Source organism: Microcaecilia unicolor, chromosome 5 (assembly GCF_901765095.1).
Source record: "Microcaecilia unicolor chromosome 5, aMicUni1.1, whole genome shotgun sequence".
Classification (NCBI taxonomy): domain Eukaryota; kingdom Metazoa; phylum Chordata; class Amphibia; order Gymnophiona; family Siphonopidae; genus Microcaecilia; species Microcaecilia unicolor.
In genome coordinates this window covers 264549871-264621959 of record NC_044035.1, presented here as the reverse complement: position 1 = coordinate 264621959, position 72089 = coordinate 264549871, and the positions used below count along the sequence as shown (strand labels likewise).

The following is a 72089-nucleotide window of genomic DNA, read 5'->3' as shown; positions in this document are numbered from 1 at the left end:
AGGGCGAAAACCGGATTGAAGTGGATCGAGGATGGCGTGAGAGGAGAGAAAATCAAGGCAGCGGCTATGAACGGCGCGCACAAGTATTTTGGAAAGGAAGGGTAAAAGAGAAATGGGGCGGTAGTTGGAGGGGCAGGTAGGGTCAAGTGAAGGTTTTTTGAGGAGAGATGTGACAACGGCGTGCTTGAAGGTGTCAGGGACAGTTGCAGTGGAGAGAGAGAGAGGTTGAGGATGCGACAGATGGCGGGGGTGACAGTATGGGAGATGGTGTTGAGTAGGTTGGTGGGGATGGGATCAGAGGAACAGGTGGTGCATTTCGAGGAGGAAAGAAGGCGGGAAGTTTTATCCTCGGTGATCTCAGGGAAGGAGGAGAAAGAGACCTGGGTAGGTTGGATGAGGGAGAGGGTTAAAGGGTGAAGAGGAGGTGGTGGCTTGGTCGTGAACTCAAGGTTGATCTTTTGCACTTTGTCACGGAAATAGTCGGCCAGTGATTGAGGAGAGAGAGAAGGGGGAGTAGGAGCGGGGGGCATTTTTAGGAGGGAGTTAAGGGTGGTGAAGAGACGATGAGGGTTGGAGCTGAGAGAATTGGTCAATTGGGTGTAATAGTCCTGTTTTGCATGGAATAGGGAGGAGTGGAGGGAGGATAGCATGAATTTGTAGTGGAGGAAGTCTGAAAGGGTACGAGATTTCCTTCAGAGGCGCTCAGCGGATCGGGTGCAGGAGCGAAGGTAACGGATGCAAGGAGTCAGCCAGGGCTGGGAATTGGTGCATTTTGTGGGACGGGAGATTGATGGTGCGAGGGTATCCAATGCAGAGGAGAGAGCGGTATTGTAAGCGGAGACTGCTTTGTCGACAGTTGCGGAGGACGTGATGGAGGGGAGGAGATTAGAGATAGTAGATGATAAGGTGGAGGGGTCAATAGCCTGGAGGTTCCTGGAGGTGGTGGTTAAAGTTGGACGGGGTGAAGGGGGGGGGGGGTGAAGAAGTGTGAATGTGATCAGGTGATGGTCGGAGAGAGGAAGAGCTGAGACGTGGAAATTGGAGGGTGAGCCGGAGGAGGAGAGGACGAGGTCAAGACAATGGCCGTCATGGTGAGTAGGGGTGGTGGAGCACAGCTGGAGGTTGAAGGAGGATGTTAGGGTGAGGAACTTAGAAGCATGGGGGTCGGATAGGTCATCAGCATGTACGTTAAAGTCTCCGAGAATGAGGGACGGAGATGAAGGGTCAAGAAAGACAGAGAGCCAAGCATCAAAGTCGGTAAGGAAGGAAGGGAAGGATTTATCAGGGGGGCGGTAAATGACTGCCACTCTGAGTGGTAATGGGTAGAATAGACGGATGGAATGGGCTTCAAAGGATGAGAAGCAGTGAGACTGCGGAAGGTGGAGGGGTTGGAAACTACAGGAGGGTGAGAGTAGTAGCCCAACACCTCCGCCGCGGCCAACTGGGCGGGGCGTGTGGGAGAAGAGATAGCTTCCATGGCAGAGGGCTGCAACTGAGGCAGAGTCTTCCGGGGAGATCCAGGTTTCGGTTAGGGCGAGCAGTTGAAGGGAGCGAGAGATAAAGAGATCGTGGGTGAGAGGCAGTTTGTTGCAGACTGAGTGGGCATTTCACAAAGCGCATGAGAAGGGGAGGGAGGAGGGGGGAAGGAGGGGAATAGAGATGAGATTGGAGACGTCCCGGGATCGTTCGCAGGGATAGGACGGGGACAGGTGAGGGGGACCTGGATTAGGGTTAATGTCTCCCGCGGATAGCAGGAGGAGGAGCAAGATAGTGCGGAGGTGGGTGGGGGAGGTCGGGCAACGGAGGCGACGAAGACGAGGTGTACTTAGGAGGAAAGGGGATGGGTTAATGGCAGGAAGGAAGTGCCGAAGGTTGAGAGCTAGGAAGGAGGAGGGGGACAAGAGGGATGGTGAGGTGAGGGATGGAGGTGAATAGGGTATTGCGGTGGCGGGCAGGGTGGGAGGGCAGCAGGTAGTTCTAATGGTAGACAGTGGGAGTGGGGGGGAAAGAAGATTAGGAAGGCACAGGGCAAGGAAGAGAACATGGACAGGGGCCATAGGTGGTGACTGAGGTGTAACAGGTGACTGTATAGTGAATGAGGTGTTAAGCAGTTAACAGGTATTAATGGGTGCCTATGTAATGATTGAGATGTTAAGCAGATAGATAGGGCTTGACGCTAGGTTTTGGGTTGGCGATTAGGTAAGTCAATGGCTGATAGGCTAGCAGGCAGGTAGGTAAGTCAATGGCTGAGAGGCTCGCAAGCAGGCAGGCAGGTTACTCGATTTGTTAACAGGCAGATGGATTGGAGCAAGCCGGAACAAGCTGAGGCAAGTAGGAACAAGCCGGAATAGGCAGGAACAGATGGGCAGGCTGGAACGAGCAGGAACAGATGAACTGAGTCAGGATGAGCAGACGGACAAGCTGGGATCAGGAAGACTGGAGCGAGCTGGAACACGCTGGAGCAGAAGAATCGGAGTAAGCAAGGAGAGGCTGGGTCAGGCAGGCTGGAACACACTGGAGTTGATGGACAGCAGGGGGAAGGCTGGATTGGCGGCTGGAACTAGCTGGACACGCTGGATCCGGTGGACTGGGGCAAGCCGGAAGAAGCTGAATCAGGCGGACTGGAACACGCTGGAGCCGATAGACTGGAAGGATCAGGCGGGCTGGAACAAGCTGGGCTCAGGAGAACTGGAACGGGCTGGAACACGCTGGCTGGATCAGGTGGGCTGGAACACGCTGGAGCCGATGGACTGGAACAAGCGGGGGAAGCTGGGTCAGGCGAACTAGAACAAACTGGGATCAGGAGGACTGGAACAAGCTTGAACACGCTGGAGCGGATTGACTGGAGCAAGCAGGGAGAAGCTGGGTCAGGTGGACCGGGACACGCTGGAGCCGATGGACTGGAACAGGCAGGGAGAAGCTGGATCAGGCGGACTGGAACAAACTGGGATCAGGAGGACTGGAACAAGCTTGAACACGCTGGAGCGGATTGACTGGAGCAAGCAGGGAGAAGCTGGGTCAGGCGGACCGGGACACGCTGGAGCCGATGGACTGGAACAGGCAGGGGGAAGGCTGGAACGGCGGACTGGAACAAGGTGGATCAGGAGCACTGGAATGAGCTGGATCCTTCTGGCTATCTTAGCGGCTTTGTTCTGGAACAGTATTACTCAACATCTGGGGGTAGAGAGGGTCTTAAGGCCTTTTTCACTCAGGTTTTTACTTAATAAGGCTCCAGACCATTTGGGAGAGATTTGAGGGGTTTATTTTTTTTTATCTCATTTTAGTTTTTTTCCGTTTGTCTAATGGCTGATTTTCAAAAAGTGAAAAAAATTTCTAAAAAGTGGCATAAAGCAGCATTTGGATGTTTTTCTCACAAAAACGTCCAAATCAGTATTTTGAAACCTGTTTTTAGATGTGTTTCTATGAAGTCCATCGGGAGTGCATTCAAATCACAAGGGTGGCGTGTTGGGGGCGTTTTGAAGGCGAAATTAAGACATGTCTAACACTTGGATGTTTTACAGCCACAATAGAACAAAACAAAAACGTGCAGGACTAGACCTGTTTTTAGAAAGAATAAGGCACAAAAAGGTACCCTAGAAGACCACTGGAGGGAATCAGGAGTGACCCCCCCAATACCCTCCCTGTGGACACTGACCCCCATCCCACCCTCCAAAATTTTGAATTCAAATATGACTTACCAGCCTATATGACAGCTGCAGATGTTAAAGTCAGGTCTATTAGAGCAGCATGCAGGTCCCTGGAGTAGTGTAGTGCAGTACACAGTGGGGAACCCAGGTCCTATCTCCCTCTACCTGTCACATTTGTGATGGAAACTGTGACCCCATCCCAAGGTCACAAAAACCCTACTGTACCCACATATAGGTGATTCCTTCACCCATAAGGGCTACTGTAGTGGTACAGTGTGGGGGGGGGGGGGGGGTAGTGGGTTTTGGGTGAATTTTGGAGGGCTCAGGGAACAAGATAAGGGAACAAAGGGAGCATTTTCATTAAATGGACAGAAGTGCCCCCTAGGGTGCCTCATTGCTCTCCTGGAATGTCTGGGGGACCCGTCTATAAAAAATGCTGGCTTCTCCTACATCCCAATGGCATGAATCTGTACGTTTTGCTCTTATACATGTTATTGTATAACATGTATGAACCAAACAAAAAACTGTCCATAGCACAAACCCTTTTCAAAACAGTATTAAAAAAAAAAAGTAGAGGTTATTCTTTTTCAAAAATGACCTTCTTTCCTATTCGGATTTTGGACACTTTGTGCAACACATCGAAAATTGGACTTAGACATCATCACATAAATATTAATGTGTCAACACATAAACGTCAGTGCTGTGAATAGCAACATAGTAATTAATATGCTTGGCCCAAGCTGTCATAGAACCTAGTATGACAGCTAGCATGCAAGTCATCAAAACAGCTAGTTGTCATAACTGACAGCACTGCTGCACTTACTGTCTCCTCAAGAGGGGGTGGTAGGAGCAACAGCACTATTGGCAGTCCGTTAGCATGGCAGAATAGGTCTGATTCTCCCTTCCTGACCCTCCCAACAGGTATGATCACCCTTGACAATCCCCCTAAGAGGACAAATCCTCCCCTAAACCACTCCTCAAGAGGTCCAGATCTCTCTCCCCCCCCCCCCCCAAGAAGCCTGGTCTCCCCCAAATCAAATTCCAACCCCTGGATACAAAAATCATGGACCCCAGAGCCCTACCATCCCCTCAGCCTCAACTAATTGGGACCCACCTGGGGTCTTCATTGGTCATTCAATTGTCCTTGGTGGCAGGGGTCCCTATCTGCTGCTGCCTAGAATGGTGCTGAGGTACAATTTAGTGCCAAGCCAATTTAGTGCCAAGCCAAATGCAAAGCGGAGATAAGGAGGGCAAAAAAGGACTTTGAAAAAAAGTTAGTGTTAGAAGCGAAAATATATAGTAAAATCTTTTTTTAGATACATTAAAAGCAGGAAGCCAGCTAAAGAATCGTTTGGGTCGCTGGATGAAAATGGTGTTAAAGGGGCGATCAGGAAAGACCGAGCCGTAGCGGAGAAATTAAATGAATTCTTTGCTTCGGTCTTCACCAAGGAGGATTTGGGAGGGACACCGGTGCGGGAAAACATATTTGAAGTGGGCGAGTCGGAGAAACTAAACGAATTCTCTGTAAACTTGGAGGATGTAATGGGTCAGTTCTGCAAACTGAAGAGTAGTAAATTGCCAGGACCTGATGGTATTCATCCCAGAGTATTAATAGAACTGAAAAATGAACTTGTAGAGCTACTGTTAGTAATATGCAATCTATCCCTAAAATCGAGTGTGGTACCAGAAGACTGGAGGGTAGCCAATGTTACGCCAATTTTTAAAAAGGGTTCCAGAGGAGATCTGAGAAATTATAGACCGCTGAGTCTGACATCGGTACCGGGCAAAATGGTAGAGGCTATTATCAAGAATAAAATTACAGAGCACGTACAAAACCATGGGCTGATGAGACAAAGTCAGCACGGATTTAGTGAAGGGAAGTCTTGCCTCACCAATCTACTGCATTTTTTTGAGGGGGGTGAACAAACATGTGGACAATGGGGAGCCGGTGGATATTGTGTATCTGGATTTTCAAAAGACGTTTGACAAAGTGCCTCATGAAAGACTCCTGGGGAAACTGGAGTCATGGGATCGGAGGTAGGGTATTACTATGGATTAAGAGCTGGTTGAAAGATAGGAAGCAAAGAGTAGGGTTGAATGGTCAGTATTCTCAGTGGAGAAGGGTAGTTAGTGGGGTCCCACAGGGGTCTGTGTTGGGACCGCTTCTTTTTAACATATTTATAAATGACCTAGAGATGGAAGTAACTAGTGAGGTAATTAAATTCGCAGATGACACAAAATTATTCAGGGTCGTCAAGTCGCAGGAGGAGTGTGAAAGATTACAGGAGGACCTCGCAAGACTGGGGGATTGGGCGTCCAAGTGGCAGATGAAGTTCAATGATGCATGTGGGTAAGAGGAACCCGAATTACAGCTATGTCATGCAAGGTTCCGCGTTAGGAGTTACGGACCTAGAAAGGGATCTGGGAGTCATCGTTGATAAGACATTAAAAACATCTGCCCAGTGTGCTGCTGGGGCTAAGAAAGCACACAGAATGTTGAATATTATTAGGAAAGGGATGGAAAACAAACACGAGGATGTTATAATGCCGTTGTATCGCTCCATGGTGCGACCGCACCTCGAATATTGTGTCCAATTCTGGTCGCCGCATCTCAAAAAAGATATAAAGGAATTAGAAAAGGTGCAGAGAAGGGCTATGAAAATGATAAAGGGAATGGAACGACTTCCCTGTGAGGAAAGGCTGAGAAGGTTAGTGCTCTTCAGCTTGGAGAAAAGGCGGCTGAGGGGTGATATGATAGACGTCTACAAGATAATGAGCGGAGTAGAGCGGACAGATGTGAAGCGTTTGTTTACACTTTCAAACAACAACAAAACCAGGGGACACAAGATGAAGCTAAAATATGGTAGATTTAAAACAAATAGGAGAAAGTTTTTCTTTACTCAGCGTGTAGTTAGACTCTGGAACTCGTTGCTGGAGAATGTAGTGACAGCAGCTGGCCTTACGGAATTTAAAGGGGGTTTGGACAGATTCCTGAGGGAAAAGTCCATTGAACATTATTATTTTTTGGGGGGAAAGGGGTTGCCTGGTTCTTGAAGCCTGGATTGGCTGCTGTCGGAGACAGGATGCTAGACTTGATGGACCCTTGGTCTTTTCCCAGTATGGCGGTGCTTATGTACTTATGTACCAGTAGTACTGTAAGGTTACTGCTAGAAGATAGAGGTGTCATATTGAATCCCAGCACTGTCCTAGGCAGCAGTAGAGGGGGGACCATTGCTGCCTGGGACCACTGAATGACCAATGAAGACCCCAGGTAGATCCCAGAAAAGTTGGGGCTAGGGGAGGATAGTGTTCTGGGGGGCTTTGCCTTTTCTATCTGAGGGCAGGGTTTAAGTTAGGGAATCAGACTTCTCAGCAGGGGTCGGGGGGAAATTTTTCCCCCTTGTTAGGATCAGAAATGGGATTTGGACCTCTTGAGTGGTCAGGAAGGAGGGAATGGACTTTTTGGGGCAACTTGTGGAAGGGGGACATGTGTTTGGGGGGTGCACTGCCACAACTTGCTTCTTTAGTTATTCTGAGGATGGAATGGATGTGGTAATTGCCCCGTATGTGGTACATGCAGGGTAGATGCTGGGGATAGGATTTGCACTTACCCCAGGGTAAGAACAAAAACTGCTCTTTCCTAAAAGTGTCCTCTGGATGTCCTAGGTAGCAAGTCTAACTCCCCATTTCCATCTATTAGGACAAGGACATTCATTTCCCTTCTGAAATGGGGAATGAATGTCTATTCTTAAGCCTGTCCTAACCACACCCAAACCATGCTCCCTTGCCACATAGGCATTCTTCAGTTTTAGACATTCATATCCCTTCATGCAATATGAATGTCTAAATGCTGGTTTAAGGACCTCTAAAACACAAATAGCACTTCTAAAATAAGTACCCTAGTATATGACCTGAAAGAATAAAACACATCATCCAGAAATAAGAAAACTTGGTAGATTACAGTGAGAGGTACTTAATGACAAGCCTGCTTGGTTTATTGTTGCAAACTTCTTTCCATATGGTTGAGAATACACATTTCATTGGCATGATTCAGCCACTTTGACCAATATAAACTTTACCAACAGAGCAGATACACTATTTCAGGTCTACAGCAGTGGTTCTTAACCCAGTCCTCAGGGCACACCCAGCCAGTTGAGTTCTCAGGATATCCACAATGAATATGCATGAGAGATATTTGCACAACAAGGAGGCAGTGCATGCAAATCTATCTCATGCATATTCATTGTGGATATCCTGAAAACTCAATTGGCTAGGTGTGCCCTGAGGACTGGGTTGGGAAGCTGTGGTCTAGAGAAAGAAACTGACAAGTGTGCAAATAATCTTGAATCTAGATGTGTGGAGCAGTCTCTACAATAATCCAATCATTTGTGCATATGTATCAACAGAAGAAAGTGCCTTCTTTTTTTGAGACAATTAATGTACACACTGCTGAATACTTACAGGAAGTACTAGTAAAAGCTATTCAAGCTGAATTTCAAAAACCTAATATGCAGGTTTGTCACAGATAATGCTGCAAATGTGTCTAAAAAGAGAAGAAATGTAAAGAAAGTAAAGAAACTCACAAAGTAATAACATACATTTGCAGTGTTCATTGATGCCCCTCCTAGCAAAATACTCCAGTGCTTCAGAAATAAAAAACAGCGTTGTGGAAATTGAAAAATACTTTTGTAAGAACCACATTGGAACAGCTGAACTGAAGAAAGTAGAAGCCAAATTAACTCTCCTGTGGAACATCCAATGGAACTCATTAGTGGACTTGAAAAAAGGCAATTTTTTGTGTGCCAGAAAATGAATGTGCCCTTAGATCAAATGTGACATGATACTGATCTATCAACAATAAGCAACTGCTTAGAATTAGAGATAGTCAGAAAGTTCACCAAAATTTTCTTATGTTTAAATCTTGATCCCAGTTTGGTCCGAGGGGGAGAAAAAGTCTCATAATATCACAGGGACCTGCATCTGGACTTCTTCATCAACCCAACATTTGGGTGGCCCACTTGTGGTTCATATAATCATAGACAAAAACCCCCTCCTTCCAAATGTCAATCATAAATTTTTCGTAGTTTGATATTCTTATCTCTTATTCTCCCTTTTTCTTTTTGCTGTGTTTTTATGTTTCAATTTTATATATTTAGTACTATAACTCTTAATATGTAGTCACTCGAATATTAGTAGGTAATAGGCAATGGGGCATTGGACATGGAATCACTTATCTGTGTCTCTGTCAGCTCCCCGGACTCCGACAGGCACCCATTTCGTGAATGCTTTCTCAAGGGATCTCGGCTGATATAATCCTGCTGAGAAAAACTAACAATGAAGTGCTACATCGAATGATGAACTGAATAGATGCAAAAACCTGGCTCAAATGTACGTAGTACAAGTCCGCCCTCCGTGGTCATGGGAGGAGCCAGCATTTGTAGTGCACTGGTCCCCCTGACATGCCAGAACACCAACCGAGCACCCTAGGGGGGCACTTCTAAAAATTAAAAAATAAAAATAGCTCCCAGGTGCATAGCTCCCTTACTTTTATTTATTATATTTGTACCCCGCGCTTTCCCACACGTGGCAGGCTCAATGCGGCTTACATAGTAACAATAAGAAGAATTACAAGTCGTAAAAAGGATATACAATTTGTAGTAAACGTAATATTAGTGGGGTTAACGGATAAGTATGTTTACACTTTGGGTGCTGAGCCCCCCCAAATCCGCCCAAAGCCCACTCCCCACAACTCTACACCACTACTATAGCCCTTATGGGTGAAGGGGGGCACCTACATGTGGGTACAGTGGGTTTTAGGGGGGGCTTGGAGGGCTCCCATTTACCATCACAAGTGTAACAGGTAGGGGGGATGGGCCTGGGTCCACCTGCCTGAAGTGCACTGCACCCATTAAAAACTGCTCCAGGGACCTGCATACTGCTGTTAGGGAGCTGGGTATGACATTTCAAGCTGGCATAGAGGCTGGCAAAAAAGGTTTTTTGGGGGTGGGAGGGGGTTGGTGACCACTAGTAAGGGAGGTCATTTCCGATTCCCTCCGGTGGTCATTTGGTCAGTTGGGGCACCTTTTTGAAGCTTGGTCGTGAAAAAAAAGGGACAAGTAAAGCCGGCGAAATGCTTGTCAAGGCTGGCTTTCTTTTTTCCATTATCGGGCAAAGCCGGCCATCTCAAATCATGCCCCCATCCCACCCCCGTCCCGCCTTCGCTACCCTACCGAAACGCCCCCTTGAAGTTTGGCCGGCTTTGCGACGGAAAGCATTTGGCGGTTGGCAAAATCGGCTTTCGATTATACCAATTTGACCGGTTTCAGGAGATCGCCGACCATGTCCCAATTTGTGTCGGAAGATGGCCGGTGATCTCCTTCGAAAATAAGCTGTATAGGCACCTACACACTTTAGTAAAAGGGTCCTTTAGTGAGTTGTGCGCGTAAATTCTAATTATTGTCAATTAGTGCTCATTATTGCTTGTTAAGTGCTGTTATCAATGCTAATTAGCTTGTTAAGCCAATTAAGTTAGACACATTGTTACAGAATACGCATGGATTTCAGTGCAGAACTGTAGGAACACTATATAGAATCTGAGGGTTAACTCATAATGACCCATTCTACATATAAATGTATGTTTATGAGCTGGAAAGTTTCTAAAAGTACCACCTCCAACTATATAAGCAGCTGTTAACCCTTAATTATTTTGAATAAAGAAGCATGCTACAGTTTAAAATCCTATTAAATGATGATGACAACTCTCCTAGCACATCATAAGAAAAAAAATATTCTCCAAAAAGCCATGATTAATTGAATTGAAGCTGGTTCAACTTTTAATGATTTCACATGTTTCTGATTTGGAACAAAAAAAAAAGTCAACATTACATTTTTGATGAAAATTCATCTGAAAAAATTCAGAATAATAATTACTTTATAATATACAATATGTACCTACTTCCTTTCTGAAAATGAAATTTACATCTATTAATGAATATGTATTAATGTTAAATCAAACAACAAGCATATTGAGATAAGTGTGCTGATTCTATTTGAGAATATTTTAAATTATATAATGAAAAGATAAAAAAAAATAGTGGATAATAAATTTTGTTGAATTTTGAAGGAAGGGAGGGAGAGGGTTTTTGGTCAATGATAGAAACTTTGTCTGTAGGGTGCTGTTTGCAGTTTTGCAAACCACAGACTTCTGAGGCCTTTTCCTCTCTGTTTAATAATTTAATGGTTTTCACCTAGTATCTTTGAACAGTCCACGTTTGCAAGAAGAAAACTAAACATTTATTCAAGTTGTGGCACGGCCAACAAGTAGGGCTGTGGTTCTCAACCTTTCTTCTGTTGTGACACACCTGATAGATGATGTTCATGTGTGCAACATGCTAAACAGTAAAATTCACAGCAGAACAAAAAATAAAATCCTAAATGTTTCATTATTAATAATGATGCAAGGGAAATATAAAATATTCTTGAACAGAATTTATTTTTTACTAAACTGTTAAACTGATAAATTTTATTTTTTCTTTAAAAAAATAAAGGCTGTATACTAACTGGGACTAATGTGTTGCATATAGCTTTCAATATGGAGTTGAATGGAAGACAAATTCTTATTAATTTAGGGGCCCTTTTACTAAGGTGTGCTGAAAAATGGGTTGCGCTAGTGTAGGCCCTTCTTCTGGGCAAGCGCACAAATCCATTTTTCAGCGCACCCATAAAAAAGGCCTTTTAAAAATTTTTGACAAAAATGGACGTGCGGCAAAATAAAAATTGGCGCGCATCCATTTTGGGTCTGAGACCTTACCGCCACCCATTGACTTAGCGGTAAGGTCTCACATGATAACCATGCAGTAATTGTCTACGTGCGTAGAATGACGATTACCACCTGGTTTCCGCCGCGTGCAGGAAAATAAAAAGTATTTTCCGGGGTGCGTAGCGGATGCATGTAAAAAATAACATTTCCACCCGGGCCACATGGTAGCCGGGTGGTAACTCCAAATTGACATGCATAGGACACACATACATGTCTACACGGCACCATGTAGGCACATATGCATGCCCAACGCGTGTCAATTCGGAGTTACCACCCAGCTATCGCGTGGCCCAGGCGGTAATTTCATTTTTTACATGCTTCTACTACTCGCGACTCTGGCGCATGGCAGAAACCGGGCGGTAATCATCATTCTATGCATGTAGACAATTACTGCACGGTTACCGCGTGAGACCTTACCACTAAGTCAATGGGTGGTGGTAAGGTCTCAGACCCAAAATGGATGAGTGCCAATTTTCATTTTGCCGCATATCCATTTTTGGCAAAAATGTTAAAAAGGCCTTTTTTGCAGGCATGCTGAAAAATGTACCTGCATGTGTATACATGCATCTACAACAGCGCAGGTCATTTTTCAGCTCACCTTAGTAAAAGGACACCTCACTGTCAACATCAATAAACTGTTACCCATTCTAGAGTATAGAGCTAGGGATGTTCCCTTACAGCTTATCATATTTTCTAGCATCACCTCAGTAGCAACAACACAAAATTCCTCCAGTGCCAGACAGTGTAAAGTAGAACAAAACCCTGCAAATACGCTACTCAGAACCTATGAACAGCAAATCTGCAACATTTCTAGTTGGTGGCAGTAGTTATCATTGGAGGTAGTAGGGAAATAGAAATAGGGACCAGTTGATGGGGATTTTGAGTACTTGACTCTCAGGGTCTCTGTTCTCCCCAGCTGGCAGGCACAGGTAGTTGTTAGGTAAAGCACAGGCTTGCTGTCTAATTTGTTAAATTTTTGATGACACACCTGCAACCTCTTGTGTGACCCAATGCACTGGTTGAGAATCACTATAGGGGATTAGGAAACTGGGGGGAGAGCCATCCTGAAGGTGAAGACAGGCTGTTGATGGGCAGTTGGTGAGAATAGGATGATGATGGAGATTGAGACTGGCTGGATGGAGAGAGTGTAAGAGAGAGGAGCTGGGGAACAAGGGTAGAGAATATGTGTGTGTTTTGATAGACTTAGGGTATGTGTGTGTGTTTTGATAGACTTAGGGAAAGAGAAATTTTGTAGGAATAAACTTTTATTTTAGTTGTGCAAGTCATGCTGAATGCGCTTGAGCAGCCAGATCAACCACATCCAAGAGACGCCCCTCAGGGCAGCTGTGTCATTGAAGGAGAATGCCTACCTTCTCCCAATGTGTCATCCCCGTTGTCCAGCAATGATCTTGGCTCTTTTTCTAGCAAGGGACACTTTTTTTTGTTGTTGTTGCCAAAGTGTCTGTTGCTAGAAAAATGGTAAAGATTACCGCTTTAAGGAGTAGATAATCAAAGTACCTGTAGACTTGCAAATGCCATGGGCTGTTTTTACTCATAGACTTGCTGCAATAATGAAATCAAAACTAAGCAGGGATAGTAGCTTGACTTTCATAATTGCTTAATGAAAAATTATCCACAGAAATTTCCATATACTTTCTGACAGGATAAATGTTTCCATTGTAAACAACATGCAGAGTTTAGTTATGTAAAATCTCAAGCTCCACCCTCAGGAATGTCTCAAAAGAATACAGGTAAAAGCATGTGTATTGTTGAACAGAATGAGTACTGTTACTCATATTGAGGCTGGGCCAGTAGTTCAAAAACCTGGTCTCGGAGGCACCCCAGACAGTCAGGTTTTCAGGATATCCACAATGAATATTCATGAGATTTTTGCATGCACTGCCTCCACTGCATGCATCTCTCTCTCTCTCTCTCTCTCTCTCTCTCTCTCTCTCTCTCTCTCTCTCTCTCATGAATATTCATTGTGGGTATCCTGAAATCCTGACTGGCTAGGATGCATCCAGGACCAGGTTTGGGAACCATTGGACTGGACAATAATCAGTGAACCCACTTCCATAGGTTAAACACGATTTACCGATGGAAATGGCTTTTACCATTCCCTCCTTCTCCCCATCACATTCACAGTTATAATAAAATGCAAAACAATAGCATTAACAAACAATGACCTCATTTATCTGATTCTGATGTATCATACTTAGAACAACTATCCTGTTAGGGGCCACATTTACCATTAGGCAGAGAAATACCTGACTAGGATCATCTTGGATTAGATTTATTAAAAGGTGCTATTGTTAGCACAAGATAACATGCATTAACACATGTTATTTAATGTGTCATATTGTATGCAATGGAGCCTATTTACAAATAGCACATGCTATTAGGCTGCAGAATTAGAGGACATGAAATGAAGCTGCAAGGAAGGAAACTTAAAAGCAACAGCAGGAAATAGTTTTTTCTTAGCAAGGGTGGAGGATGCCTGCAATGATCTTCTGCAGGAGGTGGTTTGAACAAAAATAGTGACAGAATTCAAACAGTGGATCCCTATATGGCAAGAATATGGAATGAAAAATATAATTTCCACTCAAAGGAAAACACACATAAATTTTATACTTTAAAAAAAGGAATGGGGGAGGGGTAACCTGCATGAAACAAATTGAGAAACTAAGAGCCCAATTCCCAGTGGTATCAGGGATCAGTAATATTGACAATTCCCCAAATTCACAACTAACTGTACCCTGGCAGGATTTTGAAATCCCATCTACGGAATCACTATACACTTTAGTCGCAGGTCTATCACCTACTTATAGTTCCTTGGATCCTATACCATCAGCATGGCTGAAAAAACACACGCTAGAAACTCAACAGTTTATGTATTCAATCATCACACTGAGTCTTTTTGATGGGGTAGTCCCTACTATTCTGAAAGAGGCACTAGTAATGTCTATTCTGAAGAAGACCTCATTGAATCCTTTAACACCCAACAATTACAGACCAGTTTCTAATCTTCCGTTCCTATCCAAAGTGATAGAGACAATAGTGTTCAGACAATTGCAAATGTATGTGGATTCCAAAAATGTGTTACATCCTAGACAATCGGACTTTAGGAAAGGCCATAGCACAGAGACTATTCTGACCTCACTGTTAAGTGAGATTCATGCAAAATTAGAGCATGGCTATATCGCCTTGGTTGTTTCACTCGACTTATCTGCAGCTTTTGATTTAATTAATCATAAACTACTTCTTGACAGATTAAGTGAGACTGGTATTTCAGGGACAATTATGAAGTGGTTTATATCCTTTCTAACTGGTCGTTCATTCAAAGTAGTTCAGCAGCAATCTTCTTCTACAACATACAGTCTATCATGTAGGGTTCCACAGGGATCGGTCCTGTCTCCATTACTGTTTAATCTATATGTTAGTCCCTTGGCACTCCTCATTCAAACAATGGGTATTAGTTTTTACTCATATGCCGACGATTTCCTTCTTATTCATTATGTTAAACCGTCTAATATAGACCTTACACCGCTTCAAATCTGTCTGGATAAAGTGGCAGACTGGCTGACAACATATCAATTAGTATTAAACCCAGATAAGACTGTAACGTCTTGGATAGTAGGACAGGGTACATGTCCAGCAGTGGTACCTATGCTATTTGGCCAGAACATCCCTACAGTTAAATCCTTTAGATACCTCGGGGTTATAATTGATTCTGCTTTGACTTTTGAGGAACAAATATCCGATGTAGTGAAAAAATCTTTCTTCCATCTTAGGAGACTTAGGTCAGTTTGGAATTCAATTAGTAGGGATTCCCTTAAAACATTGACATCTGCTTACATCACCTCACGCTTAGACTATTGTAATATCATATATGCAGGGATTACTCAAGCTAGCTTGAAACAACTACAAAGAATACAGAATACAGCGGCGTGTATGATTTGTAGGGCCCGGAGGGATGACACCTTTATTATATCAACTGCACTGGCTTCCGGTTGAAGCAAGAGTTAAGTTTAAAGCCTTAGTTTTGACCCATAAGGCTTTTCACACACTAAACCCTGACTACTTGTCAAATTTAACAATTCCTTACACTGCTACACGAACCCTTAGATCCCTAACAGATACAGTAACAGGTTAGTGATTCCTCCTCTCGCTAGGGCTAGATGGGAATCTACGCGGAGATCGGCTTTTTTCTACTTGTCCCCTTCTCTTTGGAATGGCCTTCCAAAAGAGATCAGACTTGAGAAATCTTACTTTCATTTTCGGAAACTTTTGAAAACCTTTTACTTTACTAATTATGTAGAACAGAATTTAGAATAATGGAGGCAAGGTTATAAAAGGGTATCTTCAATGTATATTAAATCATAATTTGTACTGTTTATGTTTGTGCAGTTTATATTATGTACTCAATTCTGTATTTGTGGTGCTTTCCTGTATACTAAATCATGATTTATACTGTTTTTATCTTATGTAGCTAATTTTTGGTTCTGCTGTGCTTTCCTGTAATGATAGGAGTTCCATTGTTTGTCCAAACTGTATGTATTGTTCTTTTTCTATTTTATAAAATGTAAACCGTTCTGTCTTGCAGTTGCAATAAGATACGGTATATAAATTGACGTAAATAAAATAAATAAATAAAAAATAAACCTAAAATCAAAGGGGGAAGTAACCTGCAGCAGACACAACTCTAGCCACCTTTCTGGACAGACTAGATGGGCCATGCTGGTCTTTATATGCCGTCAATTACTATTTTATTTTGCAGCACATTTTAATAAACCTAGTGCTTTGTGTTCAGCAGACATCATGCACCTTTTATGGTAGTGTTTCCCAAACCTGTCCTAAGGGAATCCCAGCTAGTTAAGTTTTCAGGATATCTACAATGAATATGCATGAGATCGATTTGCATACACTGCTCCCTTGGTATAAAAATCTATCTCATGCATATTCATTGTGGATATCCTGAAAAACAAACTAGCTGGGATTCCCACAGAACAGGTTTGGGAACCCCTGTTTTAGGGGGTGGTTGTCTGGTGAGACTGGATCACCTGGAGGAATGGGGGAAGAGATGACCTTAGATTCCAGTGCACCTCAATCTTTCTTGTACTAATATTGCTGCTTCAAAGGAGATTTCCATCATCCTACAACTTCAGAGGTGGATCCCACTGACACTTGAAGGTGTAATAGAGGGAAATCCAGCCCTGAATCCTTTAAAACTCGAAAACTAGTCAACAAAGTTAATCAGTGTGAATGTTATGAATTGCAGCTGGCTTCCTGAACGTTTTCTGGTTCCTCATTTTTGCTTCATTATGAAACTTTTCCATCAATATGAGGGGTATATTTTTGCAATGAATGAGGCACATTACAGGTATCACATCATCCCTTGAACACAGTTATGCAGTGTAGCCTCTATTACCTGTGGCAGACGTTATAATGTGTGATTAATGAGAGATGCAATCAGTGTTGCACTCTCTGCATAAAGAGGCAGTTTGAAATAGACAGGCTTCATTTCTGGCAGATATATATAAAATATAATTAATAAAGCACACATACCTCATAAAAAAAAAGAATCACCACAGAGACAGAAAACAATTATATATTGGCAGGGTTGGAATATCATTCATTAGCTGCTGCTTGAGGTTCAACTCTTGCTTAACATCCCCAAGAGATCAAAAATGTAGCTTATGAATCATGCATAGGATTCACACCCTACATTTCAATTAAAAATCACAGAAAAGATGAAACCTGCCTGCACTGGAATTTTTTAAAGTGAATTAAGGGGCCATTAGTTGACTATCTATGCAGTATTTCATTACAATTATAACATTCAGATTTGCACTGAGCTACCCGATTGTGCTATGATACTTTTGACTACCTCTAGAGAGGACCCAAGATATGTGTATGCATGTGGTACAAATTGATCTAAAAAAACCTACTTTTTCAGAATTTTAGCTAAACTTATATCTTGTACAGAAATACCAAATAAACCAGCATATCTTCAAGCCTCTAACAATCAAGCCAAGGTTTTTAAGAGGCCTCCTTGACCTAAACAGATTGGTTTCACACATTTCAAGAGAGTAGGCGAAGCATTAGTCAAAGAAACAAACTAGATAAAGCTGTATTAAAAAGGCATGGAGAATCATTAGTTACACAGGTTGGGCTGTTAGAGTTTTATTTAGAATGAGAGGAAGAACCATCCCAATTATAATCCCTGTGATGTAGCAGTGTAGCATAAAGGATGAGATATAGTCCAGTTATTAAACAACAAAGCTAAAAAGAAGACTCCTGGGTTATGGTTCAGATTTTTCCACCAAATCTTAGTTGAGTTTTGGGAAAGTGCAGAAAATAAAATCAATTGTGATATGTTTCATCTCCCGTTTCTCTTAATTAGAGACTGATACATTGTTTAAATGCAGAAATCAATTTGTTTATCAAGCCTAGAGATAGTTTCATATGTGCCTCTCCAGAGCTACAGTATGATTGTGAAATAAATTAATAGTACTCATATCTAAGGTGTTATAAAAAGTATTATTATAAGGTTACTGTGTATTTCAACTAAAATACTTCTGTTTGCAATTGCCTGAGTATAGGAATACCTGTTCATTTTGGAATTTATCTTTATTTACCTCAAAAGAATGGGTATTGCAATTATCTGTACAAGAACTCCTAGACCTGATTACTCAAGAGACCCTGAATTACCCTAGGCTGGTGAACATGGGAGATTTCAATCTACGCATCAAAACCCCAGATACCTCCACAGCTGCCTTTCTGGACATGATGACAGCACTAGGATTTACACAGGTGATCAATTCTCCAACCTATGAAAAGGGTCAATACTAGACCTGGTATTCTACAAAGGGGTTGACATTCCAGAATTCTGGGATAACAGTATTGAAATAACATCCCTATCATGGTCAGACCATTTTCTAATTAAATTTTCCTTAAGTGACCACCTAAAACAAATGGCACCTCCCAGAGTTTGGAAGGAGATCAGAGACAAAAAAAAAGCTGGCCATTGAGAATTTCCTAGAGGCCTTGGACTATCTACATGTGGATGAAAAGACAACTACAGTTTCAGAACAAGTTGACATTTGGAATACACACTTAGCCAAGACCTTAGAGAAAATGACACCACTAAAAAAGGTCTTATGTCCCACTCACGCTCACCTTGGTTTTCTCCAGAACTTTGGATCCTTAAATGCGAAGGACAGAAACTTGAAAGGAGATGGCGTAAATCTTGCCTGGATCGAGACAGTCCAAACTGTAGGAAGCACACGACAAAGTACCGCCAAGCCTTAACAGCAACTAAAAAACAATATTTCTCTCAATGCATGCACAGGCTGCCAATTCAAGCAAGCAGTTGTTCAACATAGTAAACAACCTACTGCAACCCCCACAACAGAACCAGCCTGCCCAGTCTAAACTGAACTGCAATGATTTTGCTGCATATTTGCCAACAAAATTAAGTCTCCACCAAGATTTACAGGCAATCCCACCCAGTCTCCAATCAGTTAACCAGGAGTGCACAAACTTGCCCCCCCCCCCCCCCCCCCCGACAGAGACAGATGGGACATTTTTAATGCAAGGACAAAGGAGAGCCTTGACAAAATCCTAAGAGACCTTCGACCAACTACCTGCTCCCTCATCTCCTGCCCATCAAAGATAGTGCAGCAGACAAGTATGGGCTTCATAGAAGGGACTGCAAAAAACTGTGATTGCCTCTCTAATGGTCAACTATCAACACCTTGACGAGGACAAACTTGAAAGTTACTGGACAGTATCCAACATCTCATTTCTAGGGAAACTTATAGAACAGTCTGTGCTGAACTTAATGATTGGCTAGAAGAGAGAAACTGGCAAGATCCATGTCTGGTTATGGAACAGAAATGGTCCTCGTATCCCTACTAGATGATCTTCACAGAAACAGAGATAGGGGATTCGCCTCGGTGTTCGTACTGTTAGATTTTTCAGCAGCTTATAACACTGTGGATCATGATATCATGCTAGCATGACTGATAGAAACAGGTATCAATGGAACAGTACTTGCTTGGTTCAGATCCTATCTATCAGACAGGCAACAATTCATAATGTTTGGTAGCAACTCATCGCCACCATGGGCGCTGACTTGCGGGGTACCACAAGGATCGATACTGTCACCTATTCTGTTCAATATCTACCTCAAGCCACTAGCTGAGCTGATTCAGTCAATGGACACTTGGTTCTACATCTACATGGATGATCTGCAACTACTCATACCCATTGAACCTGACTTAGCTACAGCCTTGAAAAAAACGATTACCTGCCTAACATCAATTTAAGAACGGGCTAGACACAACAAAACTTTGCCTGAAACCAAGTAAAATCAAGCTTCTCTGGGTCCCTAACACAACTGGATACATACCTGACATCAAAATCTCTTTTGGGAAGTACAAACTCCCCCTTATATCAAAAGTCAGGAGCCTTGGAATACAATTAGATTCAACACTGACTCTGATTCCCCAAATCCAAGCAAGCTTCAAGAGCTGCTTCTACTATTTGCGACAGCTACACTGCCTCTTTCCTTACATCAAGAAGGTAAATCTTGTCCCAATAATCAAGACTGGATTATTGCAATGCACTATACAACGGTCTGACTACAAAGGGCCTGTACCAGCTCCAATTGATTCAGAATGCTGCAGCCAGATACAGAGAAGGTTGCAAGTGACGTGACCACATCACACTATTTTTGCAAAAACGTCATTGGCTACCAGTATAATACAGGGCTAAATTTAAAACTCTATGTCTGATAGTCAAAGACCTTAAAGGAAATGGCCCTGAGTACCTGAAAAATAGGATGACCCTCTACACACCAACAAGGACACTAAGGTCCTCTCAAGGACTATCAATAACCACACCCTTTCCAAAAAGATATTACATAATGTGATGCCCGCAAGCGAGCCTTCTCCAGAGTAGCCCCCACACTCTGGAATGCACTGCCTGAAAGGCTCTGCTTAACTTCAGGAAGCAGGTGAAAGCTTGGCTCTTCAACCAGGCCTTTAACGTAAGAAGTAACTAACTTGTTAGTCTTACTCTCACACACAAAGGAGTGACATGGGCTGCACATATTGCAGCAGGACATGTTTATCCACTCCTACCCTAGCTGAGATAATATTTAACCATCTCTCTGACCTCATGTGCACCTTTTCTTAAATTAGTCACCTTATTTTCTAACTCCTCTTACTCTCTTACCTATCTATATATCTGTCTGACCTTATGTGCAACTTTCTTTAGTCACCTTTCTTTCTAACACTTTTTACTCTCTTACTATCTATATGTTTCATCTTTGCTTATACCCTTCACTGTCAGTTAAAATGTTCTATTACTTATAGAGTTGACATTGTAAATAGAATACTATGCCCTACATTGTATTGTTATTTGAATATTTTTACTGCTGTAATTGTCTATTGTTCATATTTGATTTATTCTTACTATACACTGCCTTGAGTGGATCTTAGTCATGACTTAGGTAAGATGTAATCCTATTTTTTCAAATACAGTGCAATCTGCTTAAGTGCAAGGGTCTGGGACCAAAGAAATGCATGCAGTTAACTGGAGCGTGCACTTAACCGTTGTGACCCAAAGAAGCTTGACATCTGATAAACATATGTACAGTACTGTTTATTATTATACATACAGTATACAGTCTCCGTTAACTGATATTAGGCTTACTTGAAGTAATCAGTTATAGTCCTCTGTACACTATTGGGTCTTTGAGTTCCATAGACTACGTCTGCCAGACGGTATAAACTGTCATAGCACTGACATCCAGTGGCCTACAGATAGGCCCGCACACTGTTGAGACTCTCCAGCGCTCTTGCAAAAGTGACAGGAGGAGGTTGTTGAATTTCGTCAGCATGTGCCTCGCTGCTCATTTCATCCTCTGTTTCATCATCAGCCATTGTTGCCTGCGTGTAGGCACATATCTCGACATCAGTGCTGCCATCAGTTGTTTGTAGATCGTAATCAACAGCTACGTAGCAATGAAACTCCTCTTCAGTAACACCGGCTGGGATGTCAATAACCTGTTCATCTGATGCGTTTGCAACAGCTGCATCTGTTTCGTCCCTCTCCACATCCTTAACAAAGCTTGCCCGCTTGTAGCAGTTCACAATGGTTGCCATTGTAACATGATTCCAGGCTTCTTTCTGCATATGTAGGGAATCAAACAGTGATAGATTATGAGCCAGTTCAACAGCACGTTTATCCTTGCCAGTCTGGTTATCCATAACGCTCATCAGACGACGTAGCACAAGAGCTCAATATCACGTCTGTGGCTGTGACCACCCTCAGACTTACCTTGTTCCTGGGGGTCAGCTTCCTAGTTGGCTCCTGTTTCTTCTGTCTGTCCTTTCTGAGGTAGCTCTGGCTCTCTGTGCTGGCTGCATCCAGCAGCATGACACTAATTGCTTCACTGTACTGCACCTGTGGGTGTTGCCTGGGTTAGCTCTTTCTCTCTCTGTGTGTGCTGGCTGCTTCCAGCATGACTCTAATTGCTTCACTACACTACACCTGGGTGTGGGAAGCCTCTCTGTGTTTCACTGTGCTTTCTGTCTGCTCTGTGGTTTGTGCCTGAACAGCCTCCGTAGTTACTTAGAGATTGCTGCAGCTGCGCCTCTGGTGTTGAAGGGCTTTATTAAGCACTTAGAGACTGCAGCCTTTGCCTTTGCATCGTCTAAGGTCCCTGGTATGTTAGAGTGCTCTGTGCACTGCTACATTGTCCAGTTCAGTGTAAGTTCTAGCGTGTTACTAGTTAGCTTGGGCACAGCTTTGCTTGTTAGCCTGCGTACAGCTTTACTAGTTCTCCTGTGTTTGCTCAGTGTGAGTTCCTAGTGTATGACTAGTTTGCTTGGGCACAGCTTTGCTTGTTAGCCTGTGTACAGCTTTACTAGTTCTCCTGTGTTTGCTTAGTGTGAGTTCCTAGTGTATGACTAGTCAGCTTGGGCACAGCTTTGCTTGTTAGCCTGTGTACAGCTTTACTAGTTCTCCTGTGTTTGCTTAGTGTGAGTTCCTGGTGTATGACTGGTTAGCTTGGGCATAGCTTTCCTGTTAGCTTGTGTACAGCTTCACTAGTCTTCTTGTGTTTAGCTTTCTGGTTTTCCCGTGTGTGTTTTCTTTTGCTTCTGGAGCTTCAGCCCTTGTTCTGTCTGTTGCCAGTACTCCTTGATACTGGAGCTCCAGCCATAGTCTTGCTCCTTGACCTGACCATTGCTTTGAACCTGACTACTGCTTTGCTAGCCGCCTGCCCAGAGACTTGCTTTGAACCTGACTACTGCTTTGCTAGCCGCCTGCCCTGAGACTTGCTTTGAACCTGCCTACTGCCGGAACCCGGACATTCCCTGCCTGTCTGCCTTGCTTTTGCCTAGGTGCCTGGGGGCACTTCTGTATCCTGACTCCTGTTGTTCTTGCCTGCTAGTTCCAGTTCCGGTTTTCCTGTAAGCCCTGCCGGCCGCCCGAACCTGAGGGCTCAACCCTCGGGGAACGGTGGCTAAGCGTAGGTGAAGCCTAGGTCCAGTGTGTTCCTGTCCAGCAGGTTCCGGTCCCGTGGATTCCAGTCCAATGGGCTCCATTCCAGTGTGTTCCAGTCCAGTGGGTCCCACTCCAGTGTGTTCCAGTCCAGCGGGCTCCACTCCAGTGCGCACCCGTCCAGTGCGTTCCAGTCCTGTGTATTGCTGTGCAGAACTGCAGTCCGGGGTTCCAGTCCAGTCCTGTCTCGTCTCTACCTTGAAGGTGACCTTGCCTATCACTGCCGCTCCACGGTAGTGGCCCAAGGACTCACAAACCCAGTGCTCCTGGGGAAGAAGCCTGACAGAATGCCAAGGTCCTCGAGAACGCGACACTCAATAATGTTGTTTGAAATTGGCTATTATGTCCTGATCCATAGGTTGGATCAGAGAGGTAGTGTTTGGTGACAGGAAGACCACCTTGATGTTAGACAGCCTGACATCATCCCTGTGTGCTGCACAATTATTACAAAGCAGCAAAATCTGACGCTTTTGTGCCCGCATTCTAGTCTCTAACCTCTTTAGCCACTGCTTCCAAATTTCCCCAGTCATCCATGAATTTGTGTTAGCCTCGTATGACACAGGAAGTTGCTTAAGTTTCTTGAAGCAACGGGGCTGTTTGCTCTTTCCAATGACAAGGGGTTCCAACTTCTCACTCCCATCCATATTGCAGCAAAGGAGGATCGTCAGTCGGTCCTTCGACGTTTTACCTCCAGTAGTTTCGGCATGTTTGAATGTAAGTGTTCCATCAGGAATCGCTCACCAGTAGAAACCGTTTTCGTCAGCATTGAAAATGTCACGAGGTGCAAACTCGTTCAAGATGGTAGGAAGAACTGAAAGAACCCAATTTTCAGCACCAAAGTCATCAGCGTCTTATTTCTCGCCATGCTGTTTCTTGAATTTTATGCTGTTCATCTCCTTCCATCTTTCCAACCATCCAACAGTGGCTTTGAATTTCAGCTAGCTGGTTAGCTTTCTCCATAAGCAGTGGACCACTGACAGCAAAGTGTCTGCTCCTGACTCGAGAAAACCACCGAAGAGCATCTTCTACCTCCTCAGCTTTTCCCGCCTGTTTTCATTTCCATTGTGGATTTGTATTGTTTTGCCAGTCTTCCAGAGGCTGGTCTTTCTGCTTCAAGACACGTGAAATTTGACTGGGATTGACACCATATTCTTTAGCAATAGATACTTGACTTTGTTTTCTAATTTTTTAAGAACTTCTATTCGTTCAGCCAGTGTTAAAGTCTTACAGTTCCGCCGTGATGACGATGACCCCAGTGTACGCTCTAACAATATTCTTTCACTTATTCTGCCAGTGGCAGTTAAAGGGGCAGTAAATTTGAAATCTCGTTGTTTGTCACGCGTCAATCGGCTTCCATATTCCGTGCATGCACTTATGCGGAGTCTTTCCTGTAGAGGAGCGGTCTTGAACCATGCATATAAGCGAATCTTGCACTTATCAGTGCGCTAAACTGAAGTTTGTCCCCATAGAAATTGATGGTGCCAAAAACGGGACCGAAGTACGGCATGCAGTTAAACAGAGCATGTGCTTATCCGATGTGCACTTAAATGGTAATTTAATTTGGCCCTTCTTGTTAATGCCACCACCTGAGCACTCCAAATATCATGTTTTAACCTCCTGATCCCCCTCACCTGATTCCCTCAAAACAATATTTTAGCCCTCACCCAATCCCCCCAAGCAGACTTGTCAAGATTTGATTACACCAGTATGATTTACTTAGGCATTCCTTCTAGGTTCCTGAAGAGATTTCAGCAAATACAAAATACCACTCTTCGCCCTCATATCCATAATCATATCACTTCATTACTACATCACTGTCATTGGCTTACCTTACCTTTTCATATCCGACACAAGATTATCACGTTAACACGTAAGGCCCTCTATGCTAAGACACCACCTTACCTTGCTACCCTTGTTTCACCTTGCAATACTTCTTGGCCTATGTGTTCAGCTCTGGGTTACCGCCTCTCTAATCATCTGTCTTCAAATCTTGTCTGGCACTGACCAGACAGAATGCATTTTTTAAAAATCTTGCCCCTTCTTTGTGGAACGTCTTACCAGTAGCCCTCCATTTGAGCACTCTCTTATTAAATTCAAAGTTGTATTGAAAACACATGTTTTGCTCTTGCCTTTGGGATTTAGTCTTGAGTCCACAGCTTTGAACTCTGACAGCAACATGTGTTTTTTTTTTCTTTTCCTCTTTCCTATATGATGATTTGTAGTTTCTTTTCCTTTCTTTGATTATTAAATTTTATGTTCATCACCTTGATTGTCATGTTAGAAAGGTGGTATATTAATAAACATAAACAATATAAACCATATTGTAGCTTTCACCTAATGCCCCCAAAGCAATATTGTTCCTCTCACCCATCCCCCAAATGCTTAACCCCCTTTTTCCCCCAACAGCAATCATGATGCTCCTTTCCAGATAGGCTGTCACACCCGATGATGAACCCTCCTGATCCCTGCCAGACCCCCCCCCCCCCCCCAGTGAATCCCCCCTGTTCCTGCTTACTCTAGTTCAGGGTTCAAAATGGCAGCTGCTGACCCTTAATGGTAGAACTGTCATTTTGATCCCAAAACCATAGTGGGTGAGAGTGGAGAGGATTACTCCCATCCAGACCCTCTAGTCTACCATAGCTTACTCCCAGGTATGTCCCAAGGTTCTCTGGGGGATCAGTGGCAGGGTAAGGGTCAGGTAGGAATTCGGGGCATCATGATTTCTGTGAGGGTCTTCTTTGTTGAGGAGTGGGAAGAGGGGTCTTGAGTACTTGAGGAATTGGGTGAGGGCTCTAATATTGCTTTGGGGGGATCAGGTGAGGGCTACAATATTGCTTTGGGAAGGATCGGGAGAGGAGGAGGATCTTGATATTGGGGGAGAATGGGTAGCAGCGCTGCTGCAGTTGTGAGTTTGTAATTGTTGGCACTATGTCACATGCAGTATCTGATAGTGGAAAGGCTGCCATGTTCTCAGGCACTGAATGTACTGCAGTGCAGTGCAGTGCCTGTGCAGGGACTGTCTTATCTGTGCAATAAATGCAGGGCACTGTTAGAAGCTGGATACTGGGCTAGATGGAGTATTGGTCTGACTCAGTATGCTATTCTTATGTATTCATCGATATCACTATCAACAGTTAGATAAAAACATCCTCACTTCACCCCAGCACTATCCTGAGTGTGCTGACACACAATAGCAGCTTCCACTATCCAGATAAGTGCATTTGAATGTCTGGAACTATGATTTTTTGGCAGGAATGAACACTCCTTACCAACAAAAATACCCTTTCACAGGTATTTTGTGATTTCTGCTCATTCTTGCTAGAACTGAGGCAGAACAAATCATCCCCACAATATTGTCAGCTATTAATAAACCAAATGCTTGGCTATTGATCATCTCATTAACTTCAAAATGCCACTAGGCATATTGCTAGGCAAATCTACAGTTTCAGGTTCTTGAGGTCCTTTCTTAGTAAATCTATTTATTTATTTATTTATTTATACTGTATGCATTTGATATTCCATGTTTTTCCTAGGGAACAACACAAAGCAGTTTACATAAAAAGAGAGAGAGAGATCATTCTGTAAATTCATGTTGCTCCCCCTTATCATAGCATCACTGTTACAGACTATGGAAGCCTACTCATTTATTTTATCATGGATTACTGTTTAATCTACCATTCCAGGCACTACTGACATACAACCCAGTTAGACTTGAATTTACAACTTTGCAGAGGACTCTGATTTACCTCAGTTACTCTGTACCCATAAGTTTAAAGAAACCCCTATATTTCCCTGTGGACATAAACCGAAAGTGGCCTCTGAACTTGACGAAACATTGCTAAGCAACGATCTGATTCTACTTCACACCAAAAGAGGTTTTTTTTTGAGAGACTGAGATGTTACATTCTTATTTCCATATTGACAGACTGCAGGAGGTTGGTTTCTTTAAGTCAAACAACTGTCAAACTCAGCAGCCTGGCTTATAACACCTCACAATGAAAACAGCCAAAAGGGAAGAAGAAGGATTGCTTTTGACCACTCTGCTCTTCTTCTCTCTTTGGTGGTCTGTGGTGTGTGTTTCTTTTTGTATACTCATATAACCCCTCCCCCCCACACAGTCTTCTACTTTTCCCTTGCTTTTTAAGTATGACCCACAGATTAAAAGGGAATGATGCATGAAATGGGCATAAATGGCAGGAGACCATGGTATTGTAGTATTGGAGGGTCCCTTCCTAAGCATGGAAGAAACCACAAATTCTTCAATCAATATAGCTAGCTAACCATGATGGGCTCGCAAGACTGTACCTTAATACAGCGTCACAGAATACTGAAAGAACCACTTTTTTATGGAGAACTTTACTAGTATCATTTAGCAAAATTCCTCTTCATCAGTACATTGTCTGCTGTCCCTCCACAGGTTGGTACTACCTGTCTTCCACTGAAATATTTCTCATTCCTGGCAGCCTATAAGCTGCACTGTGGATAGACTTCAGCTCATCATGGAATTTTTCTAACAGGCACTGTACCAAAATTCAAATGAAAACCACACTGCACAGTAATTGTGTTAATCACATTAGACAGTGCTTTTATCTTTAAACAGGACATCAAATGTTAAGGTTCTTGCTGTTTCAGGGTACCATGCTTTAAGGCATATTTTGCAAATACTTCCACAATAGCCTTGCTCCTTATTTTACACACAGAAAGGAAGAAATGAAAAGATAGGCATTTTCAAGAGAAATCATCATATGGCATTTTTTTTCCCTAAAATGAACATTGAGCATGTCAATCCCATCCATGGTCCTGCCTGCAAGACATCCCCTGCAGGAAGCTCTGCCCTTCTAGGCATTTAGTGCTAGATTCAATAAATGGCATCCAAAGTTAGATGCTAGTATTCTGTAAAGGATGCTCTGCATGGAGTGCCCTTTATAGAATATTAACTTAGTGCAGATTTTGGACTAGATTCTGCATATCATGCCAAAAGAATCAGTGCCAAAATGAAACTCACCTAAGCATATTCTTTCAAGCACACCTTAATTTAGGTGTCCTCTATAGAATAAGCCTAAATTTCTACATGGTATACAGAACATGGTGAGGTCCGATCCGTGTGACTAAATGTAGTCATGGGCAGCTACGCCAAGTAAAACTTGGTGTAAAACCTGACACCTAAATTAGGCGCAGACTGGGTATATTCTGTAACAACACGCATAGATTTTAGAAATGCACATGACCCACCAATTCCATGCCCATGGTCATGCCCACTTTTCAACTATCAGGTGAATTTTCGAAAGAGAAGGGCACCCATCTTCCGACACAAATCGGGAGATGGGTGTCCTTCTCGCAAGGTCGCCCAAATTGGCATAATCAAAAGCCGATTTTGGGTACCCTCAACTGCTTTCCATCACGGGGACGACCAAAGTTCACAGGGGCATGTTGGCAGTGTAGTGAAGGTGGGACTGGGGTGTGCTTAGGAGATGGGCGTCCTCAGCCGATAATGGAAAAAAGAAGGGAGTCCCTGACAAGCACGGTGACTTTACTTGGTCCATTTTTTTTCACGACCAAGCATCAAAAAGGTGCCCGAACTGACCAGATGACCACCGGAGGGAATTGGGGATCACCTCCCCTTATTCCCCCAGTGGTCACTAACCCCCTCCCACCCTCAAAAACTATCTTTAAAAATACTTTTTTGCCAGCCTCTATGCCAGCCTCAAATGCCATACTCAGGTCCATTGCAGCAGTATGCAGGTACCTGGAGCAGTTGTAGTAGGTGCAGTGTACTTCAGGCAAGCGGACCCAGGCCCATCTCCCCTACCTGTTACCCTTGTGGTGGTAAATGTGAGCCCTGCAAAACCCACCACAAACCCACTGTACCCACATGTAGGTGCCCCCCTTCATCCCTAAGGGCTATGGTAGTGGTGTACAGTTGTGGAGAGTGGGTTTGCGGGGGTTTGGGGGGGTTTGGAGGACTCAGCACCCAAGGTAAGGGAATAATGCACCTGGGACCTTTTTCTGAAGTCCATTGCAGTGCCCCTTAGGGTGCCCGGTTGGTGTCCTGGCATGTGACGGGGACCAGCGCACTACGAATGCTGGCTCCTCCCACGACCAAATGGCTTGGATTTGGTCATTTTTGAGATGGGCGTCCCCGGTTTTCAGCGATAATGGAAACCGAGGACGACCATCTCAAAAACGACCTAAGGATGACCATCTCTAAGGTCGACCTAAATTTCTTGATTTGTGCGTCCCTGACCGTATTATCGAAACAAAAGATGGATACCCATTTTGTCTCGATAATACGGGTTGCCCCGCCCTTTTACGGGGCCATCCTGCGAGGACGCCCTCATGAAAACTTGGGCGCCTCATTCGATTATGCCCCTCCACGTGACTTAGAATTTATGTGCAGCACATTATAGTATATGATTAGACAGTCCTGCGCATAAATTCTAATTAATGGCAATTAGTGTCAATAATTTCTTGTTAAGTGGCAATTATCGGTGTTGATTGGCTTGTTATCTAATTAAGTTGTACATGCAAATACAGACTATGACTGGATTTGCACACACAATGTAAGTCACGTTATATAGAATCTGGGGGTTAGCATCTAACTTTGGGTGCAAACATTTAACTGTATGCATACGTATATATATAGGTGCCTAGAGGTTGCCTGATTGGAGTAAATCTTAAGGACATTAGAGGGATGATATTCAGACCAAAAGAGGTAGCCAGGATGTCTCCCATGATCAACCATTGAGCACGGATATTCAATGCTGGGCCATTTCCGTTGATCAGCATTGAATATCTGGTTTATTTTTGGTCGTTTTGAACTTAACTGACCAAGTTGATATTCATCACTGGCCAGTCAACTTCAAACTGGCCAAAGATTTACCAGGTATTCATGTGGCCACATTTAGCAACTTAACTTGCACTGAATATTCCCAGGTAGCCGGTTATATCGCATGATATAACAGGCTAGCCACTATCCGCTGACCGAGGATATTCAGTGGGATATAACCGGGGCTATCTACCACTGAATATTGCCAGAAAGCTGGTTATGTGCCACATAACTAGCCAGGTGATGTTCCTGGTCCTTTAAATGGTTTTGAATATCGGGGGGGCAGGTGCATATGTTTCCTTTATAGAATACTAGCATAACTAGCTACCTATGTGTCTAAATACTGTACAGGGAAAAAAAACAAACAGATCAGCGGAATTACTGCTTTAAACGGATGGGAGCTCTACTCAAGAAGTGAGGCATGCTCCCATGCTAGTGTCACTTCTTGAGTAGAGCTCTCATCCCTTTAAAGCAGTGATTCTGCTGGGTTTTTTTTATCCATTTGGTACTACTTGCTATTTTCTAGCAATAACATATGGTTGATACTACAGCATACATTGTTGTGTATAGATCACGATATAGCCCCTGATGCAGCCCCTTTGGGCAAAACATGGCCTGTGTCAGGCATTTTATCGGATTGTGATTCAGCAATAAAGTATGCTTTGGACTGCTCACTGATCTGCTTGTTGTTTTCCCACGTTGGAGTATGCAGATCGTCTGCCTTGTTGCTTCCTGGGACCATAAATGCTAGAGATACATTTGTAACTTATATTATTCTATAAGTTACATGTGTGAGTACTATCCAGACTGTGCCCATGTATATGTTCATCTGTCAAGTGCATGCAGTATAAGATAGGCAGGTTTTTATTGAACAAAAGACTATACTAGCACCTCAACCTCAATTAGAGGATAGAAATATACAATAATACCCAAGTGTTAATCCCCTAAATCAGAGCCAGTGATCGGAGAAACCCAGCCAGTCGAGGTTTTCAGGGCCATCAGATGTACAGCACTAGCATTCACTCTATAGCACTAACTGCACTTCAGTTGTCATCTTTTCTTTATTTTTTAAAATAATTTTAAATAATTTTATGAATACATATGCTTATGTTTTGCCCAAAGGCTGTATCAAGGAGAAGTCCCCTATTTAAAAAAAAGGCAATAAACATATCTCATAGTTTAAATCATTCAAATATGTCCGATATACCTGCATTCCACACCATATTGCATCCATTAACTTTCCAATGGGCACAAATGGCAACAGTATCTTTTCAAGCCAAGTGCTGACTCTGCCCCCCAAAGTATCCCCGAAATAACTAATTTTCAGATAGACGCTAACCAGATATTTTAAGAGGCATGGAGGGGCATAATCAAACGGGAAAGCGGTGCCCCGACCGTATTATCGAAACAAGATAGCCAGCCATCTTTCGTTTTGATAATACGGTCGGAGCCAGCCAAATCTCAACATTTGGGCCGGCTTTAGAGATGGCTGGCATTGGATTCAAGCAATAATGTAAACTAATGGCGACGATCTCAAGCCGGCGAAATCCAAGGCATTTGGTCGTGGGAGGAGCCAGCATTCGTAGTGCACTGGCCCCCATCTCATGCCAGGACACCAACCGAGCACCCTAGGGGGCACTGCAGTGGACTTCAAAAATAGCTCCCAGGTGCATACCTCCCTTACCTTGTGTGCTGGCCCCCCAACCCCCCCAAAACCCACTACCCCCAACTGTACACCACTACCATAGCCCTTAGGGATGAAGGGGGGCATCTACATGTGGGTACAGTAAGTTTTAGGGGGGGTTTGGAGGGCTCCCATTTACCACCACAAGTATAGCAGGTAGGGGGGGATGGGCCTGGGTCCACCTGCCTGAAGTGCACTGCACCCACTAAAAACTGCTCCAGGGACCTGCATACTGCTGTGATGGAGCTGGGTATGACATTTGAGGCTGGCATAGAGGCTGGCAAAAAACTGATTTTTAATTTTTTTTGGGGGGGTGAGAGGGGGTTGGTGACCACTGGAGGAGTAAGGGTCCTATGGTCAGTTGGGGCACTTTTTGGAGGCTTGGTCCTAAAAATAAATGGACCAAGTGAAGCCGGCCAAGTGCTCGTCCGAGCCGGTCTTTTTTTTTCCATTATCGGCCGAAGCCGGCTATGTCTTAACCACGCCCTCGTCCCACCTTCAAAACCCTGCCAACACGCCCCCTTGAACTTTGGCCTGCTCTGCGACTGAAAGCAGCTGGAACCAGCCAAAATCGGCTTTCGATTATACCGATTTGGTCGGGTTTAGGAGATGGCCGACCATCTCCCGATTTGTGTCGGAAGATGGCCAGCGATCTCCCTTCGAAAATAAGCAGGATAAACTGTTTAGTGCCACTGATATTGACCGATTAACCCTGAACAAGCGATTTAGCCAGTCAGAAGCTGTTTCGGGCCGATTAAATCACTTTGAATATTGATCCGTATATTTATAGAATTATCCCCACTATCCTCTTCTGATAAAAATATGTCCCTTCTAAGATTCTATTTTCACTAAGAAGATTGTTAGTGAATGTCATACCACATAGAGGTGAATATTGTAAATGCTATTATTTTTCTAAAATGAATTCCATTTATGATTACATTGCCAACAAAGCCTAAACGCTCCAGACTGTAAAGGCATGCATGAAATCCTCTAGGAATAGAACACATTGTTCTATAACAATTGTCATGATAAATCAAGGTACCATGCTGGTAGTACAACTCTCAAGGGGGAAAATGGGCAAGGGAAAGAGGGTGAATATAAGGTAAGTCCATGAGCAACTCTATTCTCTGCTCTCTGTCAGTAAAAGAAAAAGAACTGAGAGTTAAAACACTACAGGAACAAAGGTTCAGTCATTTATAGCTGTGACCAAAAGGCAAACTTGTGATCCAACAGCAATCAGTGACAGTATTCATGCAATTTTAGAGTCCTGGAGGAGTATCTGTTGAGACTTGGCGGATGGAGGTTTGTCAGGTGCAGAAAGAGAGCTATGCTATTGAATACTTAACTTAACACAGCTTGTTTTTAGCTCATGGAGTCAAAACAGGCCCCTGAGCCTATCTGGAACTCATACCTGTGAATTTTCTAGTCTGCTAAACCCTACACTAAAGGTGCCACAAAGCTGCACTGAATAAATAAATAAAACATGATTGCTGTGAGAACCTTAAAAAAAAAATCCCCCAAATACTGAACAGACTGGTTCCACAAAGTGATAAACCTAAGGAGAGTTAATTAACTACTATAGAAAAATTAAGTGTCAGGATGAGCACAGCACCATCAAAGACTAGTTTAAAAAATAGCTAAAAATATTTAACTCCCTCATAATAAATGTATAAAAACACAAATTAAAGAACGAGTGGGAGGAGTGGCATTGAAAATGCTCTTTGGAGATCTGAAACTGCTTTGAACTATAAAAGCTGAAAATTCAATAATAATATGACTCATTTTTTTGTATTATTAACAGTGTAGCCACATAAGCCGTGATTCCTGATCTTCCCTCTGTCTTTATGTTTGATTCCCATTGCGAATCACAGGAACTTTACTGTTCAGACTGAAACATGATTCGCTTTTTACTTGGTACTTAAACCCAGTAAACAGCTCAAAAACAGTTTTCAAGACAGCAAGAAGAAGGACCTTAGATACCAGCTCTGTAGATGCAAAAAGTGCTTGAGTATTCCCAGTACTGAACAATCACTTTCACTGTGGTCAGGGAGAAGACATTTTGTTGTTTCACACCTCCAATCATTTTGAAATGTTAACTTCTAGGACAAGGACTATTGAATTGTTTACATTGTTTGCAAGTCTTTAGGTTGAAACCAGAAGAATGCAACCCATGTGATTAAGCAGTGGTTCTCATCCCAGTCTTCAGTACACACCAAGTCAGTCAAGTTTTCAGGTTTCCCACAATAAATACACGTTAAATAGATCTACACACAATGTAGACAGTGCATGCAAATGTATCTCATGTACATTTATTGCAGATAACCTGAAAACCTGACTGTCTGGGTGTGTCCCAAGGACTGGGTTGAAAACACCTGGCTTTTAGCAAACATCTACAGGCAGTGGCGGCCCTATCATTAGGCCACCTGAGGCGAGGGTCTCAGGCGGCACTCCTCAGGAAGTGGCATCTCCCCCCCTTCCTTTTTCAATCCTTTTCCCTGAGCCTACCTTTGTTTATTAAAAGGTGGTGGTGGCGGCAATGATTCCCATTGACTGCCCTGCCACTGACACCGTCCTCTTCTCTCTACTATGGCTTGCCTCTGATATAATTTCCTCTTTCCTCAGAGGCGGGCCGCAGTAGAGAGAAGAGGCCAGTACCGGTGGCAGGGCAGCCCAAGGGAGTTGCTGCTGCCACCTCCGTTGTTTGGAAAACAAAGGTAGACACGGGGAAGGGGGTTGAAGAAGGAAGGGGGGAGATGCCAGACCACGGCTGGGGGGAGGAACCATCTCAGCCCTTGCCTCAGACAACTGATTGCTTTGGGCCACCCAAGTCTATAGGAGGCAAAGCTTACTAATTTATACACCATCCCCTAGATTCTATATAGATCCCTAAAATTTAGGTGCCCAAATTTGGGTGCAGATCCCCGATCCGAACGCAAATTAATGAGTTAATCAGCCTTATCAATAATTGGTGTTAATTGGCATTCATTTGGGTTTACATCAGGAATGTAGCCAAACCTCAAAAGGAGGGGGGCCAGAGCCCAAGGTGGGGGGGGGGGTACATTTTGTCCTGCCTCCCTGCTGCCACCCTCCTGCCACCAACCCTGCCCCGCCACTTCTGCCTCCCCGCTGCCACTGTTTCTGCCTCCCCACTGTCACCACCCCTGCTCCCCCCTGCTGCTGCTAGAAGGTACTGACTCTGCCTCCCCACCGCCGCTGCTCCCCCCCCCCGCCACCACTGCTACTACTGCCCGTGGAAGGTACCTTGGCTGGTGGGGGTCCCTAACCCCCGCCAGCTAAAGTATTTGTCCCGCACTGGTCTTAAATTGCTGGCACCCTGTCCTGCTTTCAATGCAGTGCACGCTCATTTTAATGAAACCGAGCATGCATGAGCATGCTCAGTTTTATTAAAACGAGCGAGCACAGCACTGAAAAACAGGACAGGGCACCATCAATGTCAGACCAGCGCAGGACAAATGCTTTAGCTAGCTGGGGTTGGGGACCCCCACCAGCCAAACCGGGGGCCCAGGAGCCAGTTTGAGGGGGCCTAGGCCCCCTTGCCCCCCATAGCTACACCACTGGTTTACATGCAGATCTGTCCCATGCCCTATTTTAGAACATGTATACCTAAATTGTATAGCACACAATTCAAAGGGAGGCATGGTCATGGGAGGGGCATGGGTGGATCAAGAGATGTTCTTAGAAGTTAGGTGAAATGTTATAAAATAGGGTGATTTATATGCTCAACTAGATTTCAGCAGGCATACATTTGGCACTCAAAGTTAGGCTTGAGATCTGTGCTAACCAGTATTGTATAAAGGGCAGTCTGCGCAGAGCAACCTTTGCAGAACACTAGTTTAGGGGCCCTTTTACAAAGGCGCGGTAGGGTTACTGTGTGGGTAGCATGTGCCAAATCAGCCCTATCTCCGAGGTAGCGTGGAAGCCCAACGGTAGTTCTGAAGTTGGCGCAATGGTAGAAAATAATTTTCTATTTTCTACTATGGGAGGCGTTCCCAATGGTAATTGGCGCATGGCCACATTGCCACGCGCTGCCTGATTAGTGTGGGTTTAGTGTGTGAGCCCTTACCACCTACTAAATAGGTGGCTGTAAGGGCTCAGGCAGTAAAGAGCCACATGCTAATTTTAATATTAGCGCTTGGACATTTACTGCCCCATTTTTAAAAAAGGTCTTTTTCCCATCATGTTAAAAAGTGGCCCAGCATAGGACAATTTCACATGCCAAAACTATGCAGGCCACTTTTACTACAGTTTAATAAAAGGGCTCATAAGAACATAAGTGTTGCCATACTGGGTCAGACCGAAGGTCCTTCAAGCCCAGTATCCTGTTTCAACAGTGGCCAATCCAGGTCACAAGTGCAGATCCTCCCAGCGCCTAGCTTTGGATGCCATTTACAAAATCCCCCCCCCCCCCCCATCTCTCTATTGAACCAATTGTTTTAACTGTAATGATCATAACAAGTTAATATTTGAGAAATGCTGCTGCTCTCTCTTAATAGTTCCTCCTGAATCTGGCCCCTTCCTCCCAAGTCATTTTAATACTCTACTCTTATAAATAAGGAATCTTTGAAGGTTCTTATTTTCTTGCATAGCACCTTTTTTTCTCCTAACATGATTCTTAGTGTACTTTCATGCCTCATTATACCTCTAATGTCTGTATACAGTAGACAAAGCATTTTGGCAAAATGAATTGCAATGGAGTTTGTCTATTCCACCTGCAAAGCAAAATACATGCATAGCAAGAGGAATGCGTGAAATGCAGTTCATTTTTCCTGCATGGTTTTCAATATTTTATCTTGCCAAGGGCTGATTTTTAGAGCATGAGCAAAGTCTGCCTTCTCTGTATAAAGGAAGCATAACCAAAGCATAGCCAAGATCGTTGGTTTTCTTTTCTGGTTTTGTCCACTGCAGCATTTTCTAGCACTTTAATCATCTGAGTTCTGCTGTGCTACCAAGGAGGGAGGAGACAGCCCCATACATGGGTAAGAGCTCATTTGCATACCTTTCTGAATTGTTTACAATCACACTTTCAGAGCCTTTTCCCTTTGCAGAGACTGAAGTTGTGTTCATTCCCGCTGACTGCAGTAGTCACTGCTGTGCATGTAATGAAAGAAAGATTTGACAGTAGTCAGTGCTTGAAGTCTGGCTGTTTTTTTTTTTCACTCCTATCTTCCAGAATACTAATTCCTGCAGACCTCACAGCTTTTGAATATCTTTATTTCAAAGCCTGTTTTGGAATGGTGGCAAATAATTGAGTTTAGTCACTAAGGGGGTCTTTTACAAAGCATCGGTAAGCCCAACGCGGGCTTACCAAACGCCAAATTGGGACTACCACTGGCCCAATGCGGCTGCCAGTAGTGGTTCCATCCAAGGTGTATACCATTTCCAGGAGAAAAAAAAAACCCTGGAAATGGCTTGCGCGGCTGTAATCGTGCATCGCCGCATGCTGCCCGGTTACTGTTGGGTTACCGCAGGAGCCCTTTTTGTCACTTCAATGGGTGATGGTAAGTGTTCCCTGTTGCATGGTCATGTGGTAAGAGTTCTGTTACAGCATGGCCATGTTTGGGGGCTTTTTACTCACTGTGGTAAAAAGGGCCCTGGCGTGCGGGAAAAACAGCCCCTGCCGCTAGTGCAGGGCCCTTTTTCCTGCAGCTTGGTAAAAGGACCCCTGAGTGTGCCCAAAAGGAAAAACAATGTGGTTATCTTGGGCACCTGGAATTTTTTTTTCTGCATTTACTTCTATAGTCTAATTTGTGGTGGTTGTTATATTTGGGGGCAGTCACCAAAACAGAATATCTGGTTATATAAAGTCAGCAATAGCCAGTGTTTAAAAAAATAATCACTCACCTTAGCAGGTTAAATATTACCTCCGTTATGTTCAAGATCGCCTTGCGTATAACCTGAAAACTTGACCTATCTATAGTACCTGTACAGTTTGGGGGAGGGTGGCATTTAATAGCAATATTGGTAATCATTTTTGTTTGTTTAATGCAGGCTATTTCTGAATATTGTTGCTCTTATTTAACCTAAAACATGTAGTAGGTTAATAGATTATTAATCTGATATATTTCACAAGATATAGGGGCTTAGTCAGGATTTAATATGCAGAAATACATGTCTATATAGTTGCCCAAAGTATAGTGTTGCCAATTGACCCCAGATTTGCCCAACATGATTGATCCAGTCCTGGTTTTAACCTGTTGCATGCAGGGATTTGTAGCTCTTATTTCCAAACTGGATTCCACAAAAAAGAAAAAAAAAAGAACAAGTCCCTGCATGCAACGGGGTAAACCCAGGGCTGGATCAACTTTGTTGGGTGAATCTGGAGCCAGTTGGCAACCCTATTTATTTATTATATATAAGTCGCCTTTTCCATCACTGCTCCTGGTGACTATTAAAAATCATAAAATGTATGCATGCAAAAGTATGGCGGCCAAGTCTAGGATAAAAGGTTGCAGCCCCTATATTGGATGCAGCTGCAGCCATGGGCAGGATGGACCACCATGGATTGGGGAGAGCCCAAGGGCTGGGGGGGGGGGGTGTAGTTGCCAAACCCATCACTGGCAAATGACACTCTGCCCAGTCATTTGCGAAACACAGAAAACAGTGAAAATATCGTTGACATTTCCTCTGTTGTTGTAAATGACTGCCCATCCCTAATAAAAAATATTATTTTTTGGCATTTACAGTATTTCTATGCATCCCCAGCAAAACTGGCCTGGGAGAACATAAACTCACTAAGGGCCCTGTTTATTAAGGTGTGTTAGTATTTTTAGTGTGCCTACACTTAGCGCACACGCTAACCATGTAGGCGCCTATAGGGATATTGTAGGCACATACATGGTTAACGCGCGTACATGGTTAATGCGTGTTAAAAATGTTAACTCGTCTATACTACCGCTTATTAAACAGGGCCCTAAATTTCAAAATCTAAACAGGCTTAGGCTTGTATGTGAATTAGGGACCACCAGGACAGTGGACTAGATAGGAAAATGGCAAACTCTCTGCAGTATTCTACCAAGAAAGGTTTGCAAACATTGTGATGGGGCCATGACCACCTCTTTATTACATTTTAAAAATGCCTTTCCAAACAATGCTCAAGATGCTGTAAAGTAATAACTACAACTGAGTGAAAAAGAATATGATAAATGTTTATAAAACAAGAAAGTGTGTAGGAGTGGAGGAGTAGCCTATTGGTTAGTGCAGTAGACGTTGATCCTGGGGAAGTAGGTTCAATTCCCACTGCAGTTCCTTGTGACTTCAGACAAGTCACTTAACCCTCTATTGCCCCAGGTACAAATAAGTACCTGTATATACTATGTAAACTGCTTTGAATGTAGTTGTAAAAACCATAGAAAGGTGGTATATCAAGTTCCATTTTCTTTCCCTAGTTATTATGGGCTAATGTTAACAGGTGTTATTTTGCAATAACAACTCATATTCCACAAATATCTCATAGACGTTCACTGTGGATTACAATAAAGAAATTGGACAGTCAACCAAGAAGTATAGTAATAGTCAAAATATTAGAAATAGCCTATCCATTCAGTATACATTTCTGGAAAAGAAAGTTTTCAAGTCTCTTCTAAATCAAATATAATTTGAAATAGATTGAATGTTAGAAGGCAATTTCTTCTAATGCGCTGGTTGATAAGATAAAGAGTTTTTTTTTAAATCTTAACCCCTATGGGTCATGAAAATAGATGGATTGTGTACAGAATGAAAAATATTAAAATCTTGAATAGATCACCACATCATATATGTATAAGGAAGCCATACCAAATCTTAGAGTGTACAATAAAATGTAAACAATATCCAGGCTTCTACTGGAAGCTAGTGTAAGCAAATTAGGAAAGGTGTTATTCTTTCAACTCTGGGTAGGGATAAAATCAACTGTATAGAGGTATTCTGGATAGCTTGTAATTTTCTATTCAAAAATTTAGGGCAATCCAGAAAAATGATATTGCACAAGTTTAGTACTAAAGATTGTCAGCAACCTAAAACCTGACTCTTTAAAAATTTTCTGGATTTATCTTAATTTTCTCATCTGATGGAATGACTTTATACCAAGTTATTTATTTGTGGTTCTAAGGATAATGTTTGATCTATTAAAACACGTGGAGGGCCATTTTTGATGATGTCTAAATCTGGCTTTGGATGTTTTGCTGAAAACTTTCAAAAACAAAGTCGTGAAAATAACCATTTTTAAACCAGAAAAACATCTATCTTTTTTCTTTGAAAATGACTATTTCCTAGATATTGTTGTACTTAGTACATCCATCTTTTTGGGCCATTAAAAAAAACAAAAAAAAAAAAACCAAAACAAACCCAGTCCAAGTGAAAAATGCACAAAATCAAGCCATTTGAACATAGGAGGAAACAACTTTCTTAGTAGAATGGCCACAAAGGCATCCCAGCAGAGCAGTGGAGTACCCTTGGGACACTGCACTGAACTTCACATAAAAGGTCCTAGGTACACATCTTACCATTAGCCCTTTATATTGTATGGTGAGCCCTTCAAAACCCAAGAAAAACCTACTGAACTCAACTATATACCCCTACAATATCCTTTATGGCTGCAGGTGTCACCTATATGTAGGTACAGTAGGTTTTTTTTTTTTGGGGGGGGGGGGGGTTATTTGCAGGTGCTGACACTCTCCACTGCAAGTGTAATTGTTAGAGTGGATTATGAGCCTGTCCAGCTTATTTTCGAAAGAGAAGGCCGGCCATCTTCCGACACAAATCGAGAGATGGCCGGCCATCTCTCAAGGCCGGCGAAAAATGGCATAATCGAAAGCCAATTTTGGCCGGCCTCAACTGCAGTCCGTCGCGGAGCCAGCCAAACATTTCAAGGAGGCGTGTTGGAAGGGTAGCGAAGGCGGGACAGGGGCGTGCCGGGGCGTGCTTAGGAGATGGGTGCCTTAGGCCGATAATGGAAAAAAGAAGGGCGTCCCTGGCGAGAATTTGGTCCACTTTATTTGGTCCCTTTTTTTTCAGGTCCAAATCCCAAAAAAGTGCCCGAACTGACCAGATGACCACTGGAGGGAATCAGGGATGACCTCCCCTGACTCCCCCAGTGGTCACTAACCCCCTCCCACCCTCAAAAAAAACAACTTTAAAAACATTTTTTGCCAGCCTGAAATGTCATATTCAGGTCCATCGCAGCAGTATACAGGTCCCTGGAGCAGTTTTAGTGGGTGCAGTGGACTTCAGGCAGGCAGACCCAGGTCCATCCCCCCCCCTACCTGTTACACTTGTGGTGGAAAATGGGAGCCCTTAAAAACCCACCTGAAACCTGTTGGATTATTTGTAGTAAATAATTAGCAGATTTTATACACACAGCTTCAGCTTTAGAAATGTTAATTTCTTTCTTCATCTCTCTCATACACCCCTGAATAATTCACTGCTGAGTCACTTTAAAGTTGAAGTAACAAAACATCTGTTTACTCACAGTTTGTAGTTAGATTATAATCAGACAGGCTTATATATACATAATACTATACATTTGGATTATCAGCTCTTTCCATGTGCTTAGATGGCAATGGATGCTCACACCACCATAGATCCTCTCAGGTTAGGAGAGAACATGAGCTCCATGTGCTGTGCCTAACCCCCACAGGAAGTTGCATGGGTGTGACCTCTCTAAACAATTCACATCAGAGTTCACAGAGTAATCACAGAGAAAAGATTGCTGACAGGCAATGCATGTTAAAATACAATACATTATTCCAACAAACCCCTTCTCATGCATAACTGTCATGCAATTATTTATTCATACAAAGTCCAAGCTTTATTCGCAGATTCACAAAATGTTCTCTGGGTAACGGTTTGGTCATGATGTCAGCTGTCATCTCACTGGTGTGACAATAGTGTAGACTGATGACCCCTTCTTTCGCCAGCTCTCGCACGTTGTGGTATTTCGTTGCGATGTGCTTGGTGCGTGACTGAACCTTGTCATTCTGTGACAGTCTGATGCAGCTTTGATTATCTTCCATTATCTGGATTGGTCTCTGTTCAGCTATTCCAAACTCCAGCAAAAGTTTTTCAATCCACATCAGTTCTCTGCACGCTTCTGATACGGCCACATATTCAGCTTCTGTAGAAGACAGACTCACAATACTTTGTTTATGACTGGCCCAAGAAATTTGTACATTTCCATACATAAACACATATCCACTTGTGGATTTATAATCAGAATGATCCCCTGCCCAATCTGAATCACAGTAACATATTAGTTTTGGATTACTATTGGCTGAAATCTTTAATTTACAATCAATGGTACCTTTTAAATACCTTACCATCCTTTTAACTGCAGTCCAATCTGATTTGGTAGGTGAGCTGACCCTTCTGCTCAAAATTCCTACTGCATTTGCTATATCAGCCCTGTATGTGGTAGTTAGATATAAAAGCTTACCTATGGCTGATCTATATTGGATGTTATCTGGTAAAGGTTCTCTTACTGTTTCATCCTTCAGAAAATCAGTGATCATGGGAGTGCTTACAACTTGGGCATCTTGCATACCTAAACTTTCAATAAGCTCATTTATTTTCTGCTTCTGGCTTAGAAGATAAGAACCATCATTTTGTTTCTCAATTTCTATACCAAGATAGTATGACACATTACCAAGTTCTTTTATCTCAACATTCAGGTTTAAATATTTTACAATGTCCTTGTACTCTTGCTCACTTTCGCTTGCAATGAGCAGATCATCAACAAAAGCTAAAATGTATGCATATTGTCCATTTGTGCACCTAGTGTACAAGCATTTATCTGCTTCACCTTGCTTAAATCCTAAATTTGTCAATATTTCATGCAATTTGTCATTCCAACATTTTGCACTTTGCTTTAATCCATAAAGACCTTTGTTTAATTTACACACTAGCTGTCTTTGTTTTGTATTTATGAAACCTGTTGGCTGTTCCATGTACAAGTCTTCAGTTATATCTCCATGAAGAAATGCTGTTTTCACATCAATGTGGTTGACTTGCATGCCTTTTGAGACTGCAATGCTCAGAAGTGTTCTAATTGTCGTGTGTTTCACTACAGGTGCAAACACTTCATCAAAATCTTCTCCATATTTTTGAAGATATCCCTTTGCGACTAATCTGGCTTTATACCTTTCCACTTTTCCTTGTGCATTCCTTTTTAACTTGAATACCCATTTGCATCCTATAGCTTTCTTGCCAGGAGGTAATTTTGTAAGAATCCAAGTATTATTTTTATCCAATGCATCAATTTCTTCTTGTGCAGCTTTATGCCATTCAGCAGCTTCTTCTGCTGGCATTTTCTCAATCTCATCCCATGTTAAGGGCTCTTGAGCTTCTGCTGACTTTGTTAGGTAAGACAGTCTTGGGGGTGGAACACCTTTGTTTTCCCTGGATGAGCGTCTGACAACAGGTTGGTCTGACCTTTCCGCATCCTCTAAATCTGAGAGTCCTTCTCCAATTGATTCCCCTTCTCCAACTGTACTGTCTTCTTCAATGATCCTTTCTGTGTCTGCTTCCTCTGCCTGTTCCTCGTTAGATACAGGTGAGTTGCTTTCAGACATCTGCCTTGGTATGGCATTTATATGCACTGGCATGTCTATTATGGTTCTAGTTTCATATTCTGGATGATAAGGCTCATCTGGGATAATCCAGCCTTTATCAACCCTTTTGTTTTCATCAAAATATGTAACATGTCTTATGCCAACAATGCCAGTTTTCAGATTCAAAATTCTATATCCTTTGTGTCCTGGAGCATAGCCAACTAAAATGCCCCTTTCTGTTGTGGAATCCAGCTTATGCCTTCTTTGCTTTGGTACATGAGCATATGCTGTACTTCCAAATGTTCTTATGTGTGACAGGTTTGGCTTCCTACCATGCCATGTCTCATGTGGTGTGCGCTCAGCGCCTTTAGTTGGCATTCTGTTTTGTAGGTACACTGCTGTGAGAATGGCTTCCCCCCATAGTCTTTTAGGGAGATTGCTATCTGACAGCATACATCTGGTCATTTCCACAAGTGACCTAAATTTTCTCTCTGCAACAGAATTTTGCTCTGGTGTATAAGCTACTGTTGTGATATGCTGAATGCCTTCTTGTTCTAGAAATGTGCGCATGCTTTGTGAAGTGAACTCACCACCATTGTTGGTCTGAAGAACCTTTGGTTTTCTTTCAAATTTATTGCTCACCATGGCTACGTATTTCTTCAGCATGTCTGTGACTTGACTTTTTTCTTTCAGCAAATAGGCCACACAATATCTAGAGAAATCATCCAAGAATATTAGCACAAATCTGTTATTTCCCAATGATGGGATATTAAACGGTCCACATAAGTCACTGTGTATTAAGTCCAGTACTTTATTACTCCTATTTCCTGTGTATGCAGGAAATGAGGGTCTCACACCTTTTTGAGTAACACAGTCTATGCATTTCTCCATTTTACCAGCATCTGCACTTATCTGAATGCCAGTGGCTAGTTGCCCACTGCGAAGATCCTGGATCACCTTAGAATCACGATGTCCCAGGCGGCGGTGCCAGATTTCCAGACTACATTTACCATCATTCTTCCTTACTTGCGCCAGATGTGAGGCTTCACCTGAAATGCTCAGTTTATAAACATCATTATGCATAAAAGCTTCAGCATACACTTCATCATTTTTAGAGATTGTGCACTTACTGTTTTCAAAATGAATCGCAAATCCCTTCTTATCTAATGTAGATACACTAAGCATATTGCAAACTGCTTGGGGAATATACAAGACATCACTTACAGGAATTTCTTTAACTTCATTAGACACTTTGCATTTTAAGAATCCAATACCTTTTGCTTGGATCTTAGCAGTCCCTGCGTTTGCAGTATTAAGAATACCTTCTTCTGGACACATTTCCTGAAAGAAATCCTTACAATTGGTTAAATGGCATGTGCTCCCCGAATCCAAAATCCAAGTACTTTCATTTGAATTATTATTTACCATAGTCAAAGATTTTTCTGCCATTAGAAAGCCCTTATGTTTATCATTGTCCTTCATACATTTCCTGGTTTGAAAATTCTTTAGTTCCATTGGCTTAGGTGAGCTAGAGGGAGTGTTTTGTGTTTCCTTACACCATTTAGATACATGTCCCTCCTTTCCACATGAATAGCAAATCAGCTTGCCCTTGGGTGGAGTTTTCCCATAGCTCCGCCTTCCTCTGTTCTTTGCCAAGAAATTTGTTTCATTTCTCTCTGACTTGCTTTGAGAACACATCTCCTCAGAATCATTTATTATGCATTCCTGCCTTAGTTTTGATGCTGCCTGTTCAAAAGATTGCCCTTCAATGGCTTCATTTACAGACCTAAAAACATCAAACTTCTTTGATAGTGAGGTAAAAAGAAATGCTCTTTTCAATGCATCACACATGGGAATTCCAGAAAGTTCTAGCTTTTGAAATGAAGACATAAGATGCATAATGTGATCATTACATTTACTTTTATCCCTTAATTTGGTTTCATTCAACTCTGCCAACCAAATTGGTTGCTGTTTTGCATATGTAGTTGCATACATAGTTCTCAGTTTATATAAAATGTCCTTTGGTGTATCTTTTCCCTCCACTAATATGGCTTGTTTCTCTGAGAGAGCTTCCAAAAACATGCACTTCACATAATAGTTTGCATTGTCCCATTCAGCCATATTTTCAGCTGTTCTGTTTTGGTCTAAGCATATATTTAGTTTCTTTGCTTGAAGGAGACATATGAATCTTAGTTCCCACTGCTGATAATTAAATTCAGTTAATTTAGGCACCTTGAGAGAGTAGAAAAATGGTGAATTTCCTCCCTCAGCCATTTTCTTAGCCTTGCCTGCTGTTTGGTGTGTGGGGGGAGAGAGAGAGACAGACTGAATCTTTCTTTTAAAACTTAAGAGAAAAATGTGGCTTTTTTACTGCCTGGTAATATTTCTCTTCTTTTTCAATTTCTGGCCCTGGGCCCATAACCCTTTTGTTGGATTATTTGTAGTAAATAATTAGCAGATTTTATACACACAGCTTCAGCTTTAGAAATGTTAATTTCTTTCTTCATCTCTCTCATACACCCCTGAATAATTCACTGCTGAGTCACTTTAAAGTTGAAGTAACAAAACATCTGTTTACTCACAGTTTGTAGTTAGATTATAATCAGACAGGCTTATATATACATAATACTATACATTTGGATTATCAGCTCTTTCCATGTGCTTAGATGGTAATGGATGCTCACACCACCATAGATCCTCTCAGGTTAGGAGAGAACATGAGCTCCATGTGCTGTGCCTAACCCCCACAGGAAGTTGCATGGGTGTGACCTCTCTAAACAATTCACATCAGAGGTCACAGAGTAATCACAGAGAAAAGATTGCTGACAGGCAATGCATGTTAAAATACAATACATTATTCCAACAAAACCCACTGTACCCACATGTAGGTGCCCCCTTTCACCCATAAGGGCTATGGTAATGGTATAGAGTTGTGGGGAGTGGGTTTTGGGGGGATTCGGGGGGCTCAGCATCCAAGGTAAGGGAGCTATGCACCTGGGAGCTATTTTTATTATTTTTTTTTAATTTATAGAAGTGCCCCCTAGGGTGCCCGGTTGGTGTCCTGGCATGTCAGGGGAACCAGTGCACTACAAATGCTAGCCCCTCCCACGACCAAATGCCTTGGATTTGGCTGGGTTTGAGATGGCCGGCCTCGGTTTCCATTATCAGCGAAAACCGATGCCAGCCATCTCTGACATTTGGCCGGCCCGAACTGTATTATCGAAACGAAAGATGGACGCCCATCTCGTTCGATAATATGGTTGGCCCCGCCCTTTCGTGGTGCCATCCTCGGAGATGGGCGCCCTTAGAGATGGGCATTCCCGGTCGAAAATGCCCCTCCATGTCATATACAGTGCACTACTCCGACCACTTGGCTATTCCAGGAACCTGCTTGCTGCTCTAATAGGACTGGCCATAACATCTGAAGCTGTTATAGAGGCTCATATGTAATGTTTCATTTACATCTTTGCTGGGTAGGAGGGGGTCAGTGACTACTGAAGGAGTAAGGGGGCATTCCTTTATTACTGCAGTGGTCATCTGGTCATTCTGAGCACTTTTTTGTGGCTTATTCATTATAAAACAAATATAGACCAAAATGTCCCAGTCAGAGCCCTGGACATTTTTGTTTTTTTCCATATGGCAGAAAACGTCTGAGTATTGGGACATGCCCCTGACACATCCACTTGTGATTTGAACACACTTCTGATGACTTCATAGAATAACGTCTAAAAACTGGTTTCAAAAATACTTATCAATAAATCACTTCTGTTGTCTCAGTCTTGAAGGCCCAGTGTTGCTTTTTTTGTCTGTATACTTTCTATGTATGCTGTTTACCCTCTCTGTTCATTCTGATGAAACAGATGATGAAACTCACACACACAGACACAAGAGTGAACAGAGGACTATGATTGATTACTTCAAGTAAGCCTAACATCAGTTAACAGAGACTGTATAACGTCAGTTAACGGAGACTGTATACTGTATGTATAATAAACAGTACTGTACATATGTTTATCAGCTGTCAAGCTTCTTTGGGTCACAACGGTTAAGTGCACGCTCCGGTTAACTGCATGTATATCTTTGGTCCTAGACCCTTGCACTTAAGCGGATTGCACTGTACATCCAAATTTTCATAAGTAATTGTAAATTGAGCTCTGATGACACAGACTTTCTTACGGAAGTAATCTGCTAATTACTTAGCATTAGGGAAAGCATCAGTTGTATTCAGGTGATTATCTTGGGTGATAGAGAGGAGAAATTTTTAAATAGCTTTCTAGTGTCTATAACTTCTTCGCTTATCCTCTTCGAATAAAATTCTTTTCTAGTCTCTTTCAATTTCTGTTTATAAACTAATATGGCCTGTCTTCAAAGTAATTTATTCTGGCTACTACAGTCTTTTTTCCATTTTCTTTACAAACTACAAGCTTTTAGTTTTAAAGCTAGAAGATCCAAATTGAACCATTTATTACTAGCTCTAACCTGTTGTGTTTTCATATATAATGGTGCCAAGTTGTCCAAAACCTTTTCCCTGCTCAATTCCAGTTATTAATAAAAGATACTGTATCAGAAGTCTTTTTAAAATTAATTGCATTCCAGAAAAGTGAGCTATCAATTTTCTTTCTAGTGGGATAGTGTACTTTTTTCTAATCTTAATTTTCTTTACTTTCAACCAATTTAAATTAAATTGTAACATAGTGATCAGACCAAAGAGATTTGGACCAAATAGAATCTGAGACATTAATGAAGGTACTAGACTTAGTTGAAAAAGAAAATAAATCAAATTGATGTTCACTAACTTGTGCTATTTTAGCACAGGTCCCATTTCATGCAGTAAGACTCAGAGGTCCTTTAACAAAGCGGTGGTAGAGCTACCTCTGCTTTGCACGCCAAATCAGGACTACCACCAGGCTACCACAGCCTGGCAGTAGTTCCCACTCCCAGCATGTGCCATTTCTGGTGCTACAAAAATATTTTGTATTTTTGTAACGATGGGGCTTACACAGCGCCATGCACTGCCTGGTTGCACAGGAGCCCTTACTGTTAAATTAGTGGTGGTAAGAGCTTCCTCTAGAAATGGCCATGAGCTAATCCCTGTGATTAGCACATGGCCATTTTCTTTTGTTTTTAAACAGCCTTTTCCCAGCTGTGGTAAAAGGGATCCTCAGTGCGTGTGAAAAACAAGCTCCAATGCCACCGCAGGGTTCCTTTTTCTGCAGCTTGGTATAAGGGGCCTCTAGTTACTAATAACTGGGATTAACAGTAGAATAATGTGTTTTATGGTAACCCACATTGATAACTCCTCCCCTGAGTCAGGTACAGCATGTTAAAAGTGAAAAGTTATTTACTCCTTTGAATGTTACTAGGATTAGGGGAAAACTGGGGAAACTAAAAGGTTGCAGATTTAAAATAAATTGGAAAACATAATTTTTCAGTCATAAACAAACTGTGAAATTTGATGCCAGAGGATCTGGTTAATGGATTGGACAGGTTCCTAGTGCTAATAATTATTTGAAGAATTTTCCAAGAACACCTCTTATCTCTGGTAATGAGCAGCAAAGAATGAATCAACTGTTTAAGATCTCCTGGGTACTTCTAGGTAGTCTAATGTCGGAGACAGGATCTTGGACTGGATAGACCTTTGGTCTGACTCAGAATGGTATGCCTCATATTCTTAATACAATAGCAAAGTCATATTAGAGGTAACTTTCTAAACCTTCTCCATGTGAAAAGCATGTTTTACCAGCAGCAAATGGCTCTTACAAAATTGTGCTGATATATAGACATACAGATAAGACTAAAATCTTTTGGTTGAGTTCTGATTTAAATAAAGTTCCAAATACTACTTCATTAGGTAATGATTCCTACCTTTCGGTTGAGAAAACTTCTAGAGTTCTAGAAGTCATCAGATTCTGCCATGTCTTTGGAGCCTCAGGTTAATAACCTTGCAAAGGAAATGTTTTAAAACTTAGACAACTAAGGGGCCCTTTTACAAAGGTGTGGTAGAACTAGCATGTGGGTAGCGTGCACCAAATTGGCCCTACCATGGGGTAGTGCAGAAGCCCAGCAGTAATTCCAAAATTGTCATGCAGGTTTCCATGGCAGAAAGTAATTTTCTATTTTCTACCATGGGGGGCATTCCTGACGAAAATAGGCAGGGCAGCCTCATTGCCACACTTTGCCTGATTACTGCGGGGTTAGCACATGAGCCCTTACTGCCAAGTAAATAGGAGGCAGTAAGGACTCACAAGGTAAATGGCCAGGTGATAATTTGGAACTTAGCACCTGGCTATTAACGCCGTTAGATGTGACAGCCCTTTATATATTGATCCCGCAATCAGGGTCTTTGAAAGTTATCCAGGCAACTCTTGAGAATCAATCACAGCCAGCACACATATCTACAACTTTTTGATGTCCTTAGTAACATTGGTAATTACAGAAAATTACTTTTGGTAGGAGCATATTACTAACAGACAAGAGGTGTGGCAATGGGAGCCACATTGGCCCCATGTGTAGCAGCAGCTCTCTATATATGGCTAGATCTGAGTAGTTAAGTTTATATCCATCATCTCAATTTCAGTCAGTGTTGATTTGGAAATGATTTCTCTCTCTGAAGTATCTAGCACACTGGCAGCAGATACCTATGGCTGACTGTGTGCTGGGGTTTGTCTGAAGTCAGGCACGGAGTGTGGTTGGTCAGGTGACTCTTGCTTAATCACAGTGTGTTTTGCTGGGTGGGAGCACTTACCACTACCCACTGAGGTGGCGATAAAGGTTCCTGCTCTTCGTGTGGCACTGCCCAATTACCGCTGGGTAACCCGTACTTCAGGTTCCATTATGCAAGAAAATTGAGTTGTCAGAAACCCAGGACTAGCCTAAAATTTCATGGGAACTGGGTAAATTGCCAGCTCTCCAGCTTTAACCATTAAGTCACTCCATTTGAAGTATGTTCTTGCCTAGTCCCCATGTTCACTCACAAACTATTAAAGCTTCCTCCCTCAGCTAGGCTCTGCGCTTTTCCTGCTACTTCTGGAGACTTGAAATGTGGGTGTAGGGGTGTGAATGGGGAGACCATGAATAAAAAAATCTTGTGGAGACTATAGGAGGGAGGCCTACAAGGATGTGTCTGCCAGTGGCATAGCAGGAATTGAATGGGCCCTGGGCAGAAAATTAAGATTGGCCCCTATAACATTATCTTTTCCAAAACAGCAGGAACTGGGGGAGGGGGGAACCTTTAGAGCTTCAGTAACCAAACTCTGCAAGACCTCCATTCCAGACCTATATTAAAAACCTGCATCATAACCAGCATTAATGTTCAGGACTCAAATAACAACAACTCTACCTTTAAAAGGTAGCACACTGGAATACCAATATACTTCTTGCTGCAAAAACAGAACAAGTCAGACTGCTAAAAAATCTTTATACAGAAACTGATAGAATACCTCAATTCTATCATTCCTACAGAATACAGACAGAACCTCAAATACAGAATAAGCAACCGCAAACTAGAAATATGAGCTCCAAGAATTCTGAAAGCAAAGTTTCAAGTTTCATCTTTATTTGATATTCTGCCATATGACATAGCCTTCATAGTGGTTCACAATGTATAGTACATAAAAGCAATCAAAGAAGGGAAAATTTGTATGTGAGAAAAAGTGAAAATGTTATCATGGTTACATATTTTAGATTCCAGTTACTTTATTCTATTTATGTTGTCTGGGCTTTGCATTTTACTAAACTGCTTTGTCCCAGCCTCTCCTTTCAACTTTTTCTTGTTGTCCTCATTTGATTTCTTTACCAACTGCCCTTTTTTTTCCCATCCCCTACGTTAGCTAAAAGCCCTAGTGTCACAAAATGCCTAGCCATCTGCCTGAGGTTACCCTATGGCCACTTAGAGGGTCTATCCCCAGCACAGCTAAGGTCCGCCTGCACCTGCTGCTTGTGCTCTACACTAGCACCCTCCTCCCACCGACTGGGTCACAACTGCCTCTAGGCAAGTCTCCCGCTCTCCAATTATCTCCAGTGATTTCTAAGTTACTGGAGCCATGGTCCCAGTGCTCCCCCTGTTCCCAGAAAGCACTCAAAGACCCAACACACAAACCACCAGGATTCTTTAACAGTCCAGAAAGGCAGAACGAACAAACAAATGTATTTATTCTCAGAACATGGAGCAGTGGACAAAAATGTGCAATTGGCAAACAATAACAGGTAACTGAAATATGAATCAATTATAACACTAACTAAACATTTGCATACTGGCTAAACAGTATCTGGGAAGATCAGAGCATATAATTAACCAAGCCTCAGTAAGGAGATCTGTCTCTCTTTGCTCCTGGCTAAGACTGAAGGCAAAATCAGTACACTCTAAAGGAAATGAGCTCCTGGGCCAATCAGAGCCCAGTCAACAAGATTTGAAAGTATACTGCTGCTTGCTTCTTGCTTATGTTAAAGAAAAAGAATATTCAGTTCCTTATAACAGCTTTACAGCAAAGAAACACCACCTGTTGGCCAAATAGGAGAAATACACTTCAGGACATAATTAAAATAGGAAAATATCTAATACATTTTACAGGCTTAAAACACACTGGGTCCCTTTTACTAAGGTGTGCTAACAAATTGCCTGTGGTAGTATAGATGTGTGTTTTGGGCATGCGCAAAATCATTTTTCAGTGCAACTGTAAAAAATGCCTTTTTAAAATTTTTGCTGAAAAATGGAAAATTGCCGCATGTCCATTTTGGGTCTGAGACCTTACCGCCAGCCATTGACCTAGTGATAAAGTCTCACGTGGTAACCCGGTGGTAATGATCTATGTGCATAAAATGCTGATTACTACCTGTGCACCAAAAAATAATGGACACACGTCAAAAATGAAATTACCGCACGGGCCACAGGGTAGCCAGGTGGTAATTCAAAATTGACACGTGTTGAGCGCACATAGGTGCCTACGCAGTTTAGTAAAAGGGACCCACAGTTTCTTCACACCTAGCATCAGCCATTTTTCCCAGCCCTAATATGTGCCCCCTTTTACTACCCCACCATCTGCCAGCCTCATTCTTTTTCTACAATCTTCAGCATTATGTTAGCTCCCAGACCCCTTCTCACATTAACAGCCCCTGTGTTAGTTTCTTTCTCACATTAACAGCCCCCATGTCAACCCAAATCCCTAGTTTTAGACCTAGGGCAACAATTTACGGACCCTTGGCATAGAGGGTAACAATCTTGCAACTTTCCTTCCCCCACTGTTCCAGCATCTCTCCCTCTCTTTCCTACTGCACTAGTCCCCCCCAGTCTAAAATCCCTAATTCCCTCTCATGGTCCAGCATCTCTCCTTTCCTCCCTTCTGCCATGGGATCATCACCTATCCCTCTCTCTTCCCTCCCTTTCATTCCCTCCCTTCCCTTTGCCCCTAGGTTCAGCATGTCTCCCTTCCCTCTCCCTTTCCTCACAGTTTGTCATCTCTATATCAACTTCCCTCTCCTCCCCTCTGCCTGTAATTGGGCATCTCTTCCTTTTCTCAGCTCCCTTCCCCCCATGTCTACTATCACTTTTGTCTTTATACTAAAGGTCCCCTACAACAACAGGATTTCACTACTGCTACCTGCAAGTTGCCCCAGAACCTTTCATTTAATATGTCCCGTCCACACAGAAACAGGAAGTTGCATCAGAGGGTGTGGAACACATCAGAGAGACGACTCAAGGGCAGGCCACAGGTAGCAGTGGTAAATCGCTGCCACTCCAGTGACCTCTAGCTATAAAATAAGTTTGAAGGTAAGATGAGGGGGGGGGGGGATTGAGAGATGATACAAAACTATTCAAGGTTGTTAAAACACGTGCAGACTGTGAAATATTTCAGGAAGACCTTAGGAAATTGGAAGAATGGGAGGGGCATAATTGAACGGGGCGCCCAAGTTTTCCTAGGGCCGTCCTCGCAGGACATCCCTGCGAAGGGACGGGGAAACCCATATTATCGAAACAAGATGGGCATCCATGTTTCGTTTCGATAATACGGTCGGGGATGCCCAAATCTCCACATTTAGGTCATCCTTAGAGATGGCCGTCCCCGATTTTCAGCGATAATGGAAACCGAGGACGCCCATCTCAGAAACGACCAAATCCAAGCCATTTGGTCATGGGAGGAGCTAGCATTCGTAGTGCACTGGTCCCCCTCATATGCCAAGACACCAACCAGGCACCTTAGGGGGCATTGAAGTGGACTTCACAAATTGCTCCCAGGTGCATAGCTCCCTTACCTTGGGTGCTGAGTCCCCCAAAAACCCACTCCCCACAACAGTACACCACTACCATAGCCCTAAGGGGTGAAGGGGGACACCTACATGCGGGTACAGTGGGTTTATGGTGGGTTTTGAAGGGCTCACATTTACCACAACAAGTGTAACAGGTAGGGGGGGCATGGGTCCACATTCCTGAAGTGTACTGCACCCACTAAAACTGTTCCAGGGACTTGCATACTGTTGTTATAGAGCTGGGTATAACATTTGAAGCTGGCACAGAGGCTGGCAAAAAAAGTTTAAGTGGGAGGGGGTTGGTGACCACTGGGGGAGTAAGGGGAGGTCATCCCTGGTTCCCTCAAGTGGTCATCTGTTCATTTAGGGCACCTTTTTGAGGCTTGGTCGCAAGAAAAAATGGACCAAGTAAAGTCGGCCTAGTGCTCATCAGGGACACCCTTCTTTTTCCATTATCGTCCGAGGATGCCTGTGTGTTAGGCATGCCCCAGTCCCGCCTTTGCTACGCTGCCGACACACCCCCATGAACTTTGGTCGTCCCCGTGATGGAAATCAGTTGAGGGCGCCCAAAATTGGCTTTTGATTATGCCAATTTGTGCTCTCCTGAGAGAAGGCGCCCATCTCCCGATTTGTGTCGGAAGATGGGCACCCCTCTCTTTCGAATATAAGCCTGTGGGTATCCAAATGGCACATGAAATTTAATGTGGACAAATGCACGGTGATGCACATTGGAAAGAAGAATCTGAATCACAGTTGGGGGTCAACGCTCAAGAAAAAGATCTGGGTGTTGGAACAAACATTCATTCTGTTACATTGGTACAATAAAAATTATCACAACCTACCAAAAACGAGTTTTTCCAAGATTAATACAGCCATCAGAAACCTGGCAGTCTAATAACACACAACAAAATCCAGAAATGTGAGAAAATGAAACAGGAGAGAAAAATGAAAGCCTTTTGTGGAAAGTGAGAGAAAAAGCAAGAGAGTGTGTGTGTATTGCATAACATGGTTCAGAAGATGATACAAATGAATTGAATTCAATCATCTTCAAACCCCCACATTTCAGCAAGCATTGTCTTCTGGTGACTTGGGGGAAAGCAGCCTAAACCGATGTGCTTAAGAAGCAGGGGATTCCTTCCAGATCCAAAGAATATAAACAAATACAACAAAACATTGGATCAGCATCAGAGAAATAAAAACTCACTAAATCTGAACTTCCAGTAATGCCATTACCCTTAAGGAACCAGTCCAATTTATTTTTTTTTTTATGTTAGTGAAATAGAACTTTTTCTTGGCAGCATATTCTGTACTTTAAGGTTCTTTCTGCACAAAATCCATTTTCTTTGAATAACCTCATCCATATATAATTTTTTTATTTTTATTATTTTTTTTGCTTGTCAGCTGTCTCCTGTTCTTTTTGGTACCATGAGTCATCATTCATAACTAGGTAGAAACTTCCACCTAATCTGTTTCCTCTCTTCTTCCCCTTCTAGCCCATCCTTAGAGTGACTGTTCTCTGAAGGGTATAGGTTGAACCTCAAGTCATTCAGTTGGTATTGATGATGTATGATCATCCACAGTCCTGACCAACAAAAGAGCAGAACCAGGTCGCAGAATCAGTCTCAGGTGTCTCAATTAGTAACGCATAGTACTGCCATTGAGTCATCAGGTTGAGCCCTTCCCTTTTTTGTCTTTCCTCTATTTATATTCTGTACTACTTTAATAGACGAGCTGATGGATGTGACATGGCCACCTGTCAGGACAAAGTCCTAACAAGACTTGAATCAATGCCCTGATATTTGAAATACTCTTTTATCTACCAGATAGTGCTGAATGTGTTTCAGCTAGCTCATCTCTCTCTCTCTCTCTCTCTCTCTCTCTGTTTCTGTTTCTGTAATTATGTTCTGTCTTGTTCCCCAATTGGTCCTAGGTGTCTGTCAATGCCTTATCTTGTGTCCTGCTCCCAGACTGGTCCAGCAAAATCAATTTTGCAAACTCACTAGACTCTTCAAAGACTCCCCTCTCCTGTCCCTCAGATTCCTGGAGACCCCCAAGGATCCCAACATGTAAGTTTTCCTCTACTCTTTTTTTCTTCTTTTAGTTATCTCTCACTTATTGTTCAGGTTTCCTTTACTATTTTCTCTTATGTGCTCTTTTTAAAATAGTTCCAGTCACTTAGCTGCTCTCTTTGTTTTCTCTCTCTGGCTCTCTTGAACGGTGGGCGCCTTTTCTTTCAGGTGATGATCTCCAGCATCAACTTTCTTCCAGTCTTTCCCTAGTAACATGTTCTCACCAATACAGCTCCTTCCCAACTGCCAGCCTGAGCTGTTTGTCACTCTCCTGAGAGTTCCATCAGCATGCGGAACACTCAGCGCATGCACATAGACTGCTTAGTTTCACTGCACTGCTGCTCACTGTCTCTACACCAGATCTAGAAGGAGCCAGGTAATCTTTTCAAATTTAACCCATAGGGTTACAGATGTCCTCCTCCGGTGGCCTGAACCTCTCATATGCTTGCAGTCAGCGGCACTTTCCATGTGTTGCTGCCATGTCCTCCAGTGCATTCTAAGCTTTCACACGTGCATGAAAACTGAGTGTGCACGGGGGAGGGGGGCACTGCAGTGGCGGCCCATGGAAAGTGCTGCTGACTGTGAACCAGGGGCGTAGCCAGACACCCAACTTTGAGTGGGCCTGGACCCAACATGGGTGGGCAGAAGAACCCCTCCCTGTCCCACAGGTGATTTGGTCTCTCCTTGTCTCACCTGCATGCCATCTGCTATATACAAGGTATGCAGCAGGGACATTTGTTGGGAGTTTTCAGCTGGTGGGGCTTGGGAATCCCTGCCAGCCACACCATAGGTGTGCTGCTACTGGGTGGGCCTCAGCCCAAAGTGGGTGGGCCTGGGCCCACTGCTGTGAACATAGAGTAGTTTATGGCCGCCAGAAGAGGAACTCTTCAGCTGGCAGGGCTTGGGGATCTCTGCCAGCCATATTAATGGTGCCAAAAATTTGAGAGGCCTGAGTCCCCCATCCCCCGTCTCCCTCCCCATGGCTACACCTCAGGTACAGGCACAGAAATAAAACAGGCTGCACTTCACTTTTTCTTTTTGTTCAAGTTTAACATGTTATTTGTTCCTCTGATTACCTGCTCTCTATTCTGGATTGGGCCTTGCCTGTACCTGTATCATGTTTTGTTTGTTGAAATTTCTGTATAAGAAAAGCATACGGAAATTCAGGATTATCAGCTTAAGTAGATCACTGCAATCAGTAATGGCAGACAGGGGAAAAAAAACACCCAAAGCATTTTGGAGACTTGTCCTCTATCAGAGTAGTTTTTAAGCTTGTCCTGGAGGCCAGTTGGGTTTTCAGGGTATCTCTAATGAATATGCATAATCCTAATTATATATAAGGGCTGTCTTAATAAACATTAGTCAATGCAAACTACCATACTCATAACATGACTAAATTTAGCAGGGCCATATAAGAACCGCACATGTGCTGACTTTCAGGAAGTAGGACGCTCAGCCTGAGTGGTGAGTTGTGTTCCAACTGATTTTTGAAGCTGTTGCTTGGTGTTTGAAGATAAATGTTTTAAAATAAATAGAAAGTAATTGTGATATAGAGAGGGATAAATGGTTTGTAAAAGATATTCTTATTTCCAGTATGTTCTCCTGATGAAGAGAAAACGAAACATGGCCAGTGTTGAGTTATGGAAATGGTGCGATAGAGTGTGGAATATGTGGATAGAGTGTGAAGGAGCACCCTAAATATACTTGAAGGACATCTTGTTTTTGATAGTGAGAAGCTACTTTATGATTGGATATCACACGCAGGTTTGGGTTCAGAGCTTGGAAAAGGAATAATAATACAGCGTTGGAAGATTTCATTGTTATAGCAGCATAGGAGGAAATATTAGTAGAGTCGTGGATATAGTAGTTATGAAGTTGAGTTTGACTTAGTTGAAAGCAAACATAGAGGAACTTCATCCATTTCATATTTCACTTTTTTGAACATAATCTGGGACATTTTGTGGACAGTGTGTTACTGTGCACTCATGGAACATATAAAGATAAATTAATTAAAATAATTTTGAAGCTTTAGTGTATATATCTATATTTATAAAGCAGATACGTGTGTTTGCTTGTTTGTCCGTGTCTGAACTCCTCTGGCCCCCGAAGAGCTACGGCCACCAAACCCAGCATGCAGACTCTATCCACCATTGCCAAAGTGATTGTGTAGTTTGAAGCGATTCAGTTCACGGAAGCACTCAGGTGAGGAAGCGCAATACCTCCATCCATTAAATGAATAGGCTGCCCTTGCTGGAGCAGTCATCCAAAATGATGATGGCAACCCTTGGCAGTAGTTTCGCGATAATACCTCTAGGGTCATGTTTCCATGTAATCCCAATGCCCTTATATAGAAGCATGACCCTCTACTGCTAGTACCATGAAACTACCACTAGGATGTCACCAGCGACATTTTGGATTTTGGTGCCAGCAAGGGCAGGAACAGCTGAGTATTGCTATGGCGTTCCTACTACTTAGGGGTCTGGTAGGAGGATACTATAGTAGGGCCTTGATTTGGGGGCCAATAGAGGGGGAATTGGATGGGGGGGGGGGGAGTGCTCTGGCCACCACTGTTTCTTAAGGGTACCAGCCTATTTAACATGTGATTAAGAACATTAGGCTGCAGCTTAGCTGCCCAATGCTCCTGAGTGGAAAAATAACCTCATTACCAGCTATAATGTGGCTTGCATTGTGCATCCGGTGCCCACTACAAGCCATGTTATAATATTTACATAGTAATAAGCTGCTTTATATGCATCTGCATGTTGTATATCTCTTTCCTATGTAATGCAGGGCAACCTAAATAACAATGTGTTAGAGCACCACAACTTGCGTTAGAGCCTTTTAACCCACATTAAGGAGCAAATAACATGGGCTAGTGCCCTAATACATCTTGATAACTATCCCCTAAGACTAAGACTATACAAAACTTTAATAATGAAAAGTATGCAATGCTTGAAGGCCCTTTGGATCATCAAATTACATTGTACCAAAGTATTCAGAAATGATTTATGAGTTTTTAATGATAGCCTTTTCTATACTTCGATGAGTGATTTACAGTTTACTTGGAGATTTCCTCATTTTTGAAATCCCATTGTTCCAGCAGTCACTTCTTGGTTATTACTAATGTTTTTATAAACATTGCATGCAGTGATAAGATGAAAATGATATGATGATGGAGTCTGGAGATTGAAAACTAGTTAAATAAGTCTTACACATGGCTAATAATATTTTGGTTAAAGAATCATTATTTTGATTGAAATTTTTTTCCCTATTGAATTTAGTGCTGGGTGGGGGAAGCAGCTGGACTGAAAGCGCAGGAAACCAGAATTCACAGTTATCCCACAATAGATGCATAGCATGGGTAGAATCCATAGAAGATGAGAGGATAATTCAGTCTCACGCTTGTGTTTCAACCTCCAATTCAAGACTGAAAGACACCGTCTTGGAAGGTGAGGGAGTCAGTCACTATTGTTATGCCAACATTAGTGCCAGACTGTGATGGTGATTTATGTGATGTGACCTGTGTGCTGGACTGAGGAGGTTATTTCATAATGGTACTCATATAACAAGTACACATATACCCCCCGGATTTTATATAACGTGACTTAAGTTGCATACACAAATTCAGTTGTATTCTAGATTAGCGTGCGCAACTTAATTAGCAAACAAGCCAATCAGTGCCGATAATTGCCAATTAACAAGTAATTTACGCTATTTAGCATTAATTAGAATTTACGTGCACAACTGTCTAAGCGTATTCTGTAGTGATGCGTGTAAATTCTAAGGCACATAACTGAAAAGGGGGAGTGGAATGGGCAGATCTAGGAGTAGCCTAGTGGTTAGTGCAGTGGACTTTGATCCTGGGGAACTGAGTTTGATTCCCACTGCAGCTCCTTGTGACTCTGGGCAAGTCACTTAACCCTCCATTGTCCCTGGTACAAAATAAGTACCTGAATATATGTAAACCGCTTTGAATGTAGTTGCAAAAACCTCAGAAAGGCAGTATATCAAGTCCCATTTCCCTTTCCCTTTCTAAAATCTATGTGCATTGTTATAGAATACACCCAGTCTCCACCTAATTTATGTGTCAGCATTTATACCAAGTTTTACTTGGCGTAACTTACCTCGACTAAACTTAGTTGTGCAGATAGGCACTAGGTGTATTCTATAATCTGAGCTAATGGTTAGTGCAATGGGTTGAGGGGTTCAATTCCCACTGTGGCCTAATGGTTAGTGCAATAGGTTAAGATCTTGGGGAGCAGGGTTCAAATCCCACTGTAACCTAATGGTTAATACAGTGTGGGTTGAGATCCTGGCAACTGGGTTCAATTCCCACTACAGTTCCCTCTGATCCTGGGCAAGCCACTTAATCCTCCACTGCCCCAGGTACAAATAATCTTAGATTGTGGGAACAGAAAAATACTCACAAACATAGTATATGTAAACTCTGCTGCGAGACTCATCCTGAGAGAGCAACGCTTTGCATATGCCGAACCCTTACGGTTCAAATTACACTGGCTGCCTGTTCAGGAGCGCATTGCCTTTAAACTCTGCTCCTTGACCCATAAAATTATCGATGGGTTTGCCCCGGAGTATATGCATCCCTTGATCGACCTCCCGCCCAGGAATGCCAACCCTACTGCTCGTTCCTTCCTCCATCTTCACTTCCCAAACTGTAAGGGTGTCAAGTACAAGAGGATCTTCGCCTCATCTTTCCGCTATTGGAGTCCTAAGTACTGGAATTCTCTCCCGCAACACCTTAAAACTCAAGCGGACCACGCCCTCTTCAAGAAATTGTTGAAGACCTACTTCTTTGCCAAGACCTACTCCTCACTTTATACCGCTGCTTGATGCACCCTCCCTGGCTCCTACCTTGCTAGTTCGCCCTGTTAGATGCTTCTCCCCCTGCATACTCCTTGTATATTCTTCTAAGTTTTCCTATTCTGTATTTTATTTAATGTTTGTAAGCCACATTGTGCCTGCATAAGTGGGAAAATGTGGGATATAAGTGAACAATAAATAAATAAATAAACCACTTTGCATGTATCTACAGAAAGATGGTATATCAAGTGTGGAATAAACATAACATAATTTGCCGAAGATAGTAAATTACATGCGTTGCTGCCACATTTAGGTGCCCTCACACACTAGGTCTATGGCTGATATAACTGCACAAATACTAGGTTAGCTAATATTCTTTAATGGAATCTAGGTGCCCAAGTTCTATTAGAGTATGGGATTTTATTGTGCATCTTCAGGGCACCTAAATGAAGGTGTTCAGTTGTTGATGTGCCCTCTAAAAACCTCAAACGGCCTTCCTGGACTGGTGTATCATGCTCTATCTCTTTCTATAGGCCTAAAAACTAATTTCTTTGAAATGAATAAGAAATTTAAACTCTGATTATAAGGCTCTTGATTTTAAGAATGTTCCAAGTTAACAAAGCTCCCAGAAACTAATTATTTGTCTTGTCTATGGGCTTTGCTCTATAAAGTTTATGCTCCTAAATTTATGCTCCTAAAATTAACCCTTTAGTGTCCAATGTTTCCATCAATCTGTCCCCATATGGCTTATTACGGGAACATTGGACACTAAAGGGTTAATGCTCCTAAATTATGAGCCTAATATATGCTTCAAAATAGATTGCACTCATAGTTTAGGAGAATAAATTTAGTAGCATAACATTTATAGAATAAGACCCTATCCCCTAGATTCTATATAACGCACTAGAGATCCGTGCCAAAATCTAGGCATATTTTATAACAATGCACGTAACATAGTTGGCTTAACATGCTGATCATCATTGATAACAGTACTTAACAAGTAATGATGAGCAGTAATTGGCAATAATTAAAATGTATACGCACAACTCGCTAAGCATATTCTGAAATGAACTGCACCTAAATTCTAATGCGCACAGTTCAAAAGGGGCATGGCTATGGGCAGGGAAATGGGCATTTCATGGGTGTTCCAAAATTTACATATGCAGTTAGAGAATATGGCCTAGTGAGTTTAAATTTATATGCAGGGATTTAGGCCATGTTTTCCTTGGCCTAAATGGACACATGTTGTTTTAGGCGCTAGGATTTCTGCCTAAGCGTGTTCTATATACCGTACCTAAACCTACGCGTCACTTACTTAGGCGGAAATCTTTAGCATGTGGCCCTATGTGTATTCACTAATTATAAGCTCCATAAAGTAGGGACTGTGTTTTACATGTGTCTGTATAGCATACTTATGTCTTGTAGTGCTGTGCAAATGAATAATAGTAACAGTAGTAAATTACAGAGATGCAATGAAAATATATTTTTCTCACATTGTACTTTTTATTGAATATTTACCTACTGCCAGAGTTAACACTCCCTTGCCTTTCATTTCTCTCCTCATTCTCTCCCACGAAAAACAATCCATGGTTCAATATACCATACACAGTTGGGAGTATTACATCTTTAAATTGCATGGTACCATATAAATTCTGAGCCTCATCAGTTATCACGTTATATTTCATGTTTCTCAGAAAATATTAATACTTGGCAGTCAATCAATCTTCTTCCTGTAATGCACACAGCCATGTGCAAGACTTATTTAACTAGTTTTCAATCTCCATCAAGTCGCATCATTTTCATCTTATCACTGCAGGTAATGTTTACAAAGACACCAGTAATAAGCAAGAAGTGACTGCTGGTAAAATGGAATTTCAAAAATGGGGAAATCTCCAAGTAAACTGTAAATCACTCATCTAGGTATAGAGAAGGCTGTCATTAAAAACTCATAAATCATTTTTGAATACTTTGGTACAATGTACTTTGATGATTCAAAGGGCCTTCAAGCATTGCATACTTTAATTCATCTCAGAAAGTCATCTGAGTTGCATTCTCTAATCCATGCTGCAATGGCCTAGGGTTGACCTGGCATCTATCCTTTGAGATGCAATTTATTCCTTTGTTCAATAAAAATGAAAACTCCTTTTTTTCAGATTTTCATTGCAGATTTATACAAGGAAGTTGCCATTTTATCCCCTCTCCCTCAGCAGTATCCTTTGATTTAACAGATAAGGTTGCTATAATGCTGACTGGTAGCCCATGTCCCTCACAAGACTGCACATGCATAACCCAATCTGATCCCCAACAGAATTTGCATACTGGGAATAGTAATGGGTGGCATGTATGGATGGGCTGTTATTTTCAATGGCTGAGAATTAAAAACCTGGCTCTTTCAACAAGCGTTCAGAGACATTGTTAATTGATAGCACTTGCTACACAATCCCAAGTAACCCTACTTTTGATTGATCTTCCCCGTCCCTTCTCCCTTTTTGGTTTATTTTGTGTGATTGTTGTTCATTCCTGTGTTATAACATAGTTCTTACTTTTAATTCTCTGTGTGATAGTTCTGCTTTACTTTGTTAAAATGGAGTTATTTTCTTTATTTTAGTCTGTACATCGCTCTGCTGATCAGTTAGGAACCCTAAGGCGCGTCAAAAAATGACCTGCGCAGGTGTAAGTACGTGTATTGGATGTGCACATGTCCATTTTTCAGCATGCCTGCAAAAAAGGCCTCTTTTTTGGGCCAAAAATGGACGTGCGGCAAAATAAAAATTGACGCATATCCATTGTGGTCCTTACCGCCACCCAATGACATAGCGGTAAGGTCTCACACGTTAACTGAGCAGTAATTGTCAGTGTGTATACACATGCTATCAATGATATGTGCATAGCAATAGAATAGCTCTTAGGTAACATGGAGGGGCATAATCGAACGTGCCGGCCAAATAGCTGGCGGCCATCTTCAGGGCCGGCGCCGTAAGTGGGCGGAGTCAACCGTATTTTCAAAAAAGATGGCCGGTCATCTTTTTCTTCGCTAATGTGGTTGGGCCCGGCCAAATGTCAGAGTTCGCTGGGTTTGAGATGGCCGGCAACAGTTTTCGGCCATAATGGAAAATAATGCCAGCGATCTCAAACTCGGCGAAATCCAAGGCATTTGGTCATGGGAGGAGCCGGCATTTGTGGTGCACTGGCCCCCCCTCACATGCCAGGACACCAACCGGGCAACCTATGGGGCACTTCTAAAAATTAAAAAAATAAAAATAGCTCCCAGGTGCATAGCTCCCTTACCTTGCCCCCCCCCCCCGAAATCCCCCCAAAACTCACTCCCCACAACTCTACACCACTACCATAGCCCTAAGGGGTGAAAGGGGGCACCTACATGTGGGTACAGTGGGTTTTGGGTTGGTTTTGAAGGGCTCCCATTTACCACCACAAGTGTAACAGGTAGGGGGGGCGATGGGCCTGGGTCTACCTGTCTGAAGTGCACTGCACCCACTAAAAACTGCTCCAGGGACTTGCATATTGCTATCAGGGAGCTGGATATGACATTTGAGGCTGGCAAAAAAGTTTTTTTGGGGTGGGAGGGGGTTGGTAACCGCTGGGGGAGTAAGGGGAGATCATCCCCGATTCCCTCCGGTGGTCATTTGGCCAGTTGGGGCTCCTTTTTGAAGCTTGGTCATGAAAAAAAAGGGACCAAGTAAAACCGTCAAAATGCTCGTCAAGCCTGGCTTTTTTTTTCCATTATCAGGCGCAGCTGGCCATCTCATGAGCACACCTCCGTCCCGCCTTCACTACCCTACCAACATGCCCCCTTGATGTTTCACCGGCTCCGCGACGGAAAGTAGTTGAACCCGGCCAAAATCAGCTTTAGTTTATACTGATTTGGCCGGGTTCAGGAGATCGCCGGCCATCTCCCGATTTGTGTTGGAAGATGGCCGGCGATCACTTTCGAAAATAAGCTGCATATTGGCACATATGCGTGTATGCCAGTAATATAATGATTTACACCCATATTATAGAACTCCCCCCATATAAGATTAAGTCATGCTAGGAATAACTTCTACAAATTTTGGATTGGATTTATTAAAGTGCAACACTGTGTTCACATACATGTGAAATTTACTGCAGGTCCTGTCTAACACAGAAACATAATAAATCATACCGATAAAGACCAGTATGATGCATTTATTCTGTCCAGTAATGTACAGAGTACCCCCCTTTATACCTTTGTTTAGAGTTGTACCTGATTACCCTATGTAGTACTGTGGCCAACCATTCAAGTCCAGAGCCTGTACACAAGCAACCAGAGCACAGCTCAGAAACAATAAACATTCCTTATTAGTATATTTTTGGTTCAGCCACAAATATAATCTTATCATCCTTTTCAGGCTTTTAACTTAGTTTCAACATAAACATCATTCAGTGAAAACATAACAAACCAACAAGTTCAATTTCAAAAAGGTGGCTCCTTCCTCTGGATCCTCCCCCCCCTCCCCCATCCCTAACCCCAGGCTTCTTATACTTCCTGGTTGGAACCCTGGCTAGCCTATCTTTCTCTGACTTCTTCATGTGGCTCAGTGAGGGAATGTGTTAAAGAAGACTGGGGTTCATGTATACACTCCCTGACACCCCCTCTATGCCTTTCTTTAGGGTTGTACCTGCTCCTCTATGTAGTGTAACCAGGCACCTCTCTTGTGCAGCCAGGGATAGAACAATCTCCTCTAACCACAGGTTCCCGGTACAATGAAGAAACAGATATCCACCAGTAACTTCAAACTCAAGGACTTTATTCCATGCAGGTTTCTAGTACACAGTCTCAACAGCAGCATTCACCTTCAATCCTAAGTACCTATAAGAGAGTTCAATATTTTAGGGACTCCTTCTACCCAAGGGTTTTCCCCCCTTCAGGAGAGTTCCTGCACACAGGGTTTCCTAACTCTCTTTCTGCCTAGTGGCAGCCACTCTACACCTCCGCCAGCTTACACCCATGTCTTCCCTGATTGCAGCTAGGAGTCCAGTCCGGGTTCTTCATCCCCCCCCTCTGGCTCCTTGCCTGCAATGCCTTCTGGGACTTGTATTTCAGACTGAAACTGCCTTAACCCAACTATCCTGGAGGTGACTTTATCACATACCCCCCCCCCCCCCCACTTAAGAAATTGCGAGTCCGTTTGGGACCTTCCCAAGGATTCACAATTCTCGAGAGGGCCTCACTATCTTCAGACCTCATGGAGATTCTGGCCCAAGCTACCAGCTTCCACTCCCAGCTTCTGCTCCCAGCTCCCAGTATCCAGCTCCCAGCTTCTGCTCCCAGCTCCCAGCATTCGGCTCCCAGTGTCCAGCTCTCAGCATCCTGCTCCAGATCTCCACTCTGGCTTCGGCTTTTCCCTCCGGCTCCACCGCATTCACCCTGTAAAGCCAAAAAAAAGAAAGAGACCCAAGTGCGATATCTTTACACTGGTCCCCCTTTCAAGCCAGCCCGGTCCACTCCTGGTCTTCCCACTTTTCTTTATCCAGGCTTGGCCCCCCTAGATACCTCTTACCTGAGGCATCCAGGATTTAAGCATTTAGGCCACCACGACCAGACTCTCCGGCTTGCATGGATCCATGTTCAGTCCCATCTGGGGTGCCATTTGTAACCAGGCGCCTCTCTTGTGCAGCCAGGGATAGAACAATCTCCTCTAACCACAGGCTCCTGGTACAATGAATAAACAGATATCCACCAGTAACTTCAAACTCAAGGACTTTATTCCATGCAGGTTTCTAGTACACAGTCCCAACAGCAGCATTCACCTTCAATCCTAAGTACCTATAAGAGAGTTCAATATTTTAGGGACTCCTTCTACCCAAGGGTTTTCCCCCCTTCAGGAGAGTTCCTGCACACAGGGTTTCTTAACTCTCTTTCCGCCTAGTGGCAGCCAGCTTACACCCATGTCTTCCCTGATTGCAGCTAGGAGTCCAGTCCGGGTTCTTCATCCCCCCCGTCTGGCTCCTTGTCTGTAATGCCTTCTGGGACTTGTATTTCAGACTGAAACTGCCTTAGCCCAACTATCCTGGAGGTGACTTTATCACAGTAGGTTGCATCCCTCTGTGCCTTATTTTGAAGTATACATCATTCATGGTTTGCTTTTATTCCATTCTCTTGCTATACAGCAGGCTTGTCCAAGTTAGGGTAAAGGGTTATGGATTTGATATACTGCCTTTCTGTGGTACAACCAACATTGTTTACATATATATATGCAGGTACTTTCTCTGTCCCTAGTGGGCTCACAATCTTAAGTGTTATCCCTGGGACAATGGAAGGGTTAAGTAACTTGCTCAGAGTCACAAAGAGCTGCAGTGGGAATCAAACCCAGTTTTCCAGGTTCTTAGCCCACTGAACTAACCATTAGGTTACTCCTCCACTCCTCCAACTGCATACAATGGATGTAATGGGCATGCAGATCTTTTCCATGCATATTCATTAGGGATATCCTGAAAACCTGGCCTGTTTACAACCTGTGAAGATTGAAATTGGGCAAGCCTGCTATACAGGGGCATAGCAATGGGTGGGCCTGTATGGGCCCAGGCCTAGCCACTTTACCTCCAGGCCCACCCACCCAACATTCCCTCACCGGGGTTTAAATCTTTTTTACCTCCGTCAAAGCGGCCGCGTCATTGAAAGCCCTGCCAATCAAGCCTTCCCTTTGTGGGTTCGTTCCCTCAGAGTCCCGCCTTCTGATGTCATTTCCTCTTTCCGCGAGGGTGGGACTCTGAGGGAACAGGCTCGAAGGGAAGGCTAGAGATGGGCAGAGCTTTCAATAACATGGCCGCTTCGATAGAGGTAATCAGGGGAGAGAGGAGAATCGCTGGGTATGGATAGCTGGAGGGGGCAGGGGAGAGTAGAGAATTGCTGGTACGGGTGGCTGGAGGGAGGCAGAGGAGAGAACAGAATCGCTGGGTATGGGTGGTTGGAGTGGGGCCAGGGGAGAGGAGAGTTGCTGGACATGGATGGATGGAGGGAGGGCAGGGGAGAGGAGAGTTGCTGGACATGGGTGGATGGAGGGGAGGGCAGGGGAGAGGAGAGTTGCTGGACATGGGTGGATGGAGGGGAGGACAGGGGAGAGAGGAAGGTTGCTAAACATGGGTGAATGGAGGGAAGGGCAGGGGAGAGGAGGGTTGCTGGACATAGATGGATGGAGGGGAGGGCAGGGGAGAGGAGGGTTGCTGGACATGGATGGATGGATGGAGGGGAGGGGACAGGAGAGGAGGGTTGCTGGACATGGATGGAGGAGAGGGAAGGGAGAGAGAAGAAATGCTGGACATGGATTGAGGGGAGGGGAGAGTGAGGAAGGAGATGAGATGAGGGAAAAGGAAAAGAGGAGAAAAACTGCACATGGATGAAGAAAATAGGCAGAAGCTGGATCCACTGTACAGTCAAGTCTGCGGAGGACCCGGCTTTTACTTACGAATGTAGGGCAAGAAATGAAGAAAAAGGCGGAAAGTAAAGAAATAAATGGAAAGGAAGCCCTGGAAACGGAGTTAAGAGGACAGATAGCAGCAGAATCAGATACTGGGCCAGCATGATCAGAAAAACAAAGTCACCAGACAACAAAGGTAGAAAAAATCATTTTGTTTTCATTATAGTGTTTGGAATATGTCCACATTGAGAATCAGGTGCTCCACATTAAAAGTTTATATTTATTTACTTATGTTGGAATGTAATTGTATTTTACATGCATTGCCTGTCACCTATTATTTCTCTGTGATTACTCTGTGACCTCTGATGTGAATTACTTAGAGAGGTCACACTGCTATGCAACTTCCTGTGGGGGTTAGATGCAGCAGATGCAGCACATGGAGCACATGGAGCTCATGATCTCTCCTAACCTGAGAGGATCTATGGTGGTGTGAGCATCCATTACCATCTAAGCACATGGAAGGAGCTGATAATACAAATGTATAGTAATATGTATATATAAGCCTGTCTGATTATAATCTAACTACAAACTGTGAGTAAACAGATGTTTTGTTACTTCAACTTTAAAGTGACTCAGCAGTGAATTATTCAGGGGTGAATGAGAGAGAGATGAAGAAAGAAATTAACATTTCTAAAGCTGAAGCTGTGTGTACTAAAATCTGCTAATTATTTACTACAAATAATCCAACAAAAGGGTTATGGGCCCAGGCCCAAGAATTGAAAAAGAAGAGAAATATTACCAGGCAGAAAAAAAGGCCACATTTTTCTCTTAAGTTTTAAAGGAAAGATTCAGTCTGTCTCTCTCTCCCCCCACACAGCAGACAGAAGGCTAAGAAAATGGCTGAGGGAAGAAATTCACCATTTTTCTATTCTCTCAAGGTGCCTAAATTAACTGAGTTTAATTATCGGCAGTGGGAACTAAGATTCATATGTCTCCTTCGAGCAAAAAGATTAAATATATGCTTAGACCAAGACAGAACAGCTGAAAATATGGCTGAATGGGACAATGCAAACTATTATGTGAAGTGCATGCTTTTGGAAGCTCTCTCAGAGAAACAAGCCATATTAGTGGAGGGAAAAGATACACCAAAGGACATTTTATATAAACTGAGAACAATGTATGCAACTACATATGCAAAGCAGCAACCAATTTGGTTGGCAGAGTTGAATGAAACCAAATTAAGGGATAAAAGTAAATGTAATGATCACATTATGTATCTTATGTCTTCATTTCAAAAGTTAGAACTTTCTGGAATTCCCATGTGTGATGCATTGAAAAGAGCATTTCTTTTTACCTCACTATCAAAGAAGTTTGATGTTTTTAGGTCTGTAAATGAGGCCATTGAAGGGCAATCTTTTGAACAGGCAACATCAAAACTAAGGCAGGAATGCATAATAAATGATTCTGAGGAGATGTGTTCTCAAAGCAAGTCAGAGAGAAATGAAACAAATTTCTTGGCAAAGAACAGAGGAAGGCGGAGCTATGGGAAAACTCCACCCAAGGGCAAGCTGATTTGCTACTCATGTGGAAAGGAGGGACATGTATCTAAATGGTGTAAGGAAACACAAAACACTCCCTCTAGCTCACCTAAGCCAATGGAACTAAAGAATTTTCAAACCAGGAAATGTATGAAGGACAAAGATAAACACAAGGGCTTTCTAATGGCAGAAAAATCTTTGACTATGGTAAATAATAATTCAAATGAAAGTACTTGGATTTTGGATTCAGGGAGCACATGCCATTTAACCAATTGTAAGGATTTCTTTCAGGAAATGTGTCCAGAGAAAGGTATTCTTAAAACTGCAAACGCAGGGACTGCTAAGATCCAAGCAAAAGGCATTGGATTCTTAAAATGCAAAGTGTCTAATGAAGTTAAAGAAATTCCTGTAAGTGATGTCTTGTATATTCCCCAAGCAGTTTGCAATATGCTTAGTGTATCTACATTAGATAAGAAGGGATTTGTGATTCATTTTGAAAACAGTAAGTGCACAATCTCTAAAAATGATGAAGTGTATGCTGAAGCTTTTATGCATAATGATGTTTATAAGCTGAACATTTCAGGTGAAGCCTCACATATGGCGCAAGTAAGGAAGAATGATGGTAAATGTAGTCTGGAAATCTGGCATCGCCGCCTGGGACATCGTGATTCTAAGGTGATCCAGGATCTTTACAGTAAGCAACTGGCCACCGGCATTCAGATAAGTGCAGATGCTGGTAAAATGGAGAAATGCATAGACTGTGTTACTCAAAAAGGTGTGAGACCCTCATTTCCTGCATACACAGGAAATAGGAGTAATAAAGTGCTGGACTTAATACACAGTGACTTATGTGGACCGTTTAATATCCCATCATTGGGAAATAACAGATTTGTGCTAATATTCTTGGATGATTTCTCTAGATATTGTGTGGCCTATTTGCTGAAAGAAAAAAAAAAGTCAAGTCACAGACATGCTGAAGAAATACGTAGCCATGGTGAGCAATAAATTTGAAAGAAAACCAAAGGTTCTTCAGACCGACAATGGTGGTGAGTTCACTTCACAAAGCATGCGCACATTTCTAGAACAGGAAGGCATTCAACATATCACAACAGTAGCTTATACACCAGAGCAAAATTCTGTTGCAGAGAGAAAATTTAGGTCACTTGTGGAAATGACCAGATGTATGCTGTCAGATAGCAATCTCCCTAAAAGACTATGGGGGGAAGCCATTCTCACAGCAGTGTACCTACAAAACAGAATGCCAACTAAAGGCGCGGAGCGCACACCACATGAGACATGGCATGGTAGGAAGCCAAACCTGTCACACATAAGAACATTTGGAAGTACAGCATATGCTCATATACCAAAGCAAAGAAGGCATAAGCTGGATTCCACAACAGAAAGGGGCATTTTAGTTGGCTATGCTCCAGGACACAAAGGATATAGAATTTTGAATCTGAAAACTGGCATTGTTGGCATAAGACATGTTACATATTTTGATGAAAACAAAAGGGTTGATAAAGGCTGGATTATCCCAGATGAGCCTTATCATCCAGAATATGAAACTAGAACCATAATAGACATGCCAGTGTATATAAATGCCTTACCAAGGCAGATGTCTGAAAGCAACTCATCTGTATCTAACGAGGAACAGGCAGAGGAAGCAGACACAGAAAGGATCATTGAAGAAGACAGTACAGTTGGAGAAGGGGAATCAATTGGAGAAGAACTCTCAGATATAGAGGATGCGGAAAGGTCAGACCAACCTGTTGTCAGACGCTCATCCAGGGAAAACAAAGGTGTTCCACCCCCAAGACTGTCTTACTTAACAAAGTCAGCAGAAGCTCAAGAGCCCTTAACATGGGATGAGATTGAGAAAATGTCAGCAGAAGAAGCTGCTGAATGGCATAAAGCTGCACAAGAAGAAATTGATGCATTGGATAAAAATAATACTTGGATTCTTACAAAATTACCTCCTGGCAAGAAAGCTATAGGATGCAAATGGGTATTCAAGTTAAAAAGGAATGCACAAGGAAAAGTGGAAAGGTATAAAGCCAGATTAGTGGCAAAGGGATATCTTCAAAAATATGGAGAAGATTTTGATGAAGTGTTTGCACCTGTAGTGAAACACACGACAATTAGAACACTTCTGAGCATTGCAGTCTCAAAAGGCATGCAAGTCAACCACATTGATGTGAAAACAGCGTTTCTTCACGGAGATATAACTGAGGACTTGTACATGGAACAACCAACAGGTTTCATAAATACAAAACAAAGACAGCTAGTGTGTAAATTAAACAAAGGTCTTTATGGATTAAAGCAAAGTGCAAAATGTTGGAATGATAAATTGCATGAAATATTGACAAATTTAGGATTTAAGCAAGGTGAAGCAGATAAATGTTTGTACACTAGGTGCACAAATGGACAATATGCATACATTTTAGCTTTTGTTGATGATCTGCTCATTGCAAGCAAAAGTGAGCAAGAGTACAAGGACATTGTAAAGTGTTTAAACCACAATGTTGAGATAAAAGAACTTGGTAATGTGTCATACTATCTTGGTATAGAAATTGAGAAACAAAATGATGGTTCTTATCTTCTAAGCCAGAAGCAGAAAATAAATGAGCTTATTGAAAGTTTAGGTATGCAAGATGCCCAAGTTGTAAGCACTCCCATGATCACTGATTTTCTGAAGGATGAAACAGTAAGAGAACCTTTACCAGATAACATCCAATATAGATCAGCCATAGGTAAGCTTTTATATCTAGCTACCACATACAGGGCTGATATAGCAAATGCAGTAGGAATTTTGAGCAGAAGGGTCAGCTCACCTACCAAATCAGATTGGACTGCAGTTAAAAGGATGGTAAGGTATTTAAAGGGTACCATTGATTGTAAATTAAAGATTTCAGCCAATAGTAATCCAAAA

The 72089-nt window shown here is 42.7% G+C and overlaps 1 long non-coding RNA gene across 1 annotated transcript; it reads right to left on the bottom strand.

The window, feature by feature from the left end:
• Positions 1-35377: 35377 nt before the first annotated feature.
• Positions 35378-56214, bottom strand: LOC115470898. The gene is made up of 3 exons (XR_003942257.1): positions 56098-56214; positions 42243-42251; positions 35378-35387 (listed from the first exon to the last, which is right to left on the bottom strand). It is a non-coding gene; the product is annotated as an uncharacterized LOC115470898 (long non-coding RNA).
• Between the last annotated feature and the right edge of the window lie 15875 nt (positions 56215-72089).